This window comes from Galleria mellonella, unplaced genomic scaffold (genome assembly GCF_026898425.1).
Source record: "Galleria mellonella isolate WM207_F2 unplaced genomic scaffold, CSIRO_AGI_GalMel_v1 utg159, whole genome shotgun sequence".
Taxonomy (NCBI): domain Eukaryota; kingdom Metazoa; phylum Arthropoda; class Insecta; order Lepidoptera; family Pyralidae; genus Galleria; species Galleria mellonella.
This window is the reverse complement of record NW_026442004.1, coordinates 1,823,232-1,878,071: the sequence shown is the minus strand read 5'-3', so window position 1 is coordinate 1,878,071 and position 54,840 is coordinate 1,823,232. Positions and strand designations below refer to the sequence as shown.

At 30.5% G+C, this 54,840-nt stretch overlaps 4 protein-coding genes across 4 annotated transcripts; 3 read left to right on the top strand and 1 right to left on the bottom strand.

The window, feature by feature from the left end:
* The first annotated feature begins 1,435 nt into the window (after positions 1 to 1,435).
* On the top strand, positions 1,436 to 40,124 carry LOC113519060 (peroxidase). The gene is made up of 14 exons (XM_052892609.1): positions 1,436 to 1,597; positions 14,687 to 14,836; positions 23,560 to 23,636; positions 23,722 to 23,812; positions 29,442 to 29,633; positions 30,147 to 30,343; positions 31,231 to 31,404; positions 34,576 to 34,654; positions 35,333 to 35,478; positions 35,839 to 36,080; positions 36,189 to 36,321; positions 36,751 to 37,213; positions 37,384 to 37,530; positions 38,011 to 40,124. Exons 1-14 carry the CDS (start codon positions 1,584 to 1,586, stop codon positions 38,147 to 38,149), a joined length of 2,244 nt encoding a protein of 747 aa, XP_052748569.1. The 5' UTR covers positions 1,436 to 1,583; the 3' UTR covers positions 38,150 to 40,124.
* Positions 40,125 to 41,251: 1,127 nt separating this feature from the next.
* Positions 41,252 to 44,774, top strand: LOC113519061 (GATA zinc finger domain-containing protein 14-like). Its single transcript, XM_052892545.1, has 2 exons — positions 41,252 to 41,257; positions 41,935 to 44,774. Exons 1-2 carry the CDS (start codon positions 41,252 to 41,254, stop codon positions 44,386 to 44,388), a joined length of 2,460 nt encoding a protein of 819 aa, XP_052748505.1. The 3' UTR covers positions 44,389 to 44,774.
* A 1,303-nt stretch (positions 44,775 to 46,077) lies between these two features.
* LOC113518814 (prefoldin subunit 6) lies at positions 46,078 to 46,778 on the top strand. Its single transcript, XM_026903812.3, has one exon. It carries the CDS (start codon positions 46,298 to 46,300, stop codon positions 46,664 to 46,666), a length of 369 nt encoding a protein of 122 aa, XP_026759613.1. The 5' UTR covers positions 46,078 to 46,297; the 3' UTR covers positions 46,667 to 46,778.
* Positions 46,779 to 48,030: 1,252 nt separating this feature from the next.
* On the bottom strand, positions 48,031 to 54,588 carry LOC113519062 (testin). The gene is made up of 6 exons (XM_052892576.1): positions 54,338 to 54,588; positions 54,120 to 54,249; positions 53,882 to 54,034; positions 53,109 to 53,188; positions 51,385 to 51,543; positions 48,031 to 50,434 (listed from the first exon to the last, which is right to left on the bottom strand). Exons 1-6 carry the CDS (start codon positions 54,347 to 54,349, stop codon positions 48,818 to 48,820), a joined length of 2,151 nt encoding a protein of 716 aa, XP_052748536.1. The 5' UTR covers positions 54,350 to 54,588; the 3' UTR covers positions 48,031 to 48,817.
* Between the last annotated feature and the right edge of the window lie 252 nt (positions 54,589 to 54,840).

Below are 54,840 nucleotides of genomic sequence, written 5' to 3'. Positions count from 1 at the left end.
ATATCATAAAGGATGTAAATGTATAATTAAATTAATTAAAATTTGAATAACGTTATTTTATTTCTCACACGTTATAGCTGTCGTTTCGTATTCGTTATAATGCTTAAGTGTATGAGACAATAGTACTCTGAATAATAAATTTTGAAAAACTTTACTTCCGACTTCTACTCGATGAGATTCGAACCCACATTTCACTGCTCTTCGTGTCGAGTATATTCTTATTGCAAGAGGCGACTAAAGACTAAATTCAAGGGATGGGCAGCAGCGCCCCCTTTAAAACATCACCAAAGCCTAACTGCGTTTACCAACACACTTGCATAGCATGGCAATTAATTTTTTTTTATTTTATTATCAATAAAAATACAAAGTTACAGAAATTATGTTACATTAGCATTCAGAAACCACGTAGGTTTATATTAATACTAAATACATTCAAATTATTTAAATTGTATTAAAACCATGCAAGAAGTATCGTTTTAATTTATACCTGATGTTGCTAATAATGTTATCTCGTACATCGGTGGGTACTTGCGACACCTTATGGAATACGCTTGTGTTCAGCAGTGGACAGTTGATGGCTGATATGACGTTATAATTGACACCATGGAAGGATATTTATTTATTTATTCCTTATTGACCACATTACAAAAAAATTTTGATACAAAAGGCAGACTTCATGAATGTCAGGTGGTAAATCTTTTAATTACTTTTATCAATATCATTACGATTTTAAGGAATATAGCAGCATATTACGCTATTGTTTCGCATCTCTAATATGAACGTGCCATACTTTCCGAATTATATATGCAAGAGAGCACCATCGTTCTGACGTCACACATTATTATGAACACAATACTCGCCTTTCTCTCGGTTGCATACAATTCGCTACATATTGACACTTATTCTTTAATTGCACATTAACTTAAAAAATGTGTTGGAAATATATGATTTAAATTTAAACATTAGGTATAATTATAAGTATAAATAAATATAGATTAGTAAGTGGTGATGATAGTATTTCATTTCACAAAACTTTAAAAAACCTTTATGACGCGTTTATAGACAATTTATTCTCAGTAAATTAAATCATGGGTTCGATTCTTGGGCAAGTCATTTTAGAATTTTTTTAATTAATTTGAATTAACTTTACGTATGTAACACATTACTAGATCTACGAGTATTTTAATAACATACATTTATTTTTTGAGACTAGTATTGTTCAATCGTAATTACTAGACATTTACCAGAGACTACTTAGGTAACAGTCGACTTGTAAATGAACCATCTAAATGGAAACAGCTTAAAAGATTACTAGATCGACTCTTGAGACATGAATGGCCGTCTTGCGTCCAGTGGTCGTCATCTCGATTACTTTCGACGCCGGCGCAGCCTTCGACGCGCCTCGGTCGTCAACAATCCGCAGTGCACACTCCGGCGCACCGCCGCTAGCACGCAAACAAAGCTTCCAAGCCTTAACAAATGACTGCAAGTTGGTAACTGAACTTATTTGTGTTAGATATTGTGCTCATGCTAATAGTGATCTAGTGAAGATACGACTTGTGATCAGTGAGGAGTGATCGACTATGATGATATCAAGGTAATAAAAGTTTATTACTAAGTAATTTGGTGATTGTAAAAAATGAGCTTTAGTAAATTTTGGAAAACTAAATTTGCACATTAGATTTCCTTTAAATACGAAAGCATATAAATAAATATTTAGTGTAAATAATAATTTACACAGAAAAAATAGATAAACGAACGACAAAAACACGTAAAGCAACATGTTACTGAGCGCCTGAATTTCATGCACGAGTATCACGTTGATGTCTTTTCTGAACACGACGTAGCTGCTACGCGCGGTAGCTACAGTTCGCGTAGCAACGTCTACGTTCATATCCTTGATATACATATTTTATCTTTTATATATTTATTACAAATTTTACCAAATTTTATATTTTCATTTTAAAATTTAAAGTATTTCTTGGTAAATCCTTAAGTAAAAACTACTGTCTTAAAAAGTACGTCGCAAATAAATAATATAATATTCATTTATTTAAATTTATTATTATTTTAATAGTTTGAATTAGACTAGCTCTAGCCTCTAGATTTTAACCTTCTGCTATAAATAAAAAGTCAATGTAATTCCTAGTATGGATTCTGTTAATAACTTTATGTGTGTATGTTGTAGTACTTCAATATTTTATTATTTCCCCTGATTCTAATCACTATTACATAGAAATTATAATTTATAATGGGGAAAAGGATAAGCTATAATGTTTTTGACAATGATGTCTCTTATATCATATGTAGATCTGTTAAGGTACATACACACCTTTTTTCCCATTTACTCCTATACATAATCGTTAGGAGAAACTTCAACTTTGTAATTAAATTAATGACAAAGTTGGTATACTTTCACAATTAATCATTCAAATTAATAACGTATTATATCATATATTAATGATGATGACTTAACTGTACCGTACCATGGTATTGACATGTGGATTTAAAATATTAGAAAAGCAACTGGAACGAAATTACGCCGCTTCGAACGCGGAACGAATTTTTGATTTGCATAAGTAACCATTTTTTAAGGTGGATTCAGACCAACCCATCGATTACATATTTATCCACTTTATTGGAAATTAGTTGATTTTTGCAGCTTCGTCTGAATAGGATTAGCACTTCGATTATTCTGTTTTATGAAGGTACAGAAAACATTCTTTATTTCTTACCAGAACTATACTTATGATTAGTTTTATATTTAATGTATATCGTATTTTATATATTTATTATGTATTGGTTTATATAATATATGCTATTATAAATACTTAGATGTATGTATAGTATGAATATGATTATTTGCATATGTTTTATTACCATGAGCGTTTTTTATTAGATACACTTCTTGGGCCAAATAACTACCGTCTATTTCTTTTCTTTCTATTTATTATTTTTCCCCAAACAAACTTTCAACCTTTTACACTTCCTCCAACTTTTATTTTCACGAGAAAAAGTATCTTAAGTCCTTCTCTAACGTCCAATCCATCTCATTACTACAATGTATCAAAATTTATGGTTTGAACGTAAATACGTTACAGACAAACAAAGAAACAATTACTAGTATGTATATGGATATTGTAAGAGAATTTTAACACCATTCTTTAGTAGCTCGTCTGCATTCGTAAACAATTTTGAAAGTTGTTCATTTGGTCAAAACTTATATATATGTATGTATATATTGTATAATTCTAGTATTTGTTCCATGTTTTTATTCTGTTTGAAGAAATCCGCCTACAATTTACTATTTTTTTACTACAAATTCACCATACGATGATACATCCCGTGGCGTTTTTTGGATGAATAAGGGCAAATACTATTATATATATCCAGAGCATAGTTTATCTATATAATAAGTTTCATTCGAATCCATTTAAATTGTTTAGGGTGTTTGTGTTAATAAATTTGAAATTTATACTACTAACGTCGTGTACGTTCTAATAAATTCCCATTATTTTCAGTTTATTTTCAGTTTGTTTTCAATCGGACTATTTATTGAATGAACTTGTCTAATTTATTCCGGGCATTGTATTTTTCTTGCTAATGGGTAAAATATTTGTTTTTAATTATAGCAATAAAAGACAGTCATTTTAATTTATTTTCACTCTTATGCTAATTAATTTAAATAATAGTGCTGTGGTCTCGAGCAATTTTATCTATATTGATACAATAGTCCCCAATTTTTATTTAGCCATTCACGATATACAAAAGGCGTCGAACCACTGGTTGTTCCTTACACTGTGTTAAATCTATACAGCCGGTAAAAATACTATTCTATTACTTTTAATTCGTCTGGCGAACCGTTATTTTAATGTTAAAAATTATCTCTTTTAATTTCAATTTCTCTATCGTCGTCATATGATTCGTTATCTGTCCACTGTTTGACCTCCCCTATAGATTGTAACAAGGAACGATCTTGCATCACCACTTGCATCCACTGACTCCCTACAATTCATTTGAGGTCATCACACCATCTAGTGGGATGTCGTCTCACACTTCGTTTGCTTGTACTAAGTCGACACTTAAGAACTTCTTTTCCCCATTGGTTGGTAGTTTTCGATCTATGTGACCATGTCAATGTTTTCTCCATAAACAAACAAATATATACATACATTTGTTATTTTCGTTGTCTTCGTTTCACAATATGGAAGTTATTATGTAATTCGTGACAGATGAATTCCGATTGGTTTTTTAATAGAGCATTATGTAAACTAGTTTTTTTCTCTTTCCATATTTTTTCTATTATATCTCCGTATATGTAATTAAAATTTAATCGCGATAAATATTTTAGTTATCATCATCATCACCATATCACTGTTCACTATTGAACATAGGTCTTTCCCTATTAGGAGAGTTTTGCCAGTAGTTGTCGCTCTTTGTAAGCGGTTTGAATACGCAGTTAGGCTTTAATGACATGTTAAAAGGGACACTGGTGCCCATCTCTCGACCTTTAAGTTCCCTTAGTCACCTCTTAAGACACCCACGGAAAAAGAAGGGATGGTCTATTTTATACTGGAACCATACGGCAATCTCTTATATTATTCCAAACCATGCCTTGATATATTTACTTTGTTTAGGTATTTTCGAAGTAAATTTCTTTGTACTACATATATCTAGAAAAATAAAATATAGGTATACATTTATCAGTCGTCGTATACCCCTATGGGTACAAGTACAAGTACAAGCTCTGCTTAGTTTATATCTAAACTGCTTGCTTTGTGATGTAGTATGCAATGACGCATGCAGAGCTATTATTTTTTTTAATGTAACACATTACCTACATTTACAAACATTAAATGTGCGCAAAGAAACGATAATATTTAATGTATCCGCAATAAATCTTGATCTTATTTAGATAGAGACATACAACAATCTGAAAGCTGGAATGTATGGCGTTACGTAAAGAGCCAGTCTCGTCCTACTCGTTTATTCGAGCCAAAAATAGCCGAGAGCAAGTGAAATCGGACATTATTGTAACAAAATTGTACGCTATATATAAACGTAAGGATCGGACAATCTGTCCATTGAGATACTTTTTCGCAAAAATTACTTGAAATGATAGGAAGCGACTAAATTGGATTTCAAATACAGAAAATATGCTGACGATGTGTCACTCGTCAGCATATAATCAGAAACGTGGATCGACTGTTAATGAATAGCCATTTTGTTCACATTTTGTCGAGCATATTACAATCCAATGTGACAGGAGGCGAGCGTACCGCTGTTACTTGTATTAATTTATATAATTCACTGTGTTGTGACGTCTTGATGGAAATTTATTATATACCTACGCCTGAAGATAAAGTTTCGAAATCGGTCGCATATTTTACTAACTAATAATAAAAGCATTTTAATAAAGATAACAAAATACTTACAAGTATTTTGAATAATATTATAATATAATGAGTACATTTTTCTTATAACCTTATATCTATACTATAAGTGAATATACGAAAGCGTATAAATAAAATAAAATAAATAAATAATGTGAATTATTAATAAATTTGTTATCCTGTGAGCTCCATCTTAGACTTTCCACTTTCCATCAGATGAGATCGCATTCAATCGCGGGACCCTTCAAAAGTAAAAAAGTATAGTCAGATTAATTTGGTTTATTAACGGTAGTAATTTCCATCAGCGAAGAACTGGTTGGAAATTTAAATTGACATAATTCTTTTTAAAATTTATGTTTGTCTCTTTGTTACGTCATCAAGTGAAAACGATACGGTACGAAACAACATTTAAAAATCATGTATGTTAGCCCAACTTTAAAAAGAGTTTTTTATCAGAATTAATGAAGAAGTTTATTAAACACACTTTAAGCATCTCTACTGTATAAAGTACTATTAGCATTCTCCAAGCAAATAATCATATTATATTTAAATGTCTTTAAATAATAGTTTCACTACATTTTTTAAGAATCAATTTTGTATATCACGCAGATGAAGTCACGTACAATGGTAGAAAATTCATAAAATCCCGTTATGTTTTGCACACACTAACAACTTGAAATTATACGATAGACGTAAAGCAATAAATTATATCTATTGTTGTTGATTTTTATGCAAATTTGCAACGATAAAGATCATTGAGCCAGGTCCACTAATCTAGGATAAAAATATGGCAAGCGAAAATAAAATTCAGATATCTAAATATAATTTTATTATGGTTCCGTGCATAAAAATAAATTAACTTCTTAAGTATTTTAAATAAACAATGACATAAGTACACAGTTTATTTAACTAAAAGATAGTATCATAACCTTAACTCATTTAACCTTGGTAGTTGGTTGGTTGGTTTACTGCATATGTTTTTAGACATAAATATAAAATAAATTATCAAATAAATATATAATATGTTTTATTAGATAACCCTCAAATTGTAGCAGTAAATGGAGCTATAATGTAATTTAAAAACATTCTACTCAGATGTACGAATACAGACCATTTGCATAAAAATTAATTCCAGTATAAAGTAAAATTGTTACTACTTAAAAACATATACTAGAGTTTACTATATTATTCGTGGATCTCTGAATTCAGCAATTTTTAACATTTTGACAAGTTTAATGTATAGTCATTCGAAGTAAGTGTTCTTAAGCGCTTAGCCCATTATTGTAGACTATTTGAAAGTGAGAACATCCATCAGTTTGACGATAGATGGATTGTTATACATTACTCATGATTATTTCATAATGTATTGTTTTACGCGCTTACTACTACATTTATATTTGAATAATTTATTTTAGTAAAATGAAGATTTGTTTTTAATGCTCTATTGTATAGTAAAATTTAAAATTATCGGATGTAGAGATTTTAAGAACAGTACATACAATGGCGAATTTATGCCATAACATTTTTATTTTTGTCGTAAATATTAATATTGAAACATTAGATTTTATTAAGAAATACCTGCATTTACAATTAAGACTTGTTGCAACTGTTACTAATCGTGTTCTTCTGTGAATGTCGCGTAGAGATATAAACAGAAACATAGATATTAAAGAGTATACTGTGATGTCTCGTGTTTTGACATTTGTGAAAGCGCCGGTGTCATGTTCTCGTATCTAATAATTACTACCATAACCCGCCCTTCAAAATGAAGCACAGGCACGCAACAATGTTTTTTTGGTATCAGAAACACTAGTAGGACAGAAATAACCAAGCCATTCGTATAAAATCTCCCTCTGGTAAATCTAAAGTGTCATTTTTGTTAGTTTTTTTTTAATTCTATACAGTCAACTTTATTTAAAAATACTAATATTATTCGCAGTTAATACGTGAATGTATATATTTAGAAGCACGAAATATTTACACATCGATTTGTAATACTTGGAACGCAAAAATCCGAAAAATTTCAATGTTAAGCACTTGAAGGTTATTTAATTATGAAATAGTTGAACTGAATCTGTATTCTATACAGATGGGAAAAATATATATTTACCTTACCCAATCTCCCATTTACTGTTAGGCGTGCTTACGAAAACACACGACGCTCACAAGGTGATGTTTGTTTAAACAACTGCTAAGTAAATTTATATACACACATAACTATTCTTAATTTGTTGTTTTTATTCAAAAAATTATTATATTTTATCGTTTTTATGTCTTTATAAAAATAAATTAAGCAGTTTATTTAATTAGACACGTCGTCAAATGATTAAACAAATATTTTTCCCATATAATACAATATTGTATCTTGAACTTTACTATGTTTTTTTTATTAAATTTATTATTTATTAATAATATAAATAGATCTCTTAGCCACTCAAAACCATCAGTTTTAAGCAATATTTTACCTCTATAATTTCAAATTTTATTAATTACATTACACTAACCTAATTTAGTCATTAATAATCCCAGATAATTTGACACAAATCTCAAATAATAATGAATAGTCGAGATGAACTTTAACATCAAATTGAACGTAGTGAGGGGGTGATGATGTAACAATAATTCGCGCAGCGCATCGCACTCTACCGTCTGTCGACTGACCACTTGCATAATAGACGCCACGAGATCAGTAAACGCCGATAGCATATATTATTTAAAGTTTACTACCGTAGGTAGTTTTATTTCACACTTTTATAACCTGTTCAATACCTGTCATGAAACCAAATTAGGTATAACGATAAACACATTCGACAATTATAAATATAAAACCAAAAGAATATACTTGACTGTTCTGTAACATAATTTTTTTTTTATTTTTAAATAGGTATATTTAAAAATAAAAAATAAAAGATTTTAAGAACTCTATCTTTAATAATTAATCACATTTTGTTTCTCATATATCACTAACTTATAATTCACATTCTATTAACTTAAACTATAGAATTTTGTGTCGTTGTGTTTACGAAAAGTTCTCAGGCACTTGCGTTTGTGATTATATGTTACATCGCCATAGTACGGCCACTAGGGCGAGTTACACAACATTATAAATATATTTAAATGAAATTTCCGAAGGTTCTTCTGCATCGCGTTGCAAAATAATATATATGCCGGGTATTAGGTACTCATAGTCATTAAGTATTCAAACAATTATTGAACCAAGGGGCTGGACCGATGTGGAGGTCAAATTTCGTAAAAAGTAATTATATAATTAATATTCGCAACTGCGGAACGTGTGTGTGAACCTCGAAGCTATATTCTTGCGTTTTAGCACACACCTTAGTTAATTACGATTAGGCATTCAAAAGATGTAGATTAAGAATAATGGCGTGTTGAAAGTTAGTGAAACTAAAACAACAATTATTGATAATTAGGTAATACGAATATATTCTCACATTGCATAACGCTGTTTATTTTTTGCATGAAGCAATAATCCCTCTAATAATCCCTAAATAATCTAAAATCCCTACTTTTATAATATGTATCCAATATGATATTAAATAGTGCGCAAAAGAGGGCCTACTTTTACTCTGGCCAGTGAATTTGGTATATAGTTTTATTTTGCCAGAGGAAAACCTTGTACAAAAGTCGTTTGCTTGGGCATCTCTGTCCCATTCGTGTTTCAACCGTGAAGCAGTTGTATTTCAGTTTGAAGGGTGGTCTATGGCAGTGAATTTACAGGGTATAGAGGAATAATACTTGAGTCCTCAGAAATGGCAACGCATGGGGAGTATCATGGGCGAAACATTATACTTTATTATATCCAAGGTACTGCTCATGTCTATAGACGACGGTTACCACTTTCCATCAGGTAGGTCGTCAGCTTGTTTTCCGTTGTGAGTTGCATAAAATATTTTTTTTCTCCTGCTATATATTGTTACGTTTAGGTTCTGTTAGTCATTTCTTAAGATATTCTGTTGATAGAAATGTATGGTAGAACATTGTATTCTTATTTCATCACACACATTATATAGTAATAATAATAAAATACTACATACCTAGTTTTATTTCGTCTTATCAGTTTTCTATAAAAATTAATAACTTAGACCTGATGATATACATTTCAGATTTCGCCCAACTAGCTGTTTAAATATCAAATGTTCCGTTCCCGCCTAAGCTGCGGACAATTATTTGTTAACAGATGTCTATATGTGGTAAAAGTGTGTGGGAAAGTTTCTAACACCAGCGCAGTTTCGGTTATATGTTGTGGAATTGTTAGAATATTATCATTGATTTTACTTAATTTTTTAATTAAAAAAAAAATATAAATAAGAATATCGCAAAGGTCCGCGACATTAATAAATAAATTAAGCTAATGATATGCTGGATTACCATTCTCATTTCATAAAAGCAATTCTTGTCGTTTAAGAGAATTAAAGGAGAAGTTATTTGACTGTATTATCCGTATATTTTATAATTACTATTATTTAACGTGTTACAAACGTAATTGCAACGCAATGTGTTTTATAAGTTTACCTCGATATTTGTTGCTGTTCGTACTTGTAATGTGAACTTGACCAACTTTTTAAATGTTTTTAACTTATAGTAAGTGCCTGCGTATATCTTTCTCAATATAAAAACAAGCTCTCATACTCTTCGTATCAGTGAAAGGATTAACGATAAATTGTGATATTTATTAAAGCGAGGCTAGCAAGTATTTCATCGTAGCAATTAGCGGAAACAATTATTTCCACATACGAGTTGGCACGATTCGTCACCAATATTCTTATTAATTTGCAACATAAAATCATATCGTCCGGTATCTAATGTTTATATTGCATAATTAAACGTCGACCGTGGGTCGTCTATTAGTTCTAGAAAAGACGGAAACGGACTTCGTAACGATATTTTGTTATATATATATATATATATATATATATATATATATATATATATATATATATATATATATATATATATATATATATATTATTTATTTATTTATTTATTTATTTATTTATTTATTTATTTATTTATTTATTTATATGTTTTACACATTTTATGTGTAAAATATACGTACGTAAACTCGTACATAGATATCACTGTATAAAATATTATGTCTATTATGTTATTGCTCATGGTAACAGAACAAGAAGTTATACCAGAGGAAGACTTTGTACAAAAGTCGTTTGCTTGGGCAGCTCTGTCCCATTCGTGTTTCTACCGTAAAGCAGTTGTATTTGCATGGCTGTGTTTCAGTTTAAAGGGTGGGATATGGCAGTGAACTTACAGGGTACAGAGGAATAACACTTAAGTCCCAGGCAACGCATAGGCGGTATCATGGGCGAAACAATATACTCTGTTATGTCCATGGTACTGCTCATGTCTATAAGCGACGGTTACCATTTTCCATCAGGTGAAATGTCAGCTTGTTTTCCATTCTAAGTTGCATAAAAAAAAGATATTTCACGTCTATCCTAATAAAGTGCAGTGTGTATATAGCCTTAAAAATATCTTATATATTAAGATATTCCTAGTAAATACTATAGTATTAGGAATTGTGTTAAAAATATGTACAGTAAGCCATATTCTCCTCTTGAGGAGAGAGTCTTGGTGAAGAGTGTAATAATATCCTGTTAATTAATTTCTGAATGACAAATGAATTCTACCAATATAATTGTGATATAATTCCATTAAACTTTAGTTTTAACCTTTAATATTGACATTTCTTTTAATATTTATTAAATTTAACATTAATATAATTAAAAAAATTTCGTCACTAACTAGAAAATTGTGTTGTTCTCATAATAAATCAATTGCTTTTAAATATTTGTACACTAGAAACAACGGAATACGATATGACATTATTTACTTATTATAATAGTCAACTTATTGTACTATTTTCTAACAAATTAACAAATTGTTATCATTATTTATTAACAATAGCACATGATGTCTTTTTAATCAGATCCACAATTAATTTTACAATCTTCGATAATAAAAAAATAAATCAGGTACTGACTTCAAGAGTTTTATACCTTATCCAAGTACTGAATAATTTAAGTTTATGTTAAAAAAATATTTATCGCAGTAAAATAATATTATATCATTTCATTATTATAGTAAACTAAATGAACTGCCTATATGGCTAATTTAATTTTATAATCAGATCAAGTTCACAATTGTAACGTATTATATTATGTATTACAAAATAGGAAGTTGTTCAGCCAGATTGTTGATACCGTAAATTGAATAACAAGAAGTTTAAATAATTATACATTTCTCACATCATTTATGAAGAAAGATTTTACATACTATGATTATATAAATATCTCACTATAGTTATTATAATTAATTATCCTATTCGAAAGTTTGTAAGAAAGGGTAGATAGATGGATATTTGTTACTCTTTCAAGCAAAAACTGCTGAACAGATTTGAATGAAATTTGGTACACAGATAGATTTTATGTATGAGGTTCTTCAAAAATGGTATATTATGGATTCATCAGTGATACCCCTAGTTTTGTAGGCATCCATAGGCTGTAATAACAGTTTACCATCAGACGGACTTTACATTTGTTTGTCACCTATATATATATAGATTGTGTACTAATTTAGCACATACTACAGTATATATAATAATTTACGCAGGCGAAGCCGCGAGGTACAAGTAGTCTAAAATATTTTATGTATACACGTATCAAACTGTAATCATATAGGTTTAAGGTACTTACATTCTGTGCAATATCCCGAGGCAATTTTATAGGTATTCGTTACTGTTAGTAAATCAACAATTTATAGATTTCTCGTGTTTCAAATAAATCACTAAGGGCCTTACCTCATACGTCTTTGATACCAGTGAGCTAATAAATAACCTAAAGTGCCAATTTTGTAAATAGAATGTGTTATAAAATCCTTTTTTGTAGCAAATGATTGAGTAATCACCTATGAAGCTATGTTGAATGAGATTTTATGACATGTGAATTATATATAGTCACCATAACAGTATAATATATTACAATTTTTATATACTAATAAACACAGTTTTTTTAGAGATAACAAAACGTTTGATATCTGTCAAGGTCAAACTCATGATTTAGTCCTGAACCACCAAGTCATGAAGATTTCTTAATATTATCAACTGTAGTGAATCCAGCCATTTGTATGCTATCGTTCTCTTTAGAAGAAAAAAGATTCAACGCCCCCTAATTTCTTTATAAGTAATATAAAATAATACTTTTTAAGCTACTTGATATTGTTTCCAATTCTTAATGAATTTTGTAATTTAAAACAATTTTTTTTTCCTGTTTTTTTATGCAACTTAGAATGGCAAACAAGCTGCCAGTCCTCCTGAAGAAAGTAGTAACTGTCATAAACAGTACCAGAACAGATTTATTGAATGAAGTTTTCCGGGGATATAATGTTAGTCTGATATAATGTTAGTCCTATAATATAACCACTGCTTCCTTATCCGTGGATTAAGAGGCGACTAAGGGAACTTAACGGTCGAGGGATGGGCAGCAGCGCCCCTCTTAAAACATCAAAATCAAAGCCTAACTGCGGTTGCTAACTCACCTCCCAAGCGTGGTAACTAACAAAACCCCTCAATACGGAGAGTCCTATGTTCAGCCTTGGACAATTAACGGCTATTATGATTGGTATAGTATAACAGGCTTGAAAACATATTAATATCTATTCTAGTGATCACTGTTCTGTTATTATTGATACGCCATTAGGTATTCTATGCGTAAAACTCGTAATAATAAGCTCGGTCGCTGTAAAAGCTGCATTTACGAAACACCACTTGAGTTCTAGGAGTGTTCTACTTAGTTACGAATTACGGAATTGTACCTACCTGATATTTTGAAATGCAGCTAACCATTAAATACATATATGGTTTGTGCACGTTCCTATATGAAACACAGCCTTTATGTGACAAATATGAATAGATTAAGTTACTAGGTACATACAATGTTCACTAGAAAACAATGAACACTCTTTTATGTAAATATTTTTTATGCAACTTAGAAAGGTAAACAAGCTGACAGCCCACCTATTGGAAAGTGGTCACACAAATTGAAACTTAATAATGAAAAATTGATTATGTGCTGATTTTCATCAACGTACAACTCGCCACAAACTAAAGTTCCATCCCAAACATTTAGATGAGTGCCCACCGTGCGTTTTTCGAGTCACTTTATTCCACGCACAACTCACACAACATTTTGCAATCAACTTCCAGTAGTAGTAAAATTTCTGGTGTTGCGGATGCTCATGAGCGGTGGTAGTCACTTACCATTAGGTGAGCCGTAAGCTTGTTTGCCTTCTGTGTTATAAAGACAATAAGAAAATATAAAAGATAATATTATTTCTAATTATATACGTTTCTAATTTAGAGTACAATAAATAAAATCATACTAGAAAGACAAACATATAGAAAAATATACTAGAAAGATAAATCGGACTGGATTGATCTTTTTTATTTTTTTTCCACACTTTATATGAAATATTAGCATGACTATAAAATGTCATCGTCTTTATCCCATTCTTTTGTATCGCTGTAGTATGCTTTCTTTCTGTCATTAATACCTAGATATGTCTAGAATAACTTAGTTTATTAAAAAAATATATTCTAAGATATAACCCGAAGTGTACGAAATTTCATTCTAATCAATTTCGTAGTAGCGCGATTAAGTAATAAACATCCGTCCTGACAAATTTTTACATTTATAATACGAGTACCTATATAATATTATTATAAAGGCTATTATAGTTTTTAATTCATATTTTCGTTTGTTTATTTTCCAATAATTTGCCATATTTAAACAATTAACTTTATTTTTACATAATATATAAAATAATTTATTAACTACATTGCCTTTATAAGTACAGTATTCGAAAGCTGATGTTCCACCTACCACTCCTAAAAATGCGTAGCCGTCAGTTATTTTGGAATGTTTACGAAAACTAACGCCAATGTATTGACCTAGATTAAAACGTGCGATCATCATATCCATTTAATATAATAGTACAATTAAGTATATGTACATCACAACAATATTTTTACCATATCTATATGACAATGGTGCCAAATAAACATACGACTATTTATTATTTTATATTTGATTGTCAACGGTCACTGTATGAATTATTGTCCATGGTACTGCCCATGTCTATAGGTGACGGTTACCACTTTCCATCAGGTGGGCCGTCAGCTTGTTTACCATTCTAAGTTAAATACAAAAAAAGATAATTTTGCACATTAAACTATATTTATTTATGTATTGTTGTTTCAGAGCGCTACTCATAGCGCTGTGTTGCGCATACGCAACGTCATTGACTCCACTCTCAGCCGCCGGCGATGATAACGACTGCGCTCTATACCTGAGCGGACCGGGCCGCACATCCGCCTACGACTACAGCCTCAACCTGCTCAAGGGCAACTTGTGAGTACCATTACCAACCTATACCACCGTAAAGCAATACTCTAATTAATCCAAATGGACATAAATGTTATATTTTATTTTACTAGTTATGAATAACTTGTACAGACAACCATTGTTTTATTATCAACCGAGTCCATTTTTTATTGTAATATCAACTATCCTACCTTTAAAGTTGAAGCAAACAATACATATTTATGAAATTTCATTAAAACTGGTTAAGCGGTTTCGGAGATTAGCGTGAACGAACATCGAGATTTTTATATAACAAAGAAGAGAGCACACTTAACGTTGTATTTGCTACCTATAAATGTAAATACCAGAAAATTCGTATTGTATCAGCCGTTAAATGTCCACTGCTGTTTAGTTCCGAATACTAAAATGTTTCTTCTGTATTAGTGATTGGTCTGGTTTACGTATCCCTCGTGAGTATATGTATTATAATACATAAAATGTGAGTAAACAAGTGAATACATAAACTCTAAATCTAATGCAAACATTACTTTAGGCATGAAATTTAGAACTCGATAAACATTTGATGCATATTCGACTAATGAATATGTAAATCGAAACCTTATTAGCAGCCGTTTAAATGATCTTTTCCCATATATGAACATTTTTTAAAAATTGTATATAATTTCTTTTATTATTATTATTTTAGCCGTTAACTGTCCACTGCTGAACAAAAGCCTTCTCCATAAGGAGAGTTTTCTAGTAGTTGCCATGCTTGGCAGGCATGTTGGCAACTGCAGTTAGGCTTCTAGAGATGTTTTAACTGGAACGCTGCTGCCCATACCTCGCCCTCTCTTAGTCGCCTTTAACGACACCCACAGGAAACGTAGGGGTGACCCATTCTATGCCGGGGCACACACGGCATATATAGTTTCTTTAGAAGTTACTACAAACCCTCCACACAACCATATACTACAGTCATCATAACTTTATATTCCTTCCATATATTATTTTCTTTTATAACTTTTTCAATTTTGCATTTATAAACGCTTGTATTGAGTCAAACATTCCTCACAGACGCTAGATGGATCTTAAATTAATTCAGCATATATTCACACTGCGAATGTTTGCTAACGTCAACTTATTAGGTATTTAAACATATATTTGAACGTGGTCAAGTTTATACAAACATTGGCATATAAACAACCTGAAATATGCAACCCAGATACCCAATATTATAATTTTAATAGTACTAAACTTATACGATGATTAAAAGAACGGAAACAGAAAAAAAAATATGATATGCGTTTAATAAGTGCTAAACCTAATAATCTTAAAAATGATAATATTGATGAAATTGTTTTTAACAAAAGTATGTTTTTATTCACATCCAATATTTTATGATTATGTGACTTTTACATAGATAGGTGTAAAACTAATATTGTAGATTCTTTATTTCTTATAAAATATCAGACATACAGCTGGAACATAACAGAACAATAGCAGCGTACTTTAGCGATGGGCCCTAACTTTAAGACACGCCACGGATATGCGGCCCGTTTCATTTCATTCGCGAGACCTTATGGTCCGTTACAACTAGGGTAATCACGTTTTGTTAAATGTAGAATTAACAAAACGTGATTACCTTATTTTAGCCTGTTAACTTTACAATAAGATATTTTAAAATTTACTAATTTACATAATATTATAAATAGGCAAAGAAATATTTTGCATTAAACGAGCAGAGTTAAAAGCACTGATTTTTATTTTTTCTTTTATTAATTTAAAAAAAGGAGTTTTTTTTATAGTAAATTGATTTGACGTATTATTTTTTACATTAAATACTTTAGCAAATTTTACAACTTTTTTTTATTTTAAAGGCTTATTTTTAGAAACCTAAAATATAGGTAATTCTAAATAGAATTAAAATAATTACTTCTACTATAAAAAACATAAAATTGTCAGCATGGCTATAAAACATTGGAGCATAAACTTAATGACCATAAATAAGCTATTATTATTTTAGTACTTATAATTTACTATAACTAAGAAGTTAGTGAATTTTGATACGTCTTAAGTGTGGTAACCCTAGTAAACGTCCAATGTCAACCGGTCGAGTGCGCGGGAGTATTGGGATCGACGTCTTTCACACAGTCACCGTTGCGTCACAGACGCCTGCGCCGCGCTGCGCCGGCGCGACTTTGCCTAGCCACCATACCGCTGCAAACTTGACACACTTCCGCGGCACACTTCACACTTACCGACATGGTCGTCTCTATTAATTACCGAGAAGTGTTAACTTACCTTTGTTACTATTTATAGAGAGCACATGCCAGGAAATACTATTTGAATTTAATACCGTATGTTATTTACCGTATTGATAGTGAACGAACAGAAAGGTGTTGCCAAAAATAATTATATATAGTCTGTCAAATAGTTACAAGTTTTCCGTTACAATCCACTAGTATACGAGTACAACTAAGTAGGTAGCAATAGTAGGTGACCGTCTTATAGACATTCCATACATTAAAAATCTAATATGTTTGTCTTATTAAATTGTGCAACTTCATTAGATATTCATCAAGATTAAACGATTGCTGTACAATTTAAATATGTTTTCTTTATAAATAATATCAAACATCCTTCAACATGAAACCTGTGTACCACAAATAATAATAAAAAATAATAATAACAAAAAAATATTATTACTTTTGACAACCTGTTTTAATGTATATTGCATAAATTTATTATTACATAATAAAAATTAGTGAAGAAACAGGGCTACCTCAAGCATATTCTGCACAAGACTACAAAAATCAAACACTACGTAAATATTGACATTTATGATACTAAAATTGTATTCTCGTGAAAGTCGATTAGTGACCAACCTTTAATCTTTTATTGTTCATAAAAAATTTAAATGAAATATTTAAAATGAAAGAGCCACAATATATACCACATGGAGTGTGTAGCTTGTATGGAGTGCACATAAATATATTTATATAATCCAATTAGCCAACCTCAATCATTATTTATTTATTTATTTCTTTTATACTTTATTGCACCAAGTAAACAGAGAAATAACAAATATAGTAAATATTAATAAGAAGTGATACAAAAGGCGGCCTTATCGCTAAGCAATCTCTTCCAGACATTCCGTCCATTGCTGGACATAAGTCTCATCATCACCACCTCAGTCATTATCCGTCCATTGCTGAACATAAGGCTCTCCCATAGATTATTTGGGGAGGTTTGCCAGTAGTTGCCACGCTTGGCAGGTGCATTGGCAACTACAGTCAGGCCTTAGTAATGTTTTAAGAAAGACTCTGCTGTCCATCCCTCGAACATAAGTCGCCTCTTATGACACCCACGGGAAATGAAGTGTAGCCTATTTTATACCAGGACTTACATATCAACCAACTTGTCTAATGATATTTAATTATCTTATTTATTGCCTACTAATTATTTATGTCTTAATACCGCAAATTTAGAAAATGAATAATCTCTCATCCTGATTACAATAAAATAATGCTATCGTAATATTACGTTGGCATTATTTTATCTGTTCTCCGAAACTTTATTCCCTAATGGTAGTAGATTATAAAGTGACCCCAAATATGTTGTAATACTGTGGTATCAACAATTGCTTTCATCTCTGAGCACGCATCGAGTTAAGCAATGGCGGCATCGAGGAATACACGTTCACTTTCAAAAATCCTTTCGCTAGATCATTATTATGATACACTACACCAGTATCAGTATTAAACTATTATGCATTAACAGCGTTTATAAAATTAAATATTTTACTTCAATTTAAAGCTTTGATATATATTTTTTAACTTAAGAGTTTCCTCTTGCCAGAATAGTTATTTCATACATTCTCCTCCATCCAGCTCTATCCCAAACTATATTCTTCATCTCTCGATATGACACCTAGTCTTTGCTTTGTCTAGTGTTTCTTGGTTTTCCTCTTCCCTTTTGCTCTTTATCTTTCCTTCTAGGATGTTCTTTATTTTAAATCAATAAGCGATTCTGTTTCACTTTACATCTGGTATGAGAAATTAGGTGTTAAAATTTCGAACTTGGAATTATGTGTATTCTTTGGTCTAGCTTTAATCCCGGATACAGGATTAGGTTTCCTGTATTTCTTCCACTTCTATATTACCTCATCTTGTCCATCTATCTTAAACAAGGTATTAACTTGCAAGTCAGAGTATCTAACCAACGCTTTTTGAACCGCACTCGTAATCTAGTACTATCAAGTTAGACCATTTTATGTTGGCAATCAAAATAATATGCTAATTCTCATAAAATATTTGTATTGTACAAGTTGTTTTAATTACATAATAACTTACATAAATGCAAGTTTCAGCGGGAATTCCAATGAAAAATTAAAAAGTCTCACAAGATGGAGACACATTGAGAAACTCTCAGGTACAAAAGGGATATGATGTAAAACTATTAACATAAAACTATAAACAGTATGTTTTTGATATTTTATTTAGTTATAACATTCAGGTTACGTTCCGAACATGTCCCACTCAATAAATTTATCACCTACTATAATAAAATAGAAGACTTTTTACGTTTGTGGCGAATGTGATTGGAATCGCAATTTTTCACAGGAAATTTAAGACGTCCCAAATTTTTAAACATAACATGTTAAGTAAATAATTTATAATTGAAAATATTCCAAATCTCAAATGTGCATTTGCATTAAAAATTCCTAAAAGATGCCAATAAAAAAAGTTCTAACATAAGGGTTCCTCTTGTATTTTTTTAGTACGGAATCCTAAAAAATATCTGTACATCGACTAGTCATTTGACTTTTATATTAGTGGTATACGTAATCGTCGACAGCTGTTCTATTCCATTCGATAAAGTTCTAGCACGTCATCATTTTAAACAACTAACATAGATCAAAGGTTTAATGAAGTTATAACTAAGCCACTGCTGCTACTTTAAGTGTAAATTTTACTGTTTTAATGTACCTAATGACTTCTTTACTTGGCGCTACTTTAATTGTGTTCAATTTCATTATATGAACTATGCATTTTAACTTATTCATAAAGACTCATAAATCAATGCGATTTCATATTTATATTGACCATTCACGGTATTGAGTTCCATGGACTCGTTTAGAAATATTCGAAATAACGGTGCGACCCTCTATCGTTGTTTAATAAGAAACTCACGCGTGGTTGTCACGGCCGCATCTTGCTGTCATATAATAATGTGCACTACTAATACTCTGGTACAATTTATATCAATTAAAACTACATCGAAGATAAAGCAAAAAATAATACATATATTTCATATTCTACCTTACATGTATGTATAATTTCAAGTACTAAAATAAATTAGCAAAAGTCAATTTCGTTAACACAGATAGTAAAGTGTTATTCTGTGCTATCTACTACTTTCTAGAAATATTGATGTGGTCAAACCTGGTTAATTAACTCAGTCCACTACGTCGTACGTCTCTGTACGTACCTGCTGTTATTTATTTCAATACATCAATTGACCAGTAAGTGTCATCGTACATATTATGTATACTACGTTCACGTTTTTCAAAAGTGTATAATTGCAACTTTTCTTTGCTATATATACTTCATTCAACTAAAATTACGATTTTTTTAAAATGTTTACTACTAAACGCGTTCTAAAGAAACATGGAATTGGATTAACATAATTACATTTTATTGTAATTAACGTGGAGTAACATTAAATTTCATTATTCGCAAATTAATTAACATAATGCTCGTACGTAGATATATGTGTACAGAAATTTACATTCTACCCAACACAGCTGTGAAATGTGAATAAATCAGCGATAATTAATCATTCATTAATTAAGATTGTTTCCGTGTTTCGATATACTAGCTGAAGACGCACAAATAATGTTATGAGAGAATGTTCCTGCATCCGGCACCGGTGGGAACTAGACTTATTCGGTAATCTATATGACACAACTGATGATTGTATGAACCACTGAATTACAAGATAATATTCGACACATAACAACTTTGGTTTACAGATTTTTAAGATTTGTCCACTAAATTATAAAACATACGCTAATTTCTCGCGATAATTCATCTATTATACAATTGACAGACAATTAGCTGTACTTGCTCCGTAAAAAGCAAATTAGGTATAGATAGATATACTTAATGATTTTTATCGTACTTACCGTTCATGTTATATAATTTTCCTAAAGCCCTCTAGTACTACTGTACTAGAAATATAATTACGTACAGAATAATAATAAATCTCTTCGACTTGGCCTTTCCCCCTCATTTACGTAAAATAGAAACGTGAATTTATATATCCGGATTAAAGATATAATTTATATGCCTTTAATTCCGAGTTAAGTTAATAAACTTTTATTCTTCTGGTTTCAATCTCTCTACATATAGATTAGAATTTGTCGATTTGAAATAGGAAATTAGTGACCAAAATTAAATATATGAAACTGGCTGACCCCGCTAACTTTGTATCGCCTAACAGACGATTCTTTAATTTTTTAGTTTTTTTAATACTTATTCTACTATTCAGGACGCTGGGTCAGCTAGTTAGATAAAAAAAAAGATAGTTAATAAGTCGACAATTACATTATGTCAAAAAATAAAAATTATAAAACACGCCGTGCCACATCACTCAATTATTTTGCCTTCCCGGAATACTAACACTTGAACTTTAGGGTATGGTATTAAAGTTCAAATTGACTTTTAAGTATTATTACGAATCATTTGTATGGGAGCATAGAAAAGTGTTATTTTTAGTCTTTTTCAGGCAATTTTTAAATTTTTTCTCTCCATAAGAACCATCCTCGTACTTCAAGGAATATTCTAAAAAAATAATTAGTGACATCGGTTCAGCTGCTCTCAAGATTTACGCTTAGCAACATATTCAGCGTTTCATTTTTATATTATTGATAATATAAAATTTATATAAACAACGTACTCATACATTGTTTTTTTTTTTTAATCAGTAGGCTTTTACCTTAGATTACATAGATAGAGTCTTGAGTCTTAAAAACGGGTCAACTTTTTGTAAGCTAATTATAAAATTAGCTGACTCGTTTTTTTTTATTAGTGTTCTACATACGTACGCATACAATGTACTCGTATCTTGAAGTATTATTTAATAAATAAAATGAGTGTTTATGCATTAAAAAGATGCAGAAATTATAAGCCAAAATAAATATAGAAGTTATAAAGAAATCATTTATAACTATTTATCACGCAACATTGTATGAAAATGTTGTCCCGCTTTTCTCGAAGCATTTATTTGGAGACACTTTATCTATAAATTCTAAGGCTTTTATTTATATCGCTATATATAGAAATAACTGATTTATTTATTAAGTTATCAAAATCTTTCGTCAAGATTGAATTTTTTTCTAAAAAGATATTAATTGCATTGAATATTAATAAAACGGAAAAATGAACTATGAAAATACAATTGAAAGAAATAGTTGCTTGTTATATTTACTGGTCAAAATTACGATCACAGGATAATCTGACCTTGACATTGATCTCTTCTAATAGATTGTACCATGAATACAAATCAAAAACATATTTTAAATTGAATGGTGTAATCTTGGTTAAGGTCAAAGTTACGGCCAAAAGATGGCCTAAGCTCAGGGCCTTTGCATTGACTTTAACTATGAGTATAAATACTATTTGAATCTCAAATAATGCTTTTGAATAGAATTCCTTCACTAAACAGTATCGTTTATTGATCATTTAAAATTAAAAGTGATCGTACTGACGAGTGTGATATTAAAATTGAGTAATCTTACTTATATTCTAAGTATAGCCATATATTAAACACGTAGTATGTAGTCGAACAGTAAACAATTTCTCTTTGTTTATTTTTCAATATAAATAAGTACGAAATGTCTACCTTATTTTTAGGGAAGAAAGTAGACACATTCCAAACAAGTGTGGCAAAACTTGTGGCAAAGTGTGGCAAAATTTATATTCACATCAAAATCAAACTATAATCTGTTCTATAGTAATATAAACCGGGATATGTTTGCTCTGGTAGTACATGCATACTAAATTTTATAATGATTCACCAATCACTATAAAATTTGGTATACACGTACCTTTTATCCAGGTTGGTGAACTTCTCCCGGTCACGCGAACCATGTCGCGTGTAAAAACTATTGTTATTACAATGCAGTTTACTATTTTATTGAGCAATTGTAAGTAATGGGGTAAATGTAGCTGTTAAGTTGCTAGAGATAAGAAACAAGCAAACTCACTTTCACATTTATTACATTAGTAAGGATTGAACAGAAAACATACTAACTATGCGTCTCTGAAATGGATGGATGAGTGCTTACAAAATTGCAGACACCAGTTAATAATTAATAAACCTTCACATTATTCTGAGGTGTGTATATAATATAGATATGTTTGTCACTCATGAACCTTTAGCCTAAGATAATAAAACGATGTAGGCCGTGAGGTCAATTGCCCTAATGTTACTCACAGTCACGACCTAAATATTTTGCCTTGGTGCGAACTGTGAGGTGTTAATATACTAGCTATAACCCATATCTTTGCTTGCGTGGATTTAAAATAACAAGTATCATAGATATTTGAAAAATATAGCTACCTCTATATCAATTATTAATCATTCTTTTTTATTTACCAATCTTTACCAACCATCTTTACCAACTTCTAGATTTAACGTATTGATACTAAATTTATATGAAGTTAAAAATTTCGTTGAATTTATATTTAATTTTTTTTTTGTTTCAGTGGCTATGAAGGACAACATACGTGTATCACCTATGAAGCAGTCAACCAAGCTTACTTGGAAGCTAGAAACCGAATTGGTTAGTATTTCGCTTATGATTGCATTAGTATTATAAATATATACGAACTTGTTATTCCTAATTAAAATGCTTGTGTTTTTTACAGTGGTGGCTCAACCAAAAGGCGATTGGAAAGCTGAAGACTTTGCAAGTGTCGGCGAACTCTTATTGGATATCTCGATCAACTTAGCACGGATGTGAGTCAATTATCTTTTGTTTAGAAACTAATACATTTACTGGTATTATTATTGTCTGCAAAATAAATTGAAACTCTTGAATTAGAATTAATAAATAATTACCGACTTCATTACTTTCCATATTTATATATATTTATTCTAAATTTAAAAAAGTGAAGGTCCACTAAGCAACCTGGACGATATTGCAGTAATACTGTAATATTTCTACCATATTCATAGAAAATTCCATTAACTGAATATTAGTATGTACTTAATACCATTCGCTTTCACGATTCGCTGTCACAGTAACGATTTAGTTCGAAAGAAAGAGTCTAAATCTCCAATAAATGAATAGATATCGCATGTTGAACGACTTCTTGAGCTACTTTATCTATAAGTCTATAATACTAAATTTATAGACCCTGGACCCTTTTATTAAAATTTTTATTAAAAAAAGAATTTCATGTACGGTTGTTAATATGTGACGTGTTACACGAAATTACAAGTATTGTATGACGAAACACAAAAATGTTTTGTTAAAATATAAACCTACTTACATTTTAACCACATAGCTGTTTGTATCTTGCAATAGGTGTACTATTAATTATACACGAATTTAATCTTAATTAAAATTTTCTAATTAGATACAGAATAATTATATCAAGCTATTAGGTAGGTATCTACATTACTTATTTACTTACCAACAGATACATAATTTAAAATAGATACATATTGCAGATGTTGAGTAATAAAATGCAATATGAACGCTCTGCATGGTGATAAGATTGCATCGATGTTAAAGCAAACATAACCCAATGACATTCAGTTGAACAATAAACTTTTATTAAACTTCGCTCTATATCCGACCTTGCATAACGCGGCGTGTTCTCATTATCCTTTTGGGTTGATATGAACAGATTAACAATGGTTGATCAGTTAGAAAGGCTCCCAAGGCTGGCTGGTCATCTGATCACACGAAGCCAAGTTCTTTTGTCTTCTTAATTTATTCACGGACAATGAACCACTCACGACGCGGAAAACTAAACATGAATGAGCATCACGCAGTGAATGTGACAGGTTGCAAACGGTTACCATTATAGAATAATAACAGCGATTATAGTCTAGTTCGATATGCACTATTTCGATTAATTTAAGATAAGATTACGTTATGTTAGTTGTTTAACACTTTAGTAACACATCAGTAGGCACTATTTATATAGAGATACAAATAGTATGAGCTGCTAATATACAATATTACTATTATACAAACCACAATATATACAGAAGAGCAAGTAACTTATTTAATATGAATAGATGAGAAAATCAAAGGCCTAATTTTCAACTTAATACTTAGTAAAAGGCCGGCAGCACACCTGCAATGCCTTTGGTGTTGTGAGTGATCATGAGCGGCGGTAGTCACTAACCATCAGGTGAGCCGCATGCTCGTTTGCCCCGTGTTGTAAAAAAAAGTAAGGTCAAAAGTATAATTTTATGATTTATGTGTTATACTAATTAAAATCATAACAGATATACAATACGAAAGTGAATTGATGTAGACACAAGAGGAAAGATAGTAAGCTATTTTAATCACATAGAATATGATCATATACCATATTCTATTCAAGAGACAAACAAAATTCTCCGCAACTGAATTCTAGAAAGTGCATGAAGCAAGAAATGTATGTAAAGATGGAGACTTTTGAGGATAGAGAACCGAGTGGTGCTCTCTAATACACACTACTACACACTACACTACACTACAAGAATTGAGTATAAATAGATTAATAGACAAAACCAAAACAATAATAATATTATTATAATGATAATTATCATAATGTCTCCCCTAGCACCTGCACCTTATAATTTCACAAAATTTGTATATATATATATATATATATATATATATATATATATATATATATATATATATATATATATATATGTATATATAATTGCACATGCACAATCCAACATATCATATCCTCTCTCAATTTACATTTACACTTTAAAAGAAATTATTCTTTCACTGTCGTACACGAACATGGTCTGGCGATTGCCAGATTGATACGCAAATTCTACTTAGTGCTCGAGTACTCAATTTACTTTAATTCTTTCTTACTAAAATCATAACATAATGTCAACTTTTTTTACTTTGATCAGACATAGAGAATTTCCCAACTTTAATCCAAATATAGATTTAAGTGTATGATTTTAATTAATATTATTTTTAACATCATATTATTAACAAGTAATTTTAAGTTTCTCTCTAAGTTTTTATACAATAAATGCTAAATATATACTTAATTAATTTTTTGCACATGGTGTACAAGAGCCCTTGATCTTAAAATCTGGTATCCGTCGTTTACAGGCTGTGCACTGACCTTTTTAAGTGAACGGAATACGTAAATGTCATCTCCGTCCACTCATTAGCGTAACTGAAGTACTAGTTTCTGAATCAGTGTCAGTGACTCAGAAACCGACAGCCGGAAACATGTCATGAAGTAACTACTGCGTTTAATGTAGTGGTTTAGTTCCTCGTCTATTCAATATACCTACCTATTCAAAAACATAAATTACTATGTATGAAGCATATTGAAAAGACAAAGCCATTAGGCGTAACGATTAAATAAAAGATAAATGATCTTAACAGATGGAGAATTTAAATGAAGATTATGTGTAACGTATGCCAGCTAAATAGTGAAGGGCGTGTGGGTCACGGCATATATTTAAAAATAGATTAAAACATACTACGTTAGTCCCATAAGAGTCATGATAGTTACCACTTTTTATCACATGCAGGACTATTATATATTTGTGATAAATTTCTCACATTTTTTTTCGGAAATATATTATTTCACTGATTATACTTTTAGTCTTTGTATTTCCTAACAATTTGTTCTATATTAATGACTAATTACATTACATTATTATAACTATGCAATTGGATACATACAATATTCTACATAAATTGCAAATGCCAAACTGCTCAAGGTTAATGTTCGTCATATAATTATATTAGGTAAGTCTATCATAACTTGAACTATATTCAAATAATTTATTTCACGTAGGTAACGCGCTTATCGTTGCATATCATCGCGAAGGTCACCGCATAGAATTCAATTTTACTTGTCTTTACATGATTGACATATCTAGGTCGCGACTACACTGATACTGATATTGATACATATTGTTGTATTATAACATGACATACGGTACGGCTTCTGTATAATGTCAATGATACGGGCGTCTAAACAAGCAATACATAATTATTTGCACATTGTAAATCATTGACATTACATTATAAAATATTAATTTGTATATTTTCTATCTATAGTAACGTTTCACAACGGGTCCCTTACAAAATAAACAAGATTATTAAGCGCTAACGGTTTCTAACCATCTCTCACTTTGGTCCATTTTCACAATTCATCTCACACATATTTCATAAACTCGTCTTTTTAAGACGGAACAAAAATTTATATGCATCAATCAAATTAACATAATATCTCAGTTTTCCACCGATATTTTCCTATAAATTAAATAACTCTCGGACCATAGGTAAGTACTAACTAGTTATGTAACTTTTAGTGAGATTAAATAAAAAAACCAAACGTCAAATCATGTAAAGATCAAAAGTCACTAGGTAATCTCAAGTAACTTGCTCTACAAACGACTACGTAATAATACTGTAATGGCAACTTTGAAGTACGAATATATACCTACCTGCTTGGTAATAAAATTATTACTTGCGCAATAAAAAACCTACACGACACGTGGTGAGAAGTATACTTTTCTAAATTTCATTTATATTAACATAAAATTCTCATTTGAATGCATCGATTGACTCATAAAATAATGCTTTTGTAGGGTTATGGGTAAAGTGATTAAGAATGCTGTTATATAATAATTAAGATAAGCTACAAGTGCTTTGCATTCAGTCGACGCTTTCAAAACTATTCTTGCATAACTAAGCAGAACGTTATTAACCCTCTTCTATTCTTTTCATGGCCTAAAAATGGTATCTTCATTGGTCAAGCGCCTTTTTAACTGTTTACTACTGTTTATGCACTGAAATTATTTCGAAACTATGAACGAAATCTCGTGACCGTTAAGCTCTTAAAACAAAGTCACGTATTGTCTAATACGGTGATAAAGCGATTATTTTATAGCTCTAAATTTATGTATCAAATAAAGGTATATGATAGATAATTAGATAGATAGATAATTTATTTGCATAACTTACAGCACACAAACAAAAGACACAAAAGCAATGTGAAAAAAGATAAAAAAGATACATGTACAAAAGATTAAAAAAAAAAAAAAAAAAACCAAAAACAAAATCAGAATGCATAATAATTTTTTTTTTTTCTTCATTTTGCCACAGTTTGGCCACAACTACTTTTTGTTTATGAGCAAAACACTGATATTCTGTTGTGACCAAAAATGAAACTAAAAAAAAAAAATAAAAAAAAAAAGAAATATAGATCAAATACATAGTGACCGTTTTAGAAGAAGGGTAGTCTTAATTTCTATCAAAGCACAAAACAAAATGAATACCCAAATTATACAAATACAACTAGTTACATAAAAGCATATTAAAGAGGCAACAGCAGTGATAAAGACGATTATTTTATACAGAAAAGTAATAAGACTAAAATATGAGAGAAAAAATGGGTAAGAATCAATTTAAACACAGCAATATAAATAAAATAGACTAATAATCATAATAATAATTAAATCCTTATAATATAAAAAAGATAAACGTAAATATCAAATATGAGTGATATATTGTTTAAGCATCAAAGATATAAAAAAAGATATTGTATATATATGTATATATATGATGTATATCTATTATAAAAAGATATAAAAATTATTGTAATTCTATTATTATTATGTTTGTATTGTAATCAGCAAGTTTGCCTTTATTATTTATTTGTACGTAAACATCAATTCAATGATATCTTATTTGTCAAATTTTAAATAAAAATGTTTATAGATGAGTTTAATAAATAAAGGCGTGAGGTGGTACAATCATAATCTTTTAGACTTCTTAAAAAAACTTACAAATTCTCACGAGAACAAGAAACAACAAACCCCACGCGGACGAAGCCGCAAGAAATACCTTTAGTGAATATTTTAAAACTATATATAAAATAAAGCATATCAATTATAAATGAATCATCTAAAAAATAAAAATATATGTATATGTATGTATATAAACTATACTATTTTGAACTTGTTCATAAATAATCCAAATATCACTCACTAATGCAGTCCTTATGTAGTAGAGTAATAAGTGTTATAAGTAAATATCGAGTAATAAATATAATGCATTACGTCTACAACATATAATAATAATAAACCTTGGCATTTTTAAATTCATTATCAAATTGTAACTAATATTATTTATATTTACCAATAAAGTATTATTTAATGCTGATTGCATACATATGGATTAATCTCTCCCGATTTTTTATTTAAATGTTGATATATATCATGTACATATATTTGTACATAAATAAATTATTAAAAATTAACATTGATTAAATAGTTTTGTTTGAATGATTGATAAATCATCACATTTACAAACGTATATACCGATTACAAATGTCAGAAGATGGTTTACTAAAAGTACTGTTTTCTACAGATACGGATTAACTTACGAAGAAATCGAAAAAGGCCTACCCCTGATCGACACTTCACGAACACTTATCCGAGAAGTATGCCCCCCAGTATTCTCACACGTCGAATGCAGAGCTGGTAAATACAGAAGATTCGATGGACTTTGCACTAACCTTCAACATCCAACTTGGGGTGCAACTATGGCGCCCTTCCAGAGGTAAGTCATAAATGTCATGACATTTACCCATGAAATTTTAAATAATAACTTTTAAAGTATAATATTTATATGTACCTGAGAGAGACGTTGTACAAAAGTTGATGCATTAGTACCTCTGTCTGTTCCATGTTTCTACCATGAGGCAGCTGTGCTTACATAGCTGGAAACAAATCTTAGTTCTCAGGAACAGCAACATAGAGTACACTATGATGCACTTGGAGTACCATAAGCATCATAGTATGTTTTAGGGTGTCCAGTGTCCATCAAACAAGCCATCAGCTAGTTTGCCATTCTAAGTATCCAAAAAAAGCATGTATTTTTGTAGTTAATGTTTTTTTTTTTAATTATTAATTGAACGAAATAGGAGTAAAATGAAAGATTCATTATTATTGAACCCCTGTTCTTTCTCCCTCCGTGGATAAGTAATAGTAAAAACACTATATGCCCTTTTATGAGAGAATTTAAAATAACGAAATAAAAAAAAATAATTGAATAATTTTGAAATGTTATCAGATTGATCGGCCCACTATTTTCTGACGGCATCAATGCTCCGCGTATCTCGCACACTGGTCGCGACCTCCCACTCTCGAGGGTGGTCTCGCGCACCATGCACCCTGATGAAGGCTTCCATGATCACGCTGGTACCGTGATGGTCATCGCCTGGGGCCAGTTTATGGATCACGATTACACACTTACTGGCACACCGCTTGGTAAGCTATAACCAAAGTTTAAATGAATTTATTGTATATAGATGTAAATAGTTGAGTTATAGTATTATATATTATATGTATTATATTATTGTATTATTTTTAGTATCTTAATATATATATATATATATATATAAATTTTTAATAACATTAAATTTTATACTTTGATACTACATGTAGTTATTATTTTATACTAACTACTATTACAATTACGCATAGGAAATCCAAAACTTGTAACTCATTACTTTTAATTACTATTCACTTTCATACTTTACTTTCTAATTGCAAGTATAAATAACATCAAGTTGCGAATAAGCAAAAAGTGTGGTCAAATTAATTTTATATATGCGGTTATATATTCACCAAGATATTTCTAATGGACAAACTCGATAACGCAACATTAATTTCATGAATAAATCCACTAACAAACAATATATTGTACATGGAGGATAGCAATGCGGATCTATCATGTTGTACATTATCTGACAACGTCGTGGACTACTGAGCAACGTTGCTAAATATTTTGAATACTCTTTGTTTGTGTTGATGTCTTGAATAAATTTCATTATCTCAACTATATAATACTATTTAAAATACTTATACTTTGTCCTAGTGTATGTATTATATTATATATACACACGATCGATTTTAAAGCCATGTTTGTGTCAGCTATTTTAAAATCAATGTGAATCACTGAATGAACTACAGGATTTTAATACTTCTATGACCTTGGTGCTGTAGCTGTTTAATGCACTGCCTCACCTTTCGATGGTACCATATTCAATCTCCTTGCTTTGCTTAATTTGAAATTAGATGACGCTGTGTAATATATAAATAAATAAAATGTGTTCAGTAGCACTTATTTGTAATTTTTATTATCCTACTCGCAGATCCCGTTAACCGGAATGATCCCGAAGAATGCTGCAAGCGACCCCCACATTTAAAACATCCATACTGCAATGAAATCCGAGTACCTGATGATGACTACTTCTACCGTTTGTTCGGAGTGAAATGCATTGACTTCGTGAGAGGTTTCCCTTCACCGCGCCCAGGATGCAGATTGGGTAAGTTCCAATAACTACCAAATAAAATTATAAAGTACTCTTATTTAGCTATTTAAAAAATTGTATAGTGCAGTGATTTATGTACCTTTTATCCTGATTTGTAAAATCGCAATGATTAGGAGTTCAAATTTGACTAATACAAAAAAAAAAATTGTATTAATTTTTAAATTTTTACTTACTCTTTGTGAAGAATTAATCCTAGTTACGACGATTTAAATACTCTCAGAAATATTTACATTATCCCGAATTTTTATTCATAATATACATGGTAATGGAATAGTAACCTTGCCTACGCTAACGGTATGCGCCAGCGGGGCACCAGTGAATGGTGATAGTTTCCAGGGGTGGGGGGTGCACGTGGAGGTCGACTTGACAGGATATATTGCTATCAATGCAACTGGTAGTCCGCATTAATGTGTGATGCATGTCAAGAGCTACATTCACTCCCGATAAATACTTTTCATTACCCCATCTGAGATTACAGTTACGAAAATATAAAAGGCAAAGGTATTCTCTCCAATTCCCGTGATAATTTCGAGAAATCTTTTTTTACTTACATAAGAAATAATAAAAAAAAATCAAATACAAAATACGATGCTATACGTATACCAACCTAGTATTTGTTCTTCAGTGTTGAAACTTTTATTAAGCAGATTTCAACACCATCACGTTGAGTTTGTACATAAATACCTATTTAAAATGTTTTTCAAGTATCCTATCTTTTGTGTAATAATTGTTTTCTCATTGAGAAACAATCTTCATTACAAGTAACACAGTAACTCTTTCATTTTTACATAAACTAACTAAAATATTTTAAACAAAAAGGGACACCAGTGGTTCTTTTATCATTTCTGTCTGTCTATTATGTAGGTTACTAGAAGTCGGTATAAAAAACTCGATCTTCATTAATGCTATTGAAACAAATATTGATCGCAAAATTCTGACTTAACCACTAAAATTGTTATAAAATAAAACCACCTTTTCACTTAATTTTAAATTCTGAAATAATGAAATTCAATCACGTACTGTGAGTCGACCTGTCAACAGACGTCATGTGGATAGTTAAGCAACCGCAGCCGAACACTTTGCGGTTGCTTTACGACATTTTATACATAATTCGAATCTACTGATACATGAGACTTCGATAATGTACACCTTGTGTTCTGTTTACTCAACTTTATTAATTTTTTGATGTATTAATAATTATTATTTTTGACATAAAATAATCACCGGCTAATTTTTATTCACTCGCGTCGGAATCGAAATTCGTATCTACCTATACCGAAAAGTTTGCCTGTACTGAATCTATATAAAAAAAAACTTTACATTAGAAATTAGTAATCGAATAAGTGATCAATTAATCATATTAGTAAATAATGAAAAAAAACAATTATCTAATAATAACAATTAAATTAAAAATCGTACTAATAATATTTAAATTGAAAAATTTGTAGAGATGTTGGATATTTATTATTCAATCACACTAAATGTATTTGAATAAAATTTAGAATATACACATAGACAGACCTAACGAAATTAAGACATAAAATACTTATATCCTAATTCAAGCGAGCAAAGCTGCGTGATTTAACTAGTATCAAATATAGAATGATTGACATATGAACACGATTTCCGTATAACATAATATAATCCGGTCACAGAATAGCCGGCCCTCGACCTTTGAACCATCTTCTAAAGAGAGGGAAAGTGAACCGCGACGGTTACGTGCGCAGTTCCCAGCTTGCGCAATCTAGTGCAAAACATTCGTCGACACTGGTCGCCACTTCTGTTAAACACATATAAATTAATTCATGCATTTCTCTCATATTCAACATGTGGGAGAAATTTAATTCTCATTCTGATAATATTGAAATTCAAAAAATATCCATTCATTAACTGACTGTTTATTCGGTGATGATAAGTCCGTAATTTTCTATCGTTAATTTCTTTATAAAAATGTATCCAAGTGAAAATTGATACATAAAAAAATATATTTTTGCTAATAATATTTACTTAATGTAGATAATGTAAAAAATATAATTACGCGTGATTTTAGTAACATCAAAAATGTTTGTTTAATTTTATACCGCAACTACTAATTACTTTTTAAACACGTACCTAATACCATTACCTGCCTTTATTTTAAAATACTCTTAAAAACATATCTGCTAAAATACAGGTGCAGTGATGAAATATCGTATACCAAACGTAATGGAAGATAAACTTGTGGTAATAAACTTATATTAATTATTTATGTTACTTTGAAGGTTATCCAGCCCATATAGATGTCTATACCAAACTTAAGAATGATTGTTTACAATTTATTAACTATAAACTTATTCGATTAATTACCTTGCAGACGTTGCAGATACAGTTACTTAAAGCAAATGTATCTGCAATGTCTGCAAGGTACTTAATCGAAATTAACTGAAATTTTAAAATCACAAGACGATTACTTGACACTAACACCATCTGAGGTTGGGGGTAAAGGGATTGTTAGCAATGGAGACTGAGAATTCCATTGCTAGCAATATACTCAACCAGGTCGACCTCCTCGCGGTTCTCCCTGGAAACTATCATGGTTAATTCCTGATGAATTCATCATGATGGGCAAACTGGCCTGTTTTCGTTCTCATCTATCACCCTTCACTGGTGCTCCGCTAGCGTATCCCGATGGATACGCAGGTGGAGTTACCATACCATTTTCACCCAATAAAAAAAACATCATCTGAGGGATTTTTCGTAAACACGAACACTCTACTTACATTACTTCATACAATGAATAGGTCAAACTGTATCTCATGATTTCCTCAACCAATTTTTTTAAAACAGGTCCCAGTTTTAAGTTGGCCAATATTTACGCCATTGTCAAATTTCATTAAATATCCGATTCAGCAATTTTCTCCAAACATTATTATTAAACACAAAGAGAACACCAGAAAAGATATCAATTCTATAAAAAAAAACCTGATTTGGGCTCCATTTAACATAATTCTAATTACCTAGCTAAAACCAAGTAACGAAAAATTAAAATATATGCTGCCATTTGGTGTTTGGTTCTTTTTTCCAACTCCGAGAAAAAACAATCATGAGAATATAATACGGATAAGATAATGTTAACGACTATAGATTATAATGCAAGAATTATGTAATTTTTTTTTTTATTTGTAGGATCGAGAGTTCCCTTCAACACGCTAACTGGAGTACTTGATGGAAACACAGTATATGGTGTAACAGAGAAATTCGCTAGGTAATGTATTACATTAATTAATCCTGAATCACACATCACAAAGAACGCAAGTGGGTAAGATCTACTTTGCTGTCTTTTCAAATTATATGCCTGATTAAATATAGTACATTTAAATTAAAATGAAAACCCTATTCTAACAAATAAAACATCACTATAGAGAAATTTAAACATTCAGTCGCAAATTCCATACAAACTTTGTCTGTAAAATACAGTAAAAGGTACTATTTAAAATTTAACTGTATCATTTTTGTTTGCGATAACAGCGACAATTTTGTGCTGATATTGATGATTCTTTTAATTAAAATTATTTACACCCACACATATTGGTAACATATTAATATTATTGAAGTTGCGGTCCGATTAGCCCTTCTCATAAAATTAAGGTCATTTCTCGGCTATATAACTAACACCTTCAGCGTCTGCATCTTAGCTTTATTCAATCACAATCTCACCTTTATTCTGAAAGTGTATCTTCGATATAAATATTAATTTTTTGTATGTAGTCCTGTTTGATCTTATGCTGTCTTAGAATATAATGGAAATTAAACGTTATAATACTTAGCATGAAATAGTTGTGTTTAACGATAATAAAGTACTTTAGATCTACTACATAGGTACATAGCAATAAAATTTAGTGAATATTTTGGGTCTGTTATTAAAAGAACATTGTGATTTCAGAAAACTACGTACAGGCTTCGGTGGTCTTCTCCGTATGAACCCAGTTTTCAAAGAGTATGGACTGAAGGACTTGCTGCCACTGAAACTCGACATTCCAGATGAAGGATGCACTCGACCAAACAAGAATATGTACTGCTTTGAAGCTGGTTAGTAAAAATATTTTTTTTAAATAATATTAATAAACATTTAAAATTTTTTTTTATAATAATATAAATGGAAAATCTATTTCTAGTATACGTACTAGATAAAAATTGAAATACTTTTTTCAGTAAAGACTGTTGTACATTATCTGACCTTCGTTGTAAAAGCCTTATAACAATAACGATATTGATCTTAAATAAAAAAGAAATAAAATATTAGCAAATCCATTGTAACAAGAGATCTAAATCATAATACAAGTAATAACACTATCTTAATTAATGAAGTTATATATATATATATATATATATATATATATATATATATATATATATATATATAAACTCTTCCTCTGGTGTCAATTCCAGGTGAAATCCGAGTAAACGAACAGTTGGTTCTAACTGTGATGCATACACTCATGGCTAGAGAACACAACCGCGTTGCTCGTGGTTTGGCCGAAGTCAACCCCCACTGGGACGACGAGACGCTGTTCCAAGAGGCACGGCGTATCAACATTGCTGAAATACAGCACATCACTTACAATGAATTCTTGCCTATTTTGCTAGGTAAAGATGTCATGGAGAAGTTTGGTCTGGTACTTCAGAAAGAGGTAACATTTACTAAAATTATAATGCAAATAACAAGTAAGAAATAAAGTAATATATATAGTATCTAATAGCAATTTACATTGATTAAATGAGTATAAAACACATTGTAGGGTTATTGGGACGGTTACGATTCCGACGTGAACACCGATGTGATCGACGCGTTTGCTGCTGCCGCGTATCGCTTTGGCCACTCCCTGCTGCCTACAGCTGTTGAAAGATGGTCTAAAGCACATAAATTCATTGGTGAGTGTAGTTGTAATATAGAAGTGTATGTGCTCTAGGCGTAACTAACAGCAATAACACTAACTACAATTTCTATAGTTTGTAGAGATATTTTGCTTATTTTCAATAACTATTTCAAACAAAATAATATTATTACTGATTCTATTGTTACATATTTGTACTCCTTACTTCATCAACTTCCATAATTTATTTTGCCTTCTTTCTTTTTTAATTACTATTCATACCAACGTATATCGAAATGGACCTAATACTAGTTTGGTGCAATACCAATTAAAAAACTCTGTAATCGTGTCTTTGAATCTTATTAAATAAAATTCTATTAAAACTGATTTATAACAATTAAACGTAACGAGGCCCTATTACTCGTATTATACTTGAATTAGTAAATTTATAACATACATAGCTAATATGATTTATCTTTTATTTCAGCATCAAAGAGATTATCAGACCTTATTCGCCGACCCTACGACCTATACAGAGCCGGTGTGCTCGACGAATACGTAATGGGATTGATGAACCAAGTAGCTCAAGCTATGGATGACTCCATTACACAAGAAGTTACGAACCATCTGTTCAAGAAAGTAGGCGCCCGGTTTGGAATGGACTTAGTCTCGTTCAATATGCAAAGAGGTCGTGAGTTTGGACTGCCTGGGTACATGGAGTTTAGAAAGTTCTGCGGTTTATCTGGAGCCGAGACTTTCCAGGACCTTTTCGGAACTATGTCTAACGACACAGTACAAAAATATCAAACGATATTTGAACATCCAATCGATGTAGATTTGTGGTCCGGTGGTGTATCTGAGAGACCATTGCCAGGTTCCATGTTGGGACCCACATTTGCTTGTATTATTGCCACTCAATTCTCTTATTCGAGACGTGGTGATAGATTTTGGTAAGTTTCTATTAATTACATTTATATACTCCAATTTTTTTATTTAATTATAATTATTATTATATTTGCCATAAAATACACACATACATATATTTTCCATATCCTTAAATAATATTTCATAAATATTTTTATGCATAAAATCTTCGATTACTAAGACTTATTATTTATAGGTATGAATTACCAAATCAACCATCATCATTCACACCAGAACAGCTGGTAGAGGTGAGAAAGGCTCGCCTCGCTCGCGTCATTTGTGACAACACAGATATCATTGACACCGTTCAGCTTTATCCCATGGTCTTGCCTGATCATGAATTGTGAGTAAAAGTTTATTACTAACTACATTATAGGGTTTTACAAAAAGAACATAATAAATTTTCAAGAAGGCTGGCACGCGTGTTATGCGCTTGAGAGAGAATGCCATCTGCTATCTTTTGAACACGGTAATGAAAACGTATCAATGAATTCATTTACAATGTACTTAGTGGGGCTGGTGATAAATAAACAACCAACTTATTCATAAAAACGACAAACATCTTAAAAACCTATTTTAGCTGTTGAAGTGATTTTATTTTTCCTTTGCGCTAATTTCATAGTTTAAAAGACAGCGACAAAGCAGTCTAATAGTTAAAATAGATTTGTAGGACGTTTTCGTTTTTTATAAATAAGAGGACAAATGTTTACCATCGATCCGTATTATAATATTACCTGTAACAAAATTCACTCCCTTTCATATAAGGTACTACTTGATAGTAAATGCCTCAAATAGACATTAACATCTTTTCATTTTTTTTTAGAAATCCCCGAGTACCCTGCAGGAGTGGTATAATTCCGTCAATGGACTTCACAAAATGGGCAGAACCAGCACCATTCCAGGGCGCCGCGAAGCAATTCGTGAGTAGCTTCACGTACAACCCATATGTAGGAAAAAAGTAGTCACTGGCACTTAGACTGTAGTGATCAGAGAAAATGCACCTACCGTAGGTAACGGGAAGTTACTGTGTAAATAATAAGGCACAGAGGCAGTAGTGGATCAAGGTTACATATATTATGTTGAACTTTGTGTATAAGACCTAGCAATGAGAATAGAAATATAGAATGTGCCTGCTATTTGCCGACTTCAGTTAAGATTGACAGAGTACCGAATGGGTACAGAGTGTAGATACTTACTTTATATCCCTGTGATACTGTAATTTACGTACTATTATTAAAAATATACAGATTTCTAATATTCAAACATCAATTTCTAATTATCCCTGATCCGCTACTGTAGACAGTCTAGGTCAAAGTTTTTGTCAGCCCCCTAAGTATATTCATAGCAGGCTCCTTACAGAATTATAAGTAGAAAAAAGCAAGTGTAAATTGGTCTTCATCTTTACAATTTTTGCTTCAATCCCTAAATATAAATCTAATTTGAATCAATTATTATTTCAATAGATAACGTTACAATTTATTAGAGTTATATTTGTTTTGCTGAATTGTCAAATAGCTACGAAATTAAAAAGTATTAGCTCCCCAATTTTATTCGGTACCATAAAATCGGCATCAGCAAACATTTTGTAACATACCTATTTACTAAGAGTCAAAATATGTTAATAAGTATCTTATTTATAAACTAGAGTAAGTGACGTGTACAAAATTAATGTAAAATATGGCTTAGCAACGGCCAAATTGCTTGATTGCCATATACTTGTAGCTAAAATATCTAAATGTGAATTGTTATTGATTATGGGATATATGCTCACCTCACTAAGTAGGTACATAATTATAATTACAATTAATCAGACGGATAATACTTTTATATCCATCATTACTGAATATCTAGGGAATTAAACACGTGATAACCAGATTGAATAGCTGTTAGTTTATGATGAAATTAGTAATTTAAATGGAACATAAATTTACAGCCTGTCTATAGAGACACAGCTACACCAACGTATTAAATAAGTACCTACTTATTTTTTTGAGCATGTAGATAAGTACCAATTCATAAACTGGAGATCGGTACATAAAGATAGTGCAAATTGAGATAAGTAGTTGTTAAAAATTAATTTATAACATCTCCACAAGATGTTTTTAGTAAAAAAAAGTAGTAATTTCAAAATCTCATTATTTTTTGTGTATTAAAGATTTTACAAGGAGAATCATAAGATCTTTTTTCTGCTATGTAATCTATACGTTTATCTATTCTAATTTGAAACAGTAAGGTCCTTTTACAGCAATCGTAATAATACTGCTATGTTCAGACATAATATAATCAGACTGTTAAACCTTCATCGTATAGATTTATTATTTAACGTTAAAATATAAAAATGCTTTTTTAAATTTTTTTATGCTTCTTCCATGAAAATATTTTCAAATTATATTTAATACGAATCTAAAATATATTTAGATAGGTAATTTATGTAAAAGTAACTAGGTACTTATGTCTTATTTTTTTTACTGAAATCGTCTTAGGTCTATTTAATTTTATGTATCACCTCCAGTAGTCATAGTTTTATTAGTATCTATTAATAGTTAGTAGTATCTTGTAGATTCTTGCCTGCTTCTAGTAGAATAGTATATTATTATTACGTTTGATCACATAATATTCTATGACTTTGAATCAAACATTTCCATCATGAAAATGTTTTGCCAAAAAACTTAGCGATATCCACTAACATATATCTATTTCAAAGATATGATTTTACTTCTATTAATGTCAGTTTTGAAGTTTGTATGAAAATATTACTATTTAGTCATAATATATAGGTGTTATAGGTATAATTACATTTTATTTATTTTTAAAATAGTCGCACTACACATGTATCTAATTTTAAGACATGCATGCATGGTATGTAGTACTATATATAAGTGTACGGTAAGTTTATGTAAATACAGTGTAAGTAAATAAATATTGGTATCATTCAAATTTGGTTTTATTGTCAATTTCCAATTCCACTAACTTAATATATGTGACTTCTTACACACCTAGAAGTAGATAGTTGTATATCCTAGTGCACATTAGAAAGCTATACGAGATTACAAATTAAAAAATATCAAAGTAGCAGTGGCCGAAGTTTTTTGTCGTGGAACACAATCTTAAATAATTATATATACCTACTGCATTAGACACATACAATATGCACAAAATAAAATCAGAAAGTAAAATAACGAAGTGTTGAATATTAATTAGATATACCTGCTCACTGATCGATTTTGAGCACGTCTAGTTTAGCGAATTTGAAAGTAGATAGTAGCATTGTATGGTAGTTGAAAAGTACAAAGATTAAAATCCACATAGCTTATTATTTTTTAAAAGTCAGTGCTTATTTTTAATTGATATGTGATGGCAATAATCAATTATTTGGTAAGTATAGTCTGTATAAGTTATAGATTATCTACAATAACATGCCAAAATTGACCAAGTTTCACCAAATTTCATCCAAGGATATAATATAATACTCTTATTATAATTATCCAATAAAAATGCATAGATTGTCTATGTTAACATGGTTTCATTAAAAAATCGAATGTGAATCAATGTACGCAGATGGCTCAGGACTGTTCATTAATCTATGGAGGAAGCCTGTTTAACAGTGGGCAGTTAACGGCTGAAACAGGGCCGTGCCTGGGTATATGGCCGCCTGCGTGCCAGTCTGTATGGCCGCCCCCAGGATAACATTAAAAAAAACTACTTTAATTTTTAATGTTTATTATTATACACAGGGCATCAAACCGGGAAAAAAATCAGTTTTTGGTTAACCGAAATCGGCCCAGTAAACAACTTGTAACGATTTGGCCGCCTCTTAATTTCGGCCGCCTGCGTGCGGTGCACGCAATGAACGCCCGTCAGGCACGGCCCTGGGCTGAAATGATGATGATAGCGTTATAAAAAAATAATTTATTTTAGTTGTTTTGTTTATGACATTATTAGTGTAAAAAATAAATAATAGTATAAATAAATAATAGTATACAGTGCATTGACTAATTAATCAATTTTTGTTATTACTAATTATATATTAGGTAGGTATCTGTACTTAATTAAGTAAATACAATATGCAGGTAAGACAAATATTAGGTATATATACAATACACGTACAGGTAACTGAGAACTGTAAATTCATATAGTGAAGTGTATACGTACAATACTTACTCAATAAAATTCACCTTAAGTAAACATAATTACTAATATTACAAATGTAAAAGTAACTTTGTTTGTTTGTTACCTTGTAGCGCCTTAACGGCTCAACCAAACACTATGAAATTTGATATACACGTACTGTATGGGATATAGATTCTTTGCTTATAAGTAGAAATAACTACCTTATCTTCTCAACTGTGTCGCGCAATGTGCAAAAAAAATGCGCATCTGTGTCGCGTCCGCTTAGCGGACATATAGATAATAATGTCATATATAATGTTTTGTCTAAACTAGCTTGACGATAAGCTTAAATTATTGTAAACAAACCACCTCTTGTTCCTAACGCCAAGAATGTACGTAAAATAATGAAATAGGAAACCCACTTAAGTGTTAGTTGAAGAAGGACTTTTTTTGGTCCATGTTTATAAACAAGTGCTGTATAAAAAAATGTATTGAAACATAAGCCATTTTAATTTTTATTAAATGTATAATATTGTACAAAAAATATATAATTTTACATCCAGCAAGGTCTTAATTTTTTAATAATTGAAAAAAAAAATTTGTGTGTTTACAAATCTTGTTTATTGTGTATTTGCAGGTTACTGAAGCACATATATCCACTAAATATAATAAAACCGAAGACATTAATGTCACATCATTAGTAACTCAAGAATTTGGATGTATTAAGCCTACAAACTCCAGCAATATGCCACAATTAGGTTCTCATACAAAAATAAACCTAACTATAGCAATCAATGCTTCTCCTAATATAATTTCTAATAATGCCGTTCAAGATTGTGTAGACAATGCCGTAATTATAACAGATGAAAATGCCGAAACCGTCAAGAAAAACGAAATAAAAGCTAATGATACAGTATTAAAATATGTTTACAAAAAGAATGATCATATAAGTTTACTAGAAAAAACACAAGGACATCCTAAAAATAGTCTTAAAAGAAGAAAACGATCATATAATATTCATAATTCTACAGAAGATATAAAAGCACATGAAAGCCAAAATGCTCCTCTGATAGTTAATTACGAAACTTCTCACGACACTCAAAATATTTATACAGCAGAACCTTTAGAAAATCCCCAAACAGGTAATGTCATAAAAAGTTCCAACTTAGCAGATTTTAATATAGAAACTTTACATGAAAATGTAGCCACACCATTAATAAATAGCGACATTCATAGTAAAAATCCTGAAAGTGAGTTGATAAAAAATAATAATATACCTTTGAAACAAAAAAATAATGACGAATCAGTTGAAAATAATAGTAACGATAATAAAGAAGAATTAGATGAAAGTAATGAAAGCAGTGAAACAGATAGGTACATAAGTTTAGATGGTAGTCCTCGTTCTAACAAGGCATTCAAAATCAACAAGAAAAGCCCAGAAAGTGAAGAAGAAGAAGATTATAAAAACCGCAGGTATAGAAAAAAAGATACTTCTGAAGAAGAAAGTAAACCATATATAGAAGAAAACGAGAGCAATGAGAAACAATATTACAAAGAAAGTAGTGATAAAAATGATAACCGAGATCAGACAAGTTATGAGAGTGATGAAAATATTACTTCTCAAAATAATCAGTCAACAGAATCTCAAGAAAGCAATGAAACTGAGGAAAAAAGTAATCCTAACATTAATACTAAATCACGTTTGAAAAATGAAAGCGATGAAAATGCTTCATATAAATCATACGAAAAAGAAAGCAATGAAAGAAAAGACACGGATTATTTAAAAAAAGATAATGATAGACCGTCACATAGAAATAAAGAAAATATTAAAGACTTTGAAAATAGTTCAGAAAAAAATGTGAACATAAATAGGTATACTGACGAAACATCTGTAGAAAACAGCGACGAAAGTAATGAAAGTAAACAAAAATTTAAAGAGCCGTTAAGAAATTACGAAAGTGAAAATAAAAGCATACCGCCAATTATTCAAGATGTTGATTTAGGTGATTTTAGCTATGAAAGAATTCAACTAAACGATAAAGGTCAAGTTGAACTAAGCAAAGACAATGCTGGACATAGTGATGACAATAATATTTCCAAAGAACTTACATACCCAAGTACTTCTAAATCAGAGAAAAAGAATAATGAAAAATATTCATTATCTAAAGATAAAGGAACTAGCAGTGAAAGTACTGAAGATAAGCAACCAATACATATAAATGACGGCGAAATTAAACCTGTTGTAGAAATTACTGGAGAAAATAATAGCGAGTCCAGCGAAAATATCAAAGAGTCGGAAGACAAAAGTCTAGAAACATTTTTAGGTATTAAAAAAAATATCGACAACAGTCAAAAAGAAAAAATAGTTGTAAATAATGAAAAAGAAATAGAAAATGGTGACGTTAAACAACAATTTGAACGAATTCCATTAAATTACAAACATGATGAAAAGAATATACCAGAAAATAACAATAATGAAGAAATTATACAAAACGAAGGTACATTAGATACTTTATCACCTACAGATCCACAATATGACAAACACTTAAAATTTAAATTCGACGACATAACAATAAAATTACCGGAAATAAAATTACCTGAAGATATTTTAGACTATGCTTATGATAATTCTCCATATGACAAAGGTCTAAAAACTACAAAAAAGAATAAAAAGAGTAATAAGAATACTAAACCAAGGTTTTATAATTATGATGACGATTATAATAAAGATGAAAGTGAAAGTCAAAAACATAGAAAACAAGACGAAGATGATTATGGATATTACGGGTATTACGATAACCCTAAGGAAAAAGACAATTATAAAAATGAAAAAGATCAACAAGAAGATGAAAATGATGATTATGTAGATCTATATGAAAAATTTGTTCGAGAACGATTCGGAAAAAAAGGATCTTTTGAACAACGCTCTGAAAAATTAAGAGATGCAACACAAATACCGGAAAATAACAAATTGTACCAAACAATACATGAGGTCCTTAAGAAAACACAAGACGTTCAAAAACAGGCTGAACAAAGTGGAGATCCAAATGCTGGATATATGTGGACCCTTGAATATGGACAAAATTTATAAAAATAATATAGCCAAAGTGGTAAACATTAATAATTAAGTAGATATAGGCAATATGTCACTAGATATTTAAATTATAAAAATGTTTAAAGGCCATACAGTATTTTGGAAAGTACTCAACAATCTGTAAAATAATTAAGTATAAGTATTAAGATTATGGAACTAGTCGCAAACAGCTGAGCTTAAAATACATGTTTTACAAGGTAATGACTACTCATTATCTTTGGTTTAATTAATATCATGGACTTGGGACTATCTATTATAAAGCTAAACACCTACTTATTGAAATTAATACGTATTATAAAACTATACCTAGCTATTATTTTATAATGTAGAAGGTAGAAGCACTTTATTTTTTATTTTTTAAATATCTTTTTAAAATTTGGCAATGAGTTAGTGTTGCCCAATATGCCACTTACGATAATTCTATATACGATATTGACATCGTAATAAAGTTAGATACTTAATTTTATATTATATAATGTAGATTATATATATTGGTTGTGTACAACTAAGTTGATTTAATTAAGTAGGCTGTATAATTATTTATTAATATATCATTATTAAAGAAGTTTGTATTTCAATTGTAATCTCTTTTTGATATTAATGTCTCTGAACGATAAATCAAAAAGTAGATGCAACCCCGTACAATATAACTTCTCCCTATCCTTCTTCTTTCCTGACCTTATCGTTTCATCTAGGATCTGCTGTAGGAATTGTGGAAGTAGAAAAATGTCGCCCGAAAAAGCTTCAAATTAGGATGGCAGTACTATAGCAGATGAGTATTTTTCAAGAAAGTAAACAAGGTAAGAAAGATAAAACTTCTGCTTTACAATGGAGCACTTTTCAAAAGAAAAACTTAAAATAAATAATGATATATACTTCATTATTTATTTATTTTAAGTAATTTGTATAATTTATATTTTATTAAATATCGTTGTTAAATTTTTAATTATGCTTATTTAATATAACGCAAAAAATAAAAATATGAATTTTTTCAACTCTGCACACTATTAATTTTGTTTTTAAATTAAAAAAAATGGCCGCCATTTTCATTAATACATATATATTAATTTGTAAGCAATAGGTACATATAAATATTTATATTAGGTATATCAGATAAAATATTTCCTAATTCAAAGTAAAAAAATTACCCTCTAATTATTTACTCAGTACGTTTTATCAATTTCTGACAATGACATCACAGTGACTTATACCTATCCTATCCATGTGACAGTAACAATTTTTGTAATGCCTACTTACTCTGTGTTCGATCCTAAGAACAAGAATTATATAGAAGGAATGATAAAATGTGGACGAAAGTAACACCATCATTTACTATTTTACTCAATTCATAGGAAATTAGTGTATAGAAAATGTTTGATATGTCAATTATTTGTCAATGACATATTTTACATTACTTAATTATATATTTGATATAGTTTATGTAGAAAGTATGCAAGCAAGTTGTATTTGAATTTAATAGGGTTATACGGCCGTATAACGTTTTCTATACAATAGCCTGCTATGAATTGACAAAAAAAGCAACTTAGCAACAAAGATGGATCTTTTATCCTCCTTTTACTAATTATATTTCCATAAGAAGAAAGGAGGCAATCATATGATTTACAATTTTTACTTCATTATTCCTTCTATGTAATTCTTTGTTCTTAGGTTCGATCTGTCTATGATTCTACTCTGGTTTCCCTTCAAAACGCGTATCTATGATTATTTCCAAGAATTAAACTATATCTTAACCTGCAAATTTTATAATACCTTAAATATACTATAAGTACTACTGCATAATTATTAATATTATATGAATATAAAGTAATTCGCAACGAAAAAATACTATATTAAAGTATTATTGAACGTATTTTAACTATATCATCAACCAGATTGTTATTGAACAATGGCCGAAGAAATCCAAAAAAAGTTACAAAAGGAGTTAGAAGTTTTAAGTGGAGTGCAAAAAGAATATCATAAGGCTGTAGCCCAGAAACAACAGTTAGATAGTCAATTGAATGAAAATAAAGCGGTAAAAGAAGAATTAATGTTACTAAAAAAAGACGCTGAAGTGTTTAAACTCATTGGTCCTGTATTAGTAAAACAAGATTTAGAAGATGCCAGGCAAAATGTTGCTAAGCGCATGGAATATATAAGCAAGGAAATTAAAAGAACAGATAATCACATTGCAGGACTAGAAAATAAACAGGAATCATTGCAGGAAAACCTTAATAAATTAAGAAATGATCTTGGAAAGCTTAAAATTAAAGCTTAATATCAAATTTTTAACATGTTTAATATAATGATTGCAGCCCTATATTACTTATATCTGTTTCGTATTTAATGTAACTAATATAAAGTTAATATTACTTATTAACAAAATTAAATGTAGTTGTTATTCAAAGGCACCTGAAATGAAACAGTTGTTAGATATATTTATTTTATAACACTAATGGATAATTGACTAGGTAAGCCATGCCCATCCCAGGTTGCTCCCAGTCTTCAACTACATGCAGACATCCCTGATTACATATGCACCTTTATTTAAAAGACCAGGCCCTACTCCAGAAAATGATCTTCAATATGCTAATGAGTAATATTGTGACCATTTTAAAATTCCTTTTGGTGGGGAAATGGCAAAATCTTATCACCAAATTTGATATTGACTACCCCACTTCTATTGCCTAACATTTGTACTTACATGGCTACATGTTCTGCATAGCCATACTAATATTATAAATGTGAAAGTAAATTTGTTTGTTACCTTATAATGCATTAACCAATGATTATGAAACTTAGCATTAATATACCATGTGGGATGGAGAAAGGTATAGGCTACATTTTACCTCGGTCACATGGATGCAATCACAGTTAAAAGCTAGTAGTATACAAAGTGTGAAATATGGAAGTGAAATTACTGGACACAAGTGTAAAATAGCTCATTAGTAAAAACTCTAAGATCACAGCATATTCTTGAATGCCCATGGTCCTAGTTTATAGAGAATATTTATTCAACCAATTAACTATTATCCAACCAATGGAACTTAAATTTATTTACTATTTCAAGTTGTACAATAAATCTATTTAAATAAAACAATGTTTATCATTGTAAAATAATGTATATTCGTAATTACAAAAAATATCTGCAATATTTTAGTAATTTACATGATAATGGCACATTTAGGAAAATTTATACCAATATCACATATTTATATCACACCAAACAAGCTATCCAGCAAGTTCTGATAAACATTTTAATACCAATACTTTAAACACATTTTGTACTTATTTAATTTAGAATAACAAATACTAATGAACAATGATAAAAATATTTTGTGACACTTGATTATATTGCATAATTAGAGCTTGTAATGCAAAAAATATCTACATTACCAAGGATGTACTTATCATAGGATGTTTGCATAATTATAATATTAAACATTAAATATAATAATTAAGTATACAAACTATAGAAAAAATATGTGTTAAAATTATGCACAAATATAAGTATATATAGTACATTGTACATGCACTTAAAACCTTGATATAATGGATATTACTTCACTGTGGTCCAAAGATACCAAGACTGCATCCCATATTCTTTGTACTGCTAATATTTTTCTAATTCATGTTTGGATGATAAATGACTGTCAATTGCTACGTTAAAGGATACCTAAAACTGGTCCAGTATGTCACATCAGACATGTATAATAAAGACGATCTGTAAATGCTTCAAACTTATACATATGTGTGCATAATTTCACTATAAATTTAAAGTTCCATATGCCATTAGCACCGGTATTAATATATTAGAATTTGAATAATGGAATGTTCATTAATAGAGCATAAATTCTCTATTATGAGTTTAATATCCTAATGTAGGAGTATTAGAAATAGCCATTAAATTAAAATACACTAAATGCATATAAAAATTATCCTTAAATCACTTATGTTTATTATATCAGTATATCATGGTCCCTTTAAGAAATATGCAAAACTTACATTTTGATAATATTACTATAATACCTATAAATTTTTCTTATAATTAAATTTAAATAACAATATGACATGTCTAGTTTCATCTTTTATATTTTTAAAATATGACAATCATATTCTAACAATTATTGAAACTCTTTCATTTACATTTTAAAAATATTTATATGTTAAATAAAATGAATATTGGACAAAGCCTTTCATAACTATGAAATAAATATTTATATCTGTTTCTATCCTATCCTAAATACATTTGCATTACAAAATACTTCATACTACATACCTCATAATATAAAATTATATCTAGTATAATAAATATAAGTATTATACTAGTGTATCTAATCAATATAATTATAAATGTATAAATATATGAAAAAATGTAAATATGTACCTGTTATAACAATTTCAATGTTTAACTTATAATTAAAGGATTTCATTTCTTTTCAACTGTTATTCTGCTCTGTACACATGGTACACTACAGAACGGCATTTCTTGCTTCACAACAAATCTGCCGCTTAAAAGACTTTTACCACACATTCGGCCTGAACAGATAAAACAGTCAGCATGCCAATGCATATTACTCCAAGATACTCCTTGCTGTTCAGGGCCAATGACACCGCCGCAGGCACGACAACGCTCTGCATGAAACTGATCATAACAAGAAAGACATATAGGTAAGCCAGTCTTATCGTCTGGCACATATTTTTGGCCTCCAAGTGGTGCATCACAGTGATAACAGCAAAAATGTTGCACATGAAAAGCTCGCCCTTCTGCTGCTGTATAAGGTCTTGTAAATATCAATTCATCGCAACCAGCACAACGTGGTATCTGCAAAACATTGGCCAAGTCTCTAGCACAATATATTTCCCGTTCATAAAAGAAATATACAAGATCCGCAAGCAATTCTCCACATTTGCTGCAAGTGAAGCACTGTGGGTGCCAAATAGCTTCTTGTCCTGCTCTTTCAGCTTTAACTGCTACTTCACCAGCAAACATAGGCTTTTTACAGCGTTGGCATGGCACTCCTTCATTGTAAAGTTTCCTGTTAAATTCCATTTCATCTGGACTTAAGGACATATCAGTTAATTGATCAATTAGAGGATTTACTTGCTCCACATAGCTATTACCCTGTGGCGTATCTAAATATGCACTATCAAAAATTTGAATATTGTCAATCGGATTATTACTCCAATCTTTGTCAGTACTATCCAAAGGCAATGTTCCAGGGTATGTATTATAATTAGGTAATGGTGGAGGTGGTAGATCTTCATCAGAATGGCTTCTCAAATATTCCCGTAAAGGAGCAGTTTGTTGTGGTTCAACCTGATTTATCAGTTTAGTGGTAGTAGAATATTGTGGATTAATTTTTGTTGAACAAATGGTTCCGCTGTGTTCAGGAGTAGTTGGCTCATGCTTCCAACTCCAAATCTCTCCATTGGGTGCAAATATTGTTCCTTTCTGGATCCTGCCCTCTAGTAATTTTGCAGTTCCCATAACATTGTTATTAGTGGTTGACCATAAATCAGGCATAATCTGAACTCCAAGGGAATTGCTAGCAAACTCATTTGTCTCTTCTCGAAATTGGGGATTTTTATTGTATTCGTCACGGAAAAGTTTAATAGGTTGCAAGTACACATCATCTGTAACAGGCATATTCAAATCATTCAAGTTCTTCAACAGTTTATCATAGACTGGTCCATGTTCAACGGCACTCTTGATTCTGTCAGATTCAATACGCATTACATGAAGTTTATCCTTCACAGTACGACTTAGGATAGGACTAGACTTATAGTCTGGCAAGTTTGCAGCGCTGCTTACAATATTACCTTCAGAATCCAGTACCAATTTTTTGTCAGAAGCATTCTTAGGCACTATGTTATATTTTACACCTCTTGACACATTCGAAATTTTCAATGGTAATGCATATGATTTAGTTGTCGCATGAGTTTTGCTATTTTCTACAGAATAAATTTCACCGCTTTGAAGTGGGCCGACTCTTACTACATTACCCATTCCAACAACATGATCTTTGATACGCGTGATATATTCCTGAAAAAAAAAAATACATTTCAATCTGTGCTCAAGATATCAAATAAACACACGCAGCACCATCTCATGAGACTAGACTAGATTGATGGTCATCGCCGTGATGGTCGGTCGCCGTGAGGTCCCGGCATAGAATGGGATACCACTTCCTTTCCCATGGGTGTCATAAGAGGCGACTAAGGGAACTTAATGGTCGAGGGATGAGCAGCAGCATCCCTCTCAAAATATTACCAAAGTCTAACTGCGATTGCCAACCCGTCCACCACAGCAACTACTGGAAAAGCCGTCCATAAGGAGACGCCTATGTTCAGAAGTGGACAGTTAACGGCTGATATGTTGATAATAATGATGGGTTATTTTAAGTATATAATTTATAAGTATATAAACATATAATAAAAGCTCAGACCATCATAATAAATACTTAATACAGGTTCAGTCACTATGCAATACAAACATCAAATCATCAGAAAAGTAGTGAAAAGTATTAAACTCCTATATCACAAAGACAAGAAATTACAAAATAAAAAGACGTCATTAGAAATATATTTATAAAATATTACATTGTATAAATAATTCTTTAATTATTAACATTACGTAAACAATTATTCTTATGGTTTTACACAGATAATAAATAGGTTAAATAATAACCATCGTGAGTCATACTGTAAAGTAATTAATTATTCCCAAACTTAAAACATGCGTAAAGTCAACATAAATAATATCAATAAAGATTAAACTGTTCATTTTGTAATAACTCGTCAACAGATAGTGCTGCAGTTAATTTCAATATCGTTCAATTGTCCAAGAAATTTATATACAAAGGTATTTGAAAATTCAAAATATCTTTTATCTTCGTACTGTATTCATTTATATACTCACAGGTAAATAAATACACACAACAGTTTTCACTAATGAACCATAGAGTTGATATTAAAATAGGTAGGGATACGTACAGTGTGCTCGGACTTCTCCTGGTCGGAGGCGTGGTGCCGCGCGGCGGGCGCCACGTCGTGCGGCGGCAGCTGCGTGCGGAGCTGGGCGCGTCGCCGTCGCGCTGCCGCCGATCCCGACACCGGCGCCAATGCGCCCAGGCACGACATGTACTCCGACACCTATACATATCGCCACCACATCATCATACTACACATACAAATTTACTTTTAAGCAACGGTTGAAGTAGGCAATTCAATTCAAGAGGTTTTTTGTGTAGGTACATATGTTAGTAACATTTTTGTCAATAGTTTAACGTAGTAACTACCAGTTTAATTGATGTGTAATAATAAGATTGAAAAATAATAATAATATAATATTTATTTCTATCCCAATTTCATTTCATTCCCAAAATAGAATATATATAGACTGCCATTGGAAGTGGACAGAATCCGTACTAAGATACCCTGTGTTACGGTATTCTGGCCCCCACACTCGGCCGCTGGCTATACAAAAAGCAGGCAAATAAACCATAATATAAAAAGCTTGACTAGTATTGAAATCAATTCGTGATCCTGAATAATAAGTGGCTGTGACGCGAACACGAGTCAAAATATGTACTTACGAACTTCTAACAATAAAATTTTTATGATTATTTTCAAACTGAATTTGATAATTCTTTTGAACATCGTTAAGATCATTTCCATTGATGTACCACATCAATTTTGTCACGATCGAATTTTGACAAAATTTCAGGATAACAAGATATAAAAAATATGGTAATAAATTTTGAGTTTGCCACATTAACTGGACTGTTATACATGCCATATTCATATGGTAGACTAAAATAGGCAAAAAAAACATGTTTTGATCACTTTAATTCATGCTTATAAAGAATGCTAATAATTGCAATTTATCCTATATATATCAGATATAAATCTGATATTAAAATTTCCATACAATAAATATAAATGTAATTAAGTAACAAACACTGATATACGACAGATTTAACCTCCAGTATATAGATAAGATAACCACCTAATCAATCAACAAAAACACTATAGTCTGATAAACACAATTTAGATAATCCAAAGAACATACTTGAGTTGAGGTATGACTATTTTGATGATTTAGTAAATAATACCTCTCCAAAGATAATGAAATTTTACTTTATATAATTAATAAGCACTAAAAGAATGACTATAATTACTGTATCTAATAGAATATCAAACAAATTTTTTTTTAAGGGAGTTACCAAAGGAAGTGACTATTATGTTTCTTGCAGGTTGTCAAAGTGATTATTAGATAATCACTTTGACAACAAAAATTAGCACCCAACAAAAAAAAGTTACTTCAATTGTGATAAAACTATTTTTTTTTTAATTCAAAAACTATACTCTGACTGATCTGCTTTCATCCTTACCTATCATCTTTCACTGGTGCTCCACGAGTGTATATTGATAACACAAGCAGGGTTAACATTCCATTCTCATCTATTTAAAAAAAGCACAATGACAATAAACAAAATATGTCTCATTAATTTTAATTTTGTTGAACTATAGTTTCAATAATTGCTGAACAGGTTTTCAGCAAACTTTTATAGATTTTATAAACAACTATTAAAATAGATGTTAAATTTTTATGATTGTGCTTGTTATCTTCACCTCAATGTTTATGACAAATTCCATATTTTCCTGTTAATATGTGAATATTTTACTAACAGTAGTGATAATAAGGAAATGATTACCAATTCTGTTGATGCATTTGGTGGAACCCAGTCCAATTTAACTGGCTTATCAGTGACACCCCGGATTTTGATAAGTGGCACTACAAAACAGAAACACACTTTAGTTACAAATAGACACACCATACATTTATCAGCAAAAATATTATGCTTTTATAATCTTTAATTTTATGAACTAGAAAGACAAACATAGATTGAATTTTTAAGTGTCTACAGATATGTATTAGATGTGATTTAGAAATAAAAAAAAAGTAACAATTTGTCTTTTTATATCATGTCATACAAAACATCTGGACCTTAGACAAGTGGTAAAAGAACCTATTAATTGAATTATCATTATTATTTAATTTATTTCAATAATAATGACAATTATTTGTCATTATTAGCAAATGAGCTGATGGCCCATATGGTGGGAAATGGTAACCACACATGAACATCACAAAATAAGCTGTGATGCCTTTGGTACCTCTCATGTGTTACCAATACTGAGAACTGTTGTGTTCTACTTAATACCTATTCAATTATGTCATAAAGAAGACTCAAAAATGTATAGAAAAAAGCATAATCAATGTACACAAATAAAAAAGATATTCTAATATAATAAATTGCCCATGACATATAAAATATTTTTGCACCAATAATAATATTAATTGTATATTTTCACATTTCAAATTCATACTTTTCTTTTTCTTTTTAATAAATCGGAAAACAAAAAAAATTAGTTAAGATTAGACAGAAAAACTTAATCAACATAATAAAAATATAATTGCACTTACATGATGCCTTTTTAGGTCTAGCAGTACCAAGGAGCTCAAATTGAGCCCAACCTGATAAATCATCATCCTGTACATCATGTACATCCTTGCTGCAGTGACATGCACGGCACACTTTTCTCCAGAAATGCAAATCTAAACCAGGACAGGTAGGGCCTAGAACAAAGTAGATAACATAAATATTCTGAAGACATTTACGATTTTGCATTGCATTTTATTTAATATATTCAGGCATAAATACCACAAGAGTTACAAGGCGCGCCGGCACCGCTATCGTGTCCGAGTCGTGCTTTGCTCAATTTTTCGCGTTGACTCTCAAGTTTTGACAACCATGCTGGTGCCTCTGGAGTCTCCACGCATGACTCACCAATCTAAAATTATTTTTATTAAGTATTATGTTCCAAATTGCGAAAGACGGATAAATAATTAAAATATGATGAGTAAAGATCTGATACTTACTTTTTTAGACATTTTAACAAAATTATTAAATGAAGCTACGATTTTGAATTTGAAAAATCCAATTGGTCTCTAAACAATGATAATCATAATTATAAAAAATAATAAACAAAAGACACCGAAATAAATACTACTGAATTATAGCTAATCTTATTTAAAGAAAAATAATCCTTGGAAAATGAATAAAATAAAAATAGATTATTGGAAAAATAAAAAAAATAAGGAAAAAAATGCAAAACTAAGTAGGTACAATTAAGCACAGAGTAAGTAGGTATATCTTACCTAGGTACGAAAATTAGATACGTTAGGTATGTATTAGCAGGTCCGCATCACTTTGAATAAAAAAACGCTTGTAAGGATTCTATGCAATCAATTCGTTTTATTTTAAAATTTTACGTAAAATCCATTTAAAATATCGACATCAATATAGATAGATAAGTATATTGATGTCAATATTTTAAATTAAGGCAAACTATAAACATACTACATATACAATATTGCAAATA

What these genes read in the sequence shown, in the direction of transcription:
- LOC113519060 (XM_052892609.1), top strand. An exon ending in AACCTGCTCAAGGGCAACTT is followed by an intron (nt 14,837 to 23,559) that starts GTGAGTACCATT and finishes TTTTTGTTTCAG; the next exon opens with TGGCTATGAAGGACAACATA. An exon ending in ACTATGGCGCCCTTCCAGAG is followed by an intron (nt 29,634 to 30,146) that starts GTAAGTCATAAA and finishes AAATGTTATCAG; the next exon opens with ATTGATCGGCCCACTATTTT.
- LOC113519062 (XM_052892576.1), bottom strand. An exon ending in CGCGCCTTGTAACTCTTGTG is followed by an intron (nt 54,035 to 54,119) that starts GTATTTATGCCT and finishes ACTTTGTTCTAG; the next exon opens with GCCCTACCTGTCCTGGTTTA. An exon ending in CAAATGCATCAACAGAATTG is followed by an intron (nt 51,544 to 53,108) that starts GTAATCATTTCC and finishes CGATATGTATAG; the next exon opens with GTGTCGGAGTACATGTCGTG.
- LOC113518814 (XM_026903812.3), top strand. Translation starts at nt 46,298, where the DNA reads ATGGCCGAAGAAATCCAAAAAAAGTTACAAAAGGAGTTAGAAGTTTTA.